General features: G+C 38.2%; 4 protein-coding genes across 6 annotated transcripts; 2 read left to right on the forward strand and 2 right to left on the reverse strand.

Annotated features, from left to right (window-relative positions):
* The first annotated feature begins 25981 nt into the window (after nt 1–25981).
* Nucleotides 25982–38961, forward strand: LOC113462146 (protein MHF2 homolog). 3 transcript variants are annotated; one of them, XR_005509108.1, is made up of 6 exons: nt 25982–26325; nt 26429–26512; nt 34884–34920; nt 35526–35579; nt 35664–35784; nt 38595–38961. XR_005509108.1 is itself a non-coding variant. In XM_039120373.1 (6 exons), exons 1-5 carry the CDS (start codon nt 26302–26304, stop codon nt 35781–35783), a joined length of 303 nt encoding a protein of 100 aa, XP_038976301.1. In that variant the 5' UTR covers nt 25982–26301; the 3' UTR covers nt 35784; nt 38595–38961. The 3 variants fall into 3 exon arrangements, 2 of the variants coding, with proteins under 2 accessions (XP_038976301.1, XP_038976302.1); XM_039120373.1 differs by having other exon boundaries at nt 35680–35784; XM_039120374.1 differs by lacking the exon at nt 35526–35579 and having other exon boundaries at nt 35680–35784.
* On the reverse strand, nt 38593–41419 carry LOC103717007 (leucine-rich repeat receptor-like serine/threonine/tyrosine-protein kinase SOBIR1). The gene has a single exon (XM_008805232.3). It carries the CDS (start codon nt 41234–41236, stop codon nt 40010–40012), a length of 1227 nt encoding a protein of 408 aa, XP_008803454.3. The 5' UTR covers nt 41237–41419; the 3' UTR covers nt 38593–40009.
* Nucleotides 41420–50734: 9315 nt separating this feature from the next.
* LOC120103793 (leucine-rich repeat receptor-like serine/threonine/tyrosine-protein kinase SOBIR1) lies at nt 50735–52956 on the reverse strand. The gene has a single exon (XM_039120377.1). The coding sequence runs from the start codon at nt 52787–52789 to the stop codon at nt 50948–50950; it is 1842 nt and encodes a 613-aa protein (XP_038976305.1). The 5' UTR covers nt 52790–52956; the 3' UTR covers nt 50735–50947.
* A 597-nt stretch (nt 52957–53553) lies between these two features.
* On the forward strand, nt 53554–55146 carry LOC103709979 (leucine-rich repeat receptor-like serine/threonine/tyrosine-protein kinase SOBIR1). Its single transcript, XM_008795534.3, has one exon. The coding sequence runs from the start codon at nt 53768–53770 to the stop codon at nt 55004–55006; it is 1239 nt and encodes a 412-aa protein (XP_008793756.1). The 5' UTR covers nt 53554–53767; the 3' UTR covers nt 55007–55146.
* Nucleotides 55147–63326: the final 8180 nt, after the last annotated feature.

Genomic DNA, 63326 nt, shown 5'->3' on the forward strand with positions numbered 1-63326 from the left:
AGCTCTAAAGAGCAAGCCAATAAGAACTCTTTAGTGAATTTCAAAATAGATTTTCTAATAGAGACAGATGAAATTCGTTTTCAAATAATTTTCAAGACAGCTGATTTTCTGATTAGATGCATTTTAAAATCTATAAATCTATCATTTTAAATTTGTGTTCATAAGAGATACTCAAGAAAATTCAACATATTATTCTCTCCCTTTTTCATTAAACTAGAGGTTCTTAAGATCAACTGTTTGAATTACAATTTGGTTCATGATTGATGCATAAGATATATTAACCAAATAGCAAGCCTCAAGGTGTATAACATAGATTTTCAAATTTAAATTTCAGATATTTATAATACATATTGGAGAGTATTAGGATCACTTCTCATTTAATATTCTTTCTCTCGTCTTTAGTTATGGATTTATGCAATTAAATTCCATATGATCTCTCCCTCTGAAATTTTTTTTCTCCCTCTTAATTGATCATTCCATTTAAGAGTTTAGAATTTGAAGATAATTTTTAATAAAACATTCAAATTGTTAATCTTGAAAATATATTTTCTACAAATTTCAGCATATTTTCAACTTAACTCATTGAGAACATATTTGCAAGTATCAAAACATATTCATTTGAAATAATAAACTCTCTATAGAATTAAACTCAAAGTATAGGCTATATATAATTAAGACAAGTAATGGCAACACAAGGAGGTTCATCAAAATCAATTCATAAAATATTCAAGGTATGCATCATATGATGGTGACTTTTGAATAAGATGCAAAATCTAGAGAGATTGATATGTCTAAAGCTCCCCCTCAAAAGATGCATTATTCTTTAATCATTCTTTTCTTTTTGTTGAATTTCAGATGTTAATGATAAGCATGAATAAAACTAAAATTCTATGATATCAAGAATGTAAAGTGATCTAGAGTTTTTCAAAATTTATAGCAATCACTCTTTTTCATCTTTCAAGAACGAGTTATGCTTTCTCTTAATCTTTAAAAAAATGTACTGAAATATTAATAAAAAAATAATTCATTTGAAGCTCAATTTCTTTTAAAAGCAATTACATTTTCTTTCTTTTAAGAGTCATTTGAGTGAGTTAAAATGTTTCTAGCTTTAGAAGCATTCACTTTTTTTTAAAAATAGCTTTTTCTTTTAGTGATGGAAGCAACAATCATGCAAAAAGGGATATAGAAGATCATTCAAGTGAATGTTTATAGGATTTAATTTCTTACTCATAGATTCACAGCAATGTATACATGAAACATAATAAATCTTTTTAATATCAAAATAAAATCATATATTTAGAAACATTTATTCGCAATCAAGATCATTGAAAAATACATCAATTAGACTAATTTTAGTACACTTTAAAGATAAGAAATGATATGTTTCAGATGCGTATCGGAGCAATCAACCAAGGCATCAAAATTAATTCTGTTTTTCTTAAGTTAAAATTTTCATTTAGAAATTATATTGAGTTATTCTCCTGAATGATGCGATCATTGAAGCATTTTTAAATTAAGTTGAAACTTTTATACAAAATCGGATTCTGAACTTCATAAAGATTTTTAAGGAGGCTTTCAAAGTTATAATTTGATATATATATCTTCTACATTGTAGCTCATCTTAAGTCACTAAGATTGAAAACACATATTTCAATAATATTAGAGCACATTCAGAATCTTTGTAATTAATATAAATTTTGGTACAGATTGGAGCAATTTAACATCTTAGGATGTTATGTACCAAAGTTTAGGCAAGATGGAAGATGATTCAAAATCAATTCATTTTGCCTCAATTGCAAATTCAGTCTATTCTTTCCTTTTATTTTTAAGAAGATATTCATTAAAATCAGAAAAATACAAGAAGAGTTAATGAATCCAGAAAATAAATATCATTGAGGAGTATATTTTGCAAGTGCAAACCATTTTCATTAAGCTTTAGAACACAAGATACTTCGAAGACAAAGGTGAAGTAAAAACTTGTGTGTGGAGTTAAAACACATTTCAAATTATGAATGCCACATGTTATATGCAAAACATAATATGCATTAAGTCATAACATAATGTATTAAAGCATTAGGAATAATCATGTCAAGGATAAAAAAAAAAATGAATAAACTCTCCTCATTTAAATATGTAATTTTAGTATTAATTGATCCAACTATGATCCTTTCAGTTTGAGTGGGATCATTTATAAAATAATGTCTTATTTTCATGTAATTAAATATAGAGAGCATAATTGGATTCTTCATTAAATTTTTGACATTAGAATCATTACATCTTATGAGAATCTTGTTTAATGTCAAGGCTCTTAAGTTTTTCATTAATTCATAATCTTAGATTTTATTTTCTTAAGAGATTATTATTATTATTATTATTATTATTTTTTGAGTATTTTGATATCAATTAACTATGATTCACTTGAATTAGTTTGATATCTTTGCATATAAGCAGACAATTTGTTCCACAAGTTGTATGATACAATTATACAGCTTCAAACAATAGAATTACCTTGCTCATCATTTTTGAACTCTATAAGATGGGGTCATAGACATACCTTTCTTCATGTAAAACTTCTATAAGAATATTCTTGTGAACTCACTTTGGCCAATAAAGATCCCTTTTCTTATTTATCTTAGTTCATCCGTTCTACTCATTTCGAACTCATCCTACATGAGCTTAGTAAAAACTCCACATAAAGCTTCATTCGTAGAACCACAAATAATGTCATCAATATATACTTGAGCAATTACGATACCAGAATTTTCTTTTTGATACATAGTTTTATCAATATTCCTTTATATCAAAAAGTTACTTAAACTTTTATATCATGCTCTTGGTGCCTATTCTAAATTAAATAGTGCTTTATCATATCTGTAATGAATATTTTTCAAATATAGGTGGTATTTATTTTTTTTCGTTTTTACTTTCTTATGCTCTATACTCTATTTGCTCCCTATCCGGTGGAGTTGGAAGGGGCACGAGGTACTACCATTAGCCTTCCTCTTATGCCGTCCCTAATATACCCTACCCCGAATAGTTGGGTCAAATAGTGCCGGGTACTACCACTAGCCTCTCCATTGGCACCATCCCTGTGATGAGCAATATAGAAAGGTTAAATCGTTCCTTTTAACAACAAAATATTCACTCCAAACTCTTCGGATTTTATTCTTTTCAAAAACAAGTTTCATAAATGTGCTATATTATGCTTGTTTTGCTTTTACTTATGATTGGAGTATTAAATTTTACTTAGCTTTTACTTTTCTTAAACAATATTCATGTTCTTTTTCTTTATCTTTCTCTCTTTTGATTATTTTTCAAGTAATTTTCATGAAAGAGTAGAATAAAGACATGATCTAATATGTTATATAACATATGACTATATATCATGTAAGCAAACAAAGTTTTCATCATGCTCAAGGATTCATAGCTTATCACAAGTTATTTTGAGTCAAAATTTGAAGCATATACTTGTATATTTCATGGTTATGCATGACATATGAAAAGGCATATTTTAATTTAGGCAAACCATGAAATAATTTTCAAAAGCATAAGTCAATCAATACATATGTAGACATGATTTCAAGAAATTAGTAATTAAATACTTTAATCATGCCACAATAAGATCTAAGTCATTGACTTTGCTTAGCTAATTTACAAGAGAGGTATTTAAAATTACCAATACATTTTACATTCTTCAAGTTACATACCTGCTAGATTTTTTATATGTAAACTTTTGGCTGAAGAAGGTCCTCTCTCTTGTTTGCATGTGAATGTTTATTATACTTTACATCGAGGTGTCCTTCAAGTTGAAAATTCTCATTTCTTACTCAAGATCCTGCATTATTAGCAAAGTCTTTTTCTTTCTTGAAGGAAAGTCATTAGATTCTTAAAGATACAAAATATTCATATATCATATTGTTTAACTAGATGACTTAACATAAGATATGACAATAATTAAAAATTGAGTCACTCTGCTCAAGAGATTGCCTAAACATAAGCAAGCACAAGTCATTTGAACTAAAGAGACAATTCTATTAAGCAAGATGGTTCAAGGACAAATATGTGAGGCAATAGAAAGATTCACCAAGATCAAATCAATTTTTTTTTTGTTTTCAGAATCAATTTAGCTTGGATTCTATTTGCTAAAGATAATTATTAATAAGATATACAAGTTAAGTTTTGATCAAATTATCTTAAACAGTTATTTCTATCAAAATTCTAATTATGATTCAGCTTTCAACAAATAATCATGTTTCAGGGAGATAAGCAATCTTCTTTTAGAGCAAATACAAATCTTATTTTCGACTTATGAGATATAGTTAATATTCATGCTTCAAAAGATTTTATGCTCAGATTAAACATGATAGGTTAAAAATAATCAGCAGAGTTCGAGATAATTTTAGAGAAAGATATTAATCATGGATACAATGATTATGCTCAATGAAATATTTTAATGATCAGATTTATTGATTTTGAATTTTAGAATAGTCTTGAGCATTACTTGTAAGAGGAAAGATGATTTGTTATTATAAAAACTTTAACGTAAGTTCCTCATTATGATCATAACACATTAATCATTTATGATTGAACCAATTTGAGATGATTATGATTTAACATATAATGCATTTCAAATAATCATATAAGGAATGAATGGTATAGAAATAACATGATGAATTACATTCATACCTTTACAAAGGATGAAATAAGATCTCATAAGTATTAGGCTCAATAAAGTTTTAGCATGAAATCAGCATCAAATATTTATACTAGAGAGAAAATTTAGATTTTGAAAAACTTAAGGAAGAAGGTTATATATATTCATTCATTGTTTTCTTATTATTAGGCAAGCACTAAAAAAATTTTATACTAAGATCACTGAGATAAACTTTAACATATATATAAGGTATTGAAGACTTTAATGCAAAGAGTTTCGCAATTCCAAACAAGGATAATCTCAATACACGATGTAGAATGTTAAATCTTATACTAGATTTAGTATATAAATTGAAACTTTTTTTGTAATTACGTGTCAACGCACCTATTTGTATGAAAGTTTCATTTGTTCCATGGGTAGCTTGGCACACCTACATCTACACCCTCATATTTTCAATTTGGGTACCCAAGCTTGCTTGGGTCCTTGAGGGTTAGGACATATAGTTCCTTTTGGAATCCAAATCTGTTTAATAGTAATAACTTTACCATTTGATTTAATTGTACTAGAACTATAGGTAAAGTTATTATGTCCATTCTTTTGATGTTTGAAATATGTTATCCTTTTTGATGATTTGCTTGACGAATTTATAACCTTTTTCTTTAGGGGTTCATTGCTAAGCGAAGGAGTTAAGCCAAATTTTGATTTATCAAAATCAGCATGTTAGCTTTCAAACATCATTTTTAATCTTTCTGAACTTACAATGAATTTGTTAATAAAAAATTTCAATTGGTTAATTTCTTCACTTAAGTTTTGATTTTCTTTAATTAAATTCTGATTTTTCTGAATCAATTGTTCTGAATTTAACCTTAAGCTTTCATTTTCAGAATTTAGTTTGTCTTGTATTTCAGCAATAGAATTTCTTTCTTTTGAAATTTCCATATTTAGCTTTTTAAGATTTTTACTCTTTATAACTAATTTTCTACATTCACCATATAAATAATTAAAAGCATTTAATAATTCATCATAAGAGAATTCTTATTAAAAATTATTTGATGTAAAATTAGATTCAGATTTTACCTTATCTTCTTGTGCCATAAAGCATAAGTTAGTTACCTCTTGTAGCTCTTTGGAGCTAATATCATCATTGTTGCTCCTAACTTTCATTTTCTTGCTTGACTCTTCCTTGGTCAAGGCTTTCTTGCTTTTTATCTCTTTCTTCCTTTCTTCTTGCTTCCTCTTCTTCTTTGTCTTTAGGAAGCTTTTGAATTTTTCGGTGTTTGAGAATGGATCCTTGTTTTCATTACCGAATTCTTTATTTGTTGTTCTTTCTTCCTCGAGTCGACTCGGGTTTACTTAGTCGACTCGACTGACTTGAGAGGCGACTCGAGATTTTCGGAAGACGTCTCATTCTCAGAGACCGAAAAATTGATTCTCTATCTTTTGAACTGTTCTGCCTCGGAGTCGACTCGGCTAACTTGGGGGTCAACTCTGAAACACTTGGAGTCGACTCGTTCACAAGATCTTCGAAATTGAGTCTCTGCCTTTCAGACTGTTTTCCTCTGGGAGTCGACTCGGACAAACTAGGAGTCGACTCGGCTGATATGGGAGATTCAACATCTTTTTCTGCAGTCTCACTGTTAGTATGTGATTGAAACACATGTGAGCTAATCTGGAATTTATCATAAATATTTTTTAAAGTATCCCAAATTTCTTTAACAGATAAGCATGCAAAAATCTTATTAAATATAGTTTAATGGATAGCACAATATAGTATGTTCATAGCATTAGCATTCAATTGTGCTAAGTCTTTTTCATTGACAGCTTGGGAGTGTGTGTGAAGGTTAATTATTATGATATTCCATAAATCATAGTTTTGTGATTGAATGAAAATACGCATGCGTGCTTTCCAATGTGTGTAGTTTATGCCATTAAATAGTGGAGGTCTATCAATTAATTGTCCCTCTCCTAGAAAACTATATATTTGAGTTGTCATGATCTTTGGCTCTTGATCGTGAGATTTACAATTAACCTTAGAGCACCTGCTCTGATACCACTTGTTGCCCAAGATGACAACCTAAGAGGAAGGGTGAATTGGGTTTTCTAAAAGTTATGTTTCCTAATTTTTACTTTGAATTGAATGCAGCTGGATGATAAGATGCTACTTACTTAAGCTCTAGGCAATTACAAGTAAAGCAGTGGAAAATTAAGCTAGAGCAATTGTACTATGGCTTTAGAGTGCAATTGATCTAAAATTAACTTATAGTTGTATGATCAATTTTAATCTATGTGAATGGTAAGAATGGAGTGAAAGCTAAACAAGTTCTAAACAATCACTTATAAATAAATAAAAAACAAAGCTAGAGATATTACACAATCTAGTATGAATGTAAGGCATGTAACATAAGAGATAAAGCATCACAAACACAAAAATGTATAGTGGTTCGGTGCACCCCAGCACCTACATCCACTCCCCAAGACCTCTTGGAAATTTCACTATAATCCCTCAGATTACAATCGGTTGTTTTACAAGCTCACAACCTAACTTGTTGCTTTCATGAGATCACAACGAACTCGGTCGGTTTTCACAGGCTCACCGACTAGAACCAATCCGATTGTTTTCACGGGCTCACAATCCAACCCAATTGATTTTTTCCGGTTCACCAACCACAACCTTACACCGTTGGTTTTTTCTTTGGCTTACCAACAAACCTTAACCCCTAGATTCAATCTCTTGATTGAATCAAGTTACAAGATATTAGAACAAGAGTTTAAAACAAATCAAAGCTTCTTAAACAAGCAGATATAACAATGTAAACAAGTAGAGTAAAAAGAACCCCTCAAACAAGTTTTGTAGATGAGGAAACTCGGCTTCTTCTTTACTTGACCCTCTTCTGATTTCGCATGGGGTAGAGGATCACTAAGGCAGCACACAGTTAGAGATGAAGCTTTGAGATTCTCTCGGATGCTCTTCGTTTCTCTCTTTTGCTTTGAATGGCCCTTTTGTGCTTTTGGAAGGTTTCTCTTGAAATCTCTTTTCTATGTGTTTTCTCCTACTTTCTTAACTTCTTCCCTAGCTCTCCCCTTGATTTTATAGCTTTGGATGGCGTAGGAACAAAGATCTAGCGGTTAGAGACAAAAATAGAGCCGTTAGAGTTGAGAAAAAACAAACCGTTATGCCTCCCAGCGTGCTTGAGTCGACTCAGCTGAAGTAGGAGTCGACTTGTGAATAAGAGTCTGCCGGCACTGTAGCTGGGAGTCGACTCGAGCACTGTAGTGCTGAAGTAGGAGTCGACTCGAGCACTGTAGCACTGAAAATCAACTCTTTGTCTTTTTGTCTGTTCTCAGTCGGAGTGGACTTGCAGAGTCTCGGAGTCGACTCGAGCACTATTCCTTGAAACTCCAGAGTGCCAGAGTCGACTTGCGGACTATTCTATTGAATTTTTCTTCGAATTTGCTCCTCCAACTTGAATCCTTTGAACTTGAAACTTGGGCCAATGAAGTATAACTTTCTTTCAACTTTTTGAGAGCTTTTGAGGCCTTCTTGTATTTTTCCAACTTGCTATGTTCCTTACAAAACAAATTATCTTTCTTCTTGCAACACAAACATTAGTAATTATACTTCAAAGTTTTGTGATCATCAAAATCAATCTTTAAATCAATCTTTAGGTCATCATAAGGACCTTTTGCTTGCTTGCCCATATCATGGATATGAAATTTGGAGGGTCATTAGTTTCTTTTATGATGGTTTGTCCTCCAATATGAGACAATTTGTAAAAATGATGTGTAACAGTGAATTCATGAGTAAGGAATCAAATGAAGCTTGGGATTATTTTGATCTTTTAGCAGAAAATGCACAAGTTTGGGATATAACAGATAAAAATGAAAAATCTAAAATAGCACCTAATGCAAAAGGAGGAATATATCTTATTAAAGAGGATAATGATGTCAATGTAAAAATTGCTAATCTGACTAGAAAGGTTGAAGCCATGGAATTAAGCAAGGCCAATATAGGAAAAGCACAAACTATTGTTGAAAGTGTAATACCCCAGAAAAGAAAAAAAAAAGGGGTGGATGGGCCGGCCCGAAAAGACCGGGCCCATCCACCATATACGATCGTGCCCTAGGCACGATCGTGGGAGAAGAAACACACAAAAAAAAGGGGGAGAGGGGGCGGCGGCGGCGTGAGGTCGATCGCCGGAGGAGACCCAGCGCCGACGCCGGGATCCGGCCGGCCGCGGAGGAAGACCACTTCCATTTGTCGAGGATTCCGACGGGTGAAGAAGCTTGGATCCGAGGGAGTTGCTCACGGGTTCTTCGACCCATCTCTCGCCGAAAAGATCGCCGGAACACACTGTCGGACCGAGGTAAGTGTGGCTCCTCTCCTTGCATGTCATTTGCTAGATTTAGGGCTGCTGTGGTTGGGGATTTGGCCGGTGAATCATTGGAGAAGAGTCTGAAACAGGGTACCCCTGTTTCGGCCTCTTCTTTCCGGTTGTTGCCGCCGCCGGCCGCCGGGATTGGCCGAGATCCATGGTGTTGGGTGTCGATCGGGTTGTATGGAGATGGGTGAGGGATTTCTATGATTTATTTGAAGATGGGGTGATGAGAGCACAAAAGTGCGATCTAAATACCCATTAACTTAGCCTAATGCTAGCAAAATAATAATAAATAATAGGTGTTAATATTTGCATGATTAAATATTTTATCCTTAGCACTTATTATAATTTTTATCATTATTTTATATAAATTCATCTTAAAAGAGCCCAGATTCAGCCATCCACAATGCATCCCGAGCATTTCCACGTTCGCATCCAGTGCGTCCGAATCTAATTCTGCAGCCAGTTTCCGAGCTTCCTGCATCCCCGCGTCCAATGCCCTGCGGTCGTTCCGTGCGTAGCATCCAAGAGTCCCAGCGCGTGTGATCCGCTCATCCCGTTCATCTCACGAATTCGACTCTGCATCCCAGCCAGGATCCGTGATCAGCTTCCTTCACGCGTCCGGAGATCCAGCTCTCAGCCGGGATGTATGCTTCGAACGACCACCCAACCTCCCAACGTCTTGAGATCCCAAGCTTCTGTTATCAGCTCCCAGCGTCCGTGAAGCATCCTCCCACGCGTTCCAGCTCCAGCACATCATGCCATCCAGATCCTCACGAGTCCACGCGTGCATCCCAGCTTCCGTCCGTTAGCTCCTTCCCGTGATGCATTCCGAAGCTTCCACGCTCCAACACTCCACGATCAAGCTTCATTCGTCTAGGCTTCACGAGTCCAAGCTTCATCTTCAGCTCAGTAACCATCCAGCGTATCATCCGAGTCCCAGACCATCGCGTCCGCGTGTGAATCTTCCGCTATCAGCCTCCTTCATCGCGTCCGCGTGGAAAATCCAGCCGTCCGTGATGATTTTGTGCATCAGATCCCCCAACATCCCGTGGAGCGTCTTCCCAGCATCCGATTCTTCCGGATCTACAGCTTCATCCAGATTTCATCCGCGTCTCAGTCCCCAGCAAAAATCCAGCTTCCGAGTCCGTGATTCCAGCACCCGATTCTTCCGGATCCACGCGTTCATCCTTCCGTTCGCGAGCAACCCCAGCCGTCCACGTCCATACTCGTCTCCCGTGGATTCATCTCATCCGGCCATCTCCACCGCATGCGAGAGGAGGATCAAAAAGCCAGCTTGTTATATCCCTCTCGGCTGGGAAGGAAAGGGGAGCTCTCATTTGAAAACAAAGAAAAAAACAGAGAAAGAGAGAAACAGGGGAGCCCCTGTTTCCGAAAATAAAAAGAAAAAAAAAAAAGAAGGAAGAGGAACAGGGGAGTTCCTTTTATGTTTATGGCCGGCTAATTTCTTAGGGAGGGAGATGGATGAACCTTTGATGTATTGCTCTTTGAAGTAAATTCTAAACTTTTGCCTTGAATGAATTATATTTACTGATATGTTTTTGATCCATGCATAGTTATTTCGTAGATAGTTCTTAAATGGATTATGATTATTGATATATGGATTGCTTTAGTATTTGATTCGTCGTAGACGTAGAAAGCACGACGAATGCTTAGAAATTGAGTTCATATGTTCATGAAACATATACCATGATTAGATCTATCCTACCACTAATCTTTAATCAAGAACCATAGAGTTTATTCCTTGGATGCAATATCATCAAGGGGGATTCCAGATCCCTACCATCTTTATTTCATTGAATTTTGTTTATTATTCTTTGCATTTAATTTCTGAAAATCAAAGCATCATTTTAATCCACAAATTTATTGAATTGATTAATCTAAAATTATACTAAATAATCTCACATATATTTCGTTCCCTGAGGATTCGACCTCGGACTCCCGAGAATTTACTACTTATGCGATTCTCCTGCACTTGGGAGAACAATTTTATTTTTGCATCAAGTTTTTGGCGCCGTTGCCGAGGAACGGCTGATTTATTAGTATAATTTTAGAGTTAATTTTTAGTAGATTTAATTAGTACCTTAGTACTTAATCTGTTTCTTTCGAAAAAAAATTGAATCTTTATTGCTGTTTTTTTATTCCCTGCACAGTCTGCATCAAACTCTGATATCTGAGTAATCCACCGTCTGATTGCACTCAAATTTCGTCGGCTGCTGTAGGACACATATTTCTTTCATCTGAACGGTCTGATTGATATTCTGATACTTTTACGACCATTAAATTAATATAAACTTTACTACTGTCTGCTTTGAATTTTCTGTGTTTAATTTTTTTTTTTTGGTTTAGAATCAGAATTTTATTATCATCATATCTCATTAACCCTTGTTGCTACTTGAAAATTGATAAGAACTTTAAGAAAAGATCAAGGGTAGTCATTAAAAAAAAAAAAAAAACAAAACAAAAAAAAAACAAACAAATAAATAAACTCTGAAATTTTGTATGCTAGGTTGGAATAGGGACAACACTGGACGTCTGAGTCGACAACCTTTTGACAATTCCTTAGGACACATCCTTGAAATTCCTTCGCAGTATCTCACACCTTGTGAGATGGCAAATTTTCCTGATGATGTAGGAAGTCACCATGGTGATGAAGGTAGACCCCCAGTTATGACACTTCGACAATATTTACATCCCACTAGGACTAGTCAACCTTCATGCATGATTATTCCTGAAAATGTTGGACACTTTGAAATCAAACCAGGGGCAGTTGAAATTGAAAATCCACAGGATGGCACAATTTTTAAAGTAAATGGACAAAGATTAAAACCTTTTCTTGAGAATGTTGCAGATGAAAAGGACTCCATTCCCTTGAAGGAGCCTTCTTATGACTGAGCATGACGGCCAAGGTATGTGTATATAGTTAGAATTAAATTTTTTCTTTTATTTCTAGTTTTCTTCTTATTTTGTAGGTCTTCTTTTCTGGAAATCAACAGCTCAAGGTATTCTTCTTCTCTCTATTATTTTCTCTATTGTCTCTAATATATAATTTTCTTGCAATTTTTTTACATTGAGGACAATGCAATGTTTAAGTTGGGGGGAGAGAAATATTTTGATCAAAAAAAAAAAAAACTTGTTTTTGCATTCTATTACTTTCTTTTCTGAGCAAATGCACATGTATTTTCATATTGAGTTTGTGCAACGATTAAGGCAAGGAACACATGCATACTATGATTGATCAGAGACCTATTATTAGAGCCCCACACGTGTACTTAATGACAATAGGAAAGCCTCAGGAGTTCACATTTGTTAACTGCATTTTTGTTAGCCTTATCTGTAAAAGAAGTACGAGTATCCTTGTTCGTACCATAAGGTTCATGATTTGGTTTTCACATAAAGATAGAGGTTGAATATCCCGACTAGATTACTTAGGTGCCTTATGATCCAACCTTGGCTGACCTATAGTCACGATGCAGTCACATATATAATAAAAATATCTATATGGTTCAGTCTACCATCTCTTTTCTTGCATATATATATATATAAAAAAAAATCCTTATGATGACAAGTCTGGCCTCGTGGCGTAGTCTGGTTCGAGTAATTAAGCCCGAGGGGTGTTTCACCTAATGTCTTGAGCCAACTGGATCGGGGGTCATTGGCTGAAAGCTCGCTACATGGACCTTACTAGAGCCTAATGGGGTTGGATAGCTGTAGTTGTCATGTGTATTGAAAAAAATAAAAAATAAAAAATTGAAATAAAAATAATGAGTTGGTTAGGCTGAACCTAGTGACATGTGGTAATGACTGGTTTGACTCCATTGTATTGGACCTCTGTGTACCCAGATTGTTTAGTTGGGATTGATAACTTTTTCTTTATATGCGAACCATTCTTGACAAATTTAGACAACAAGTGATATTCTGAAAATTTGATGGATCAGGTTCTAATAAAATGTAGAAAACATTTGTGGACTTGAGTAGTGCACCTAAAACTCAGGCGGTGCTCTATTGTGGTGGAGGTATTAGTACTCTGAGAAAGTCATATGATTTGATGCACACTACACTTTTATATTCCTTGCTTTGACGGTTGCCATACTTGAAAATATTTGTCAATTAATTACATGTGTATTAGCTTAGGGTTTATTTTTATTAGAATCTCATGTCATATCATTCATGATGTTTGTGGGTAGCATCCCTGAAAACCCTCACGAGACAACACTCGTCCACTAGGGTAACCTAGGGGTTTAACGGCTTGTTGCACGTGCTAAGTGCAATCGTGATTCCTACGAAAGTGAGTATTTATCTTAATTTTATGCAATTAGTTCTAATAAAACATCAAAGGATCAACCAACACTTTTTGTACTCTCATGTTATTGTTTACTCTGAAATTGCTAGAGACTAGCAATAAGCTAGTTGGGGGGTATGATGAGAGCACAAAAGTGCGATCTAAATACCCATTAACTTAGCCTAATGCTAGCAAAATAATAATAAATAATAGGTGTTAACATTTGCATGATTAAATATTTTATCCTTAGCACTTATTATAATTTTTATCATTATTTTATATAAATTCATCTTAAAAGAATGCATCTTCCTAACTGTAGAACAGAGCCCAGATTCAGCCATCCACAATGCATCCCGAGCATTTCCACGTTCGCATCCAGTGCGTCCGAATCTAATTCTGCAGCCAGTTTCCGAGCTTCCTGCATCCCCGCGTCCAATGCCCTGCGGTCGTTCCGTGCGTAGCATCCAAGAGTCCCAGCGCGTGTGATCCGCTCATCCCGTTCATCTCACGAATTCGACTCTGCATCCCAGCCAGGATCCGTGATCAGCTTCCTTCACGCGTCCGGAGATCCAGCTCTCAGCCGGGATGTATGCTTCGAACGACCACCCAACCTCCCAACGTCCTGAGATCCCAAGCTTCTGTTATCAGCTCCCAGCGTCCGTGAAGCATCCTCCCACGCGTTCCAGCTCCAGCACATCGTGCCATCCAGATCCTCACGAGTCCACGCGTGCATCCCAGCTTCCGTCCGTTAGCTCCTTCCCGTGATGCATTCCGAAGCTTCCACGCTCCAACACTCCACGATCAAGCTTCATTCGTCTAGGCTTCACGAGTCCAAGCTTCATCTTCAGCTCGGTAACCATCCAGCGTATCATCCGAGTCCCAGACCATCGCGTCCGCGTGTGAATCTTTCGCTATCAGCCTCCTTCATCGCGTCCGCGTGGAAAATCCAGCCGTCCGTGATGATTTTGTGCATCAGATCCCCCAACATCCCGTGGAGCGTCTTCCCAGCATCCGATTCTTCCGGATCTACAGCTTCATCCAGATTTCATCCGCGTCTCAGTCCCCAGCAAAAATCCAGCTTCCGAGTCCGTGATTCCAGCACCCGATTCTTTCGGATCCACGCGTTCATCCTTCCGTTCGCGAGCAACCCCAGCCGTCCACGTCCATACTCGTCTCCCGTGGATTCATCTCATCCGGCCATCTCCACCGCATGCGAGAGGAGGATCAAAAAGCCAGCTTGTTATATCCCTCTCGGCTGGGAAGGAAAGGGGAGCTCTCATTTGAAAACAAAGAAAAAAACAGAGAAAGAGAGAAACAGGGGAGCCCCTGTTTCCGAAAATAAAAAGAAAAAAAAAAAAGAAGGAAGAGGAACAGGGGAGTTCCTTTTATGTTTATGGCCGGCTAATTTCTTAGGGAGGGAGATGGATGAACCTTTGATGTATTGCTCTTTGAAGTAAACTCTAAACTTTTGCCTTGAATGAATTATATTTACTGATATGTTTTTGATCCATGCATAGTTATTTCGTAGATAGTTCTTAAATGGATTATGATTATTGATATATGGATTGCTTTAGTATTTGATTCGTCGTAGACGTAGAAAGCACGACGAATGCTTAGAAATTGAGTTCATATGTTCATGAAACATATACCATGATTAGATCTATCCTACCACTAATCTTTAATCAAGAACCATAGAGTTTATTCCTTGGATGCAATATCATCAAGGGGGATTCCAGATCCCTACCATCTTTATTTCATTGAATTTTGTTTATTATTCTTTGCATTTAATTTCTGAAAATCAAAGCATCATTTTAATCCACAAATTTATTGAATTGATTAATCTAAAATTATACTAAATAATCTCACATATATTTCGTTCCCTGAGGATTCGACCTCGGACTCCCGAGAATTTACTACTTATGCGATTCTCCTGCACTTGGGAGAACAATTTTATTTTTGCATCATGGGGGATGGGGGATCCGAGGCCTTCTTCCTCGTGATCCCGTTGTCTCCTCTTCCCCTCGTTGGTTGGCCGCCGGCCGACTACCGTCTCCGGTGGTGCCACAGCTGAGGGTCGTCACAGGCCGACCATCGTCGCCAAGGATGGGCACCTTGGTGGCTGTGCCATCCTAATTCGAGAAGAGAGGGAGATGGATCGGCTTCCCTCATTTTGAGAAGGAGGAAGAGTTTTCTCTCTCCTCTCTTCTCTCTCCTAGGTTATCTCTACTTGGATTATTTCTCTCACCATTTTCTCTCTCTAGATTGGAGTTTTCTCTCTCTAGTTTGATTCGAGGAGATCATTGTTTGTAAGGATTGCTGGATAGTCGTGGGTCAATGGAGGGTTTTGGGTTGTCAGATACTCCAGATAATTTTTTAATATTGATTTGGTTCTGTAGGGTAACAAACTGTTGGACAAAGAGACATTGAGCAAGGTTCTACGCACCCTAGTTCGTAGATCACGGTGGTCTGTCTGGGTTGTCAGCAAAGAGTAAGAATCCTTGTACACCAATCCTACATGATATAAATATTTTTACACCATATATATATTTGATATGCTATGATCCAGACAAAGCATAAATAGTTTTATATTTAATTATATTTTGATTGTGCTGGTTTATGATTAGTAGTGTGATGGATGCATGCATGCGCATAACTTACACCTACATAAGTGGACTGATGGATGTGGTGCTCTAAACTAACCATGTGATATTGGTTGCCCCGTCACGGGCTGGAAACGTGACCGTGGTTAGTTTAAAGCCGGAAATAAATATAAAGGAATTGATGTGTGGATGTAAACTAGATTGTATGAAAAGGAACTTTGGGTTTATCTTGTTAATATGGCAGGCCCCGTCACAGGCTGAAAAATGTGGTACTTTGATAGGCCCCCTCACAGGCTAGAAATGTGGAACTATAATGTGCAGGCCCCGCCACAGGCTGAAAATGTGATACTTTGGTAGGCCCCCTCACAGGCTAGAAATGTGGAACTATAATGTGCAGGCCCTGCCACAGGCTAAAAATGTGATAATTTGGTTGCCCCACCACAGGCTGAGAAATGTGACCGAGATTTGACCCAAAGTCGAAAAGATAATTAATCCGGATCAAATTGAAGGAAAGGCATTAAAACTATAATACGGATTTATGAGCTATTATATGCTATATTATTCTTGTATGGCTGGACTTTTATTAATGTTTGGTGTACATATTTATATCAATTGTTGAGCTTTGATAGTTGGTTTATGACTTCATGGTATGTGATTCGACTTGCCGTGGCTTTCAAATTCATATTATTATTGTGTTGGTATGGATGTGTAGGAATTCTTACTGGGCTGTAAAGCTCACCCCCCTTCTTCTTCTTTTTCTTTACCAGAGTTGCAGGATGCATAGATTTGGATGGGATGGGCGCAGAGTGCAAGTACCAGAGTCATTAGTTAGTTAGTTGTTTATCCTTCTTTGATGTTGATGAACATTAGAAGATCTTGTAATTGAACTAATTTGTTTATTTGGACATGTTGGATTTGTCTATTTGAATTATTAAATTAATTGTGGATTTATTGGAATTTTTGTTAATCATAGGCCTTGCATGATCTTTAGGGCACTGCTCTAGGGCTCATGCGGCCGGTCGCGTACCGGACCCCGGGTGCTGAGTTCGGGGCGTGACAGAAAGTATATGTGGAATTTGCGAGAGTAATGCACATGAGACCAAGGATTGTCCTACAATCCCTGCTTTTCAAGAAGTGTTGCATGATCAAGCAAATTTCACCAATACTTATAAAAGACCATTTCCAGAAACATATAATCCTAATTGGCGAAACCATCCTAACTTTAGTTGGAGACATGGACCCACTGCCAATGAATCTCAAGAAAATTCTGTTCCTACTCCTTTTGTGCCACCACATAGGAAATTCCTTGAAGATACTTTGCAAACCTTCATGCAAGGGCAGACTCAAATAAATCAGAATATAATGCAATCACTCCAAGAACTTAAAAATTATGTAGGTAGAATTGAGGCTCAACTCAATGTTAGGGAAAAAGAGACATTTCCAGCCCAACCTCAATCTAACCCAAAGGGTCAACATGAGGTCCATGAAGCAAGTTCATCCCAACCTAAATTTGAACAAGTTAAGTCTATCACGACCCTTCGTAGCGGAAAAATAATTAACAAAGAAATTTCGACAAAATATGACAAACCTGAAAAATCTATTGAAAAGAAGGATGAAGATGATAATGAACAAGATGATCCAATACCCCATCACAAGATAGTTGCTCCATTTCCTCAGTGCTTGCTTGCAACTAAAAAGGGAATACCTGACCAAGAAATTCTGGATATCTTTAAATAAGTAAAGATTAACATTCCTTTATTAGATGCCATTTAACAGATCCCATCTTATGCCAAATTTTTAAAAGATCTTTGTACCATAAAGCGAAAGCTTTACGTACGAAAGAAAGCTTTTCTAATTGAACAAGTGAGTACTATTCTCAAACACAGCACCCCACCTAAGTATAAAGATCCTGGTTGTCATACCATATCTTGTATCATAGGAAACTTCAGGATACAACAAGCCCTTCTTGATTTAGGTGCAAGTGTTAACTTACTGCCCTATTCAGTTTATGAACAGTTAGGACTTGGTGACTAAAATCCACCAAGGTTACTCTCCAACTTGCTGATCGATCTATAAAGATACCAAGAGGAGTAGTCGAGGATGTACTTGTCCAAATTGATAAATTCTATTTTTCAGTCGACTTCATAGTATTAGATACCCAACCTGTCATGAATTATACTACTCCAATACCTGTCATCTTAGGCCGCCCATTTCTCGCTACTACCAATGCTTTGATCAACTATCGAAATGGAATAATGAAAATGTCAATCGAAAATATGACTATAGATTTTAATATATTTAATATTTGCAAACAACCCGATAATGACGATGAAAATGATGGAATTCATGGAGTTAATCTGATCGACTCCATTGTAGAAGATGCTTTTGTCCCATCTCTTTCTTCTGATCCTTTAGAAACATGCCTAACTCATTTCGGAAATACAGAGATAAACCAAAACTTTAGAGAAATCAGTGCTATATTAGATTCAGCTCCTTTGTTGGATACAAATAGGTGAAAATCTCGTTTTGAAGAATTGCCCCCACGCAGGAATAGTCCTCTACCATCTAGTATTCGAGCACTGAAACTTAAGCTAAAACCTTTGCCATCTGAGCTCAAGTATGCATACCTTGGTCAAAAAGAGACTTTTCCTGTGATCATATCATCCCAACTCGAACAAAATCAAGAATTAAAATTGTTAGAAATTCTCAAGGAGCATAAGGGAGCAATAGGGTGGACAATTGCTGATATCAAGGGAATTAGTTCCTCAATTTGCACTCATAGAATCCACCTAGAAGCTGATGCCAAACCTTCTTGTCAACCTCAACGTCGATTGAACCCAAACATGAAGGATGTGGTTAGGGCAGAAGTTCTGAAACTTCTGGATGCGAGTATGATCTATCCAATTTTAGATAGTAAATGGGTAAGTCCAACCCAAGTGGTCCCAAAAAAATCTGGTGTTACTGTAGTCAAAAATGCCAACAATGAATTAGTTCCAACTAGGGTCCCCACTAGTTGGCGTGTATGCATTGACTATAGGAAACTTAATTCTGTCACTAGGAAGGATCACTTTTCTCTACCTTTTATTGATCAAATCTTAGAAAGGTTAGCTGGCCACAAATTTTATTGCTTCCTAGATAGCTATTCTGGTTACAACCAAATTGCAATTGAACTTGAAGATCAGAAAAAGACCACTTTACATGTCCTTTTGGCACATTTGTTTACAAGAGAATGCCATTTGGGTTATGTAATGCTCCTGCAACTTTCCAAAGATGCATGCTCAGTATTTTCTCGGACATGGTTGAGCACTTTTTGAAAGTATTCATGGATGATTTTTCAGTTTTCGGATCCTCTTTTGAAAACTGTGTGGACCATTTAAGGCTAGTCTTAATTCGGTGTGGGGAGAAGAATCTAAGCTTAAACTGGGAGAAGTGCCATTTCATGGTAACTAGGGGAATTGTTCTCGGGCATGTCATTTCATCTGAAGGGATTGAAGTAGACAAGGCTAAAATTGACTTAATTGCTAACTTACCCAACCCAAAAACTATCAAAGATATACGCTCATTTTTGGGTCATGCAGGATTTTATAGGAGATTCATTAAAGATTTTAGCTCAATATCTAAACCCTTATGTAATCTCCTTCAAAAGGAAACCCAATTTGCATGGTCTGAAGAATGTCAAAAAGCTTTTGATAAACTTAAAAGCTTGCCGACCTCTGCTCCCATCATGCAACCACCCGACTGGTCGCTTCCTTTTGAAATCATGTGTGATGCTAGTGAATATGCAGTTGGGGTAGTTTTAGGGCAAAGAAAGGAAAGAAAGTCTTATGTTATCTATTATGCAAGTAAGACTTTAAATAGTGCACAAATGAATTACACCACTACGAAAAAGGAACTACTTGCCGTAGTATTTGCACTAGACAAATTTAGGTCTTACTTGATTGGATCCAAAATCATTATCTACACTGACCACGCTGTCCTTAAGTACCTTCTTTCAAAAAAGGATGCTAAAGCGCGGTTGCTTAGGTGGATCCTTTTACTTCAAGAATTTTTGCTAGAAATAAGAGATAAAAAGGGGGTAGAGAACGTAGTAGTTGATCACTTGTCCTGTCTCACTCTTCCAGATTCCATAGACAATTCACCCATAAGAGACACTTTTCCTGATGAGCAACTCTTTGAGATCATGTCGTCGCCCTGGTTTGCAGACTTTGCAAATTTTCTTATCACGGGTGAACTTCCGATTCATTGGAATAAACAGGACAAAAGAAAATTTCTGACCGAAATAAAATTTTTTTCCTGGGATGATCCTTATCTTTTCAAATACAGCCCATACCAAATTATTAGGAGATGTGTACCTAATGACGAATTTATTAGTGTCATTTTCTTTTGTCATTCTGAAGCTTGTGGTGGTCATTTCTCTATTAAGAAAACGGCTACAAAAATTTTACAGTGCGGTTTCTATTGGCCCACCTTGTTCAAAGATTTTCATAACTTTTGCAAAGCTTGCGAGGGTTGTCAAAAGTTAGCTGGGATAACTCGTAGGAATATGATGTCCCTCAACCCAATTTTAATTATCGAAATATTTGATTGTTGAGGAATAGATTTTATAGGTCCATTTTCTCCTTCATTCGGAAATTTGTACATCTTAGTAGCTGTAGATTATGTCTCCAAATGGATAGAGGCAATTCCTTGCAAGAATAACGACCATAAAACTGTTTTAAAATTTTTAAAAGAAAACATTCTTTCCAGATTTGGAACGCCTCGAGCCATCATCAGTGATGGGGGTTCACACTTCTGTAATAAGCCTTTTGAGGCTTTAATGCAAAAATATGGGATCACCCATAAAGTCGCCCCCCCTTATCATCCACAAACAAGTGGACAAGTTGAAGTATCCAATCGATCAATTAAGAATATTCTGGAAAAAACGGTTAACCCAAATCGCAAAGACTGGTCTTTGCGTTTAACTGATGTACTTTGGGCTTATCGTACTGCTTTTAAAAGCCCGATTGGTATGTCTTTGTACCGTCTTATTTTTGGCAAACCGTGTCACTTGCCTGTAGAATTGGAGCATAGGGCCTACTGGGCTATTAAGAGATTTAATTTTGATATGGATAAGGCTAGTTCACTACGCAAACTTCAACTTAATGAACTAGAGGAAATCAGAAATGAAGCATATGAGAATGCTCGAATTTATAAGAACAAAATGAAACTCTTTCATGATAGAAATATTATAAGAAATACATTTGAGCCTTCCCAAAAAGTTCTATTGTATAATTCAAGACTTTATTTATTTCCAAGAAAATTGAGATCTAGGTGGACCAGCCCGTTTATAGTTAAAACTGTTTATCCGTATGGAACCGTTGAGATAAAGAATCCAAACACCGGTAATATTTTTAAAGTAAATGGCCAACGTTTGAAGTTATTTTTGGACAACTTTACCCTAGAGGTTGAATTGACCAATCTAGGAGATCCTGTTTATCAGGATTGATCTCTATATCTGCTAGAGATCCTCTGTTTGTATCATAATTTGTCTCTCTTTCTTTTTCTGTTGATATGACAATTGGTGAGCAACAACAGTGTGCAGTCATTCTATCAGGTAAATTCTAACTTTCAGCCTTATTATCCTTCATACAATCATTAATGCCATATTTCATGCATTCATGTTGCAACATTGGGGACAATGTTGAATTTAAGTTGGGGGGAGAGATTACTGTATTTTTTCTATATATCATACCAATTGTCATATCTTTGAAAAAAAAATAAAAAATAAAAAATAAATAAAAAAATAAATAAAATAAAATTAAAAAATAATATATATAATAATAATAATAATAATAATAATAATAATAGTAATAATAATAATAACAAACATATATTTTGTTGCATTTAATTATCACTTTAATTTTTTTAAGCAAATAAACATGTGCAGCTATTAAGGCAAGGAGCACATTATGACTTATTAGAGACCTATTATTAGATCCCACACAAGTATTCAATGACAATAGAAAAGCCTCAGGAATTCACTTGCGTTACCTATATATTTGTTGACCTTATTCGCAAGAGAAGTACGAGTGTCCTTATCCTAAAGTTCATGATTTAGTTTTTACATAAAGATAGAGTTTGAAATTTCCGGCTAGATCACCTGGGTGCTTTATGTTCTGACCTTAGTTGACCTATAGTCACAATACAGTCATGTTACAAAAAAAAAAAGAAAAAAAAATAAGAAATAATACAGTTTGTCTTCACTGAGTAACCGGGCCTCTTGCTTACAAAGCAGCGAGTGTTCGCGTAAAAAGGTGAAAATGACTAAAATAAGTGACTAGTCTGGTCTCGTGGCGTAGTTTGGTTTGAGAATTAAGTCCGAGGGGTGTTTCACCTAATGCCTTGAGCCAACTGGATCAAGAGTCATTGACCCAAAGCTCGTTACATGGACTTTACTAAAGCCTAATGGAGTTGGACTGTTATAGTCACTGTGAAATAATAATAATAATAATAATAATATAATTAAAATAAATATGAGTGGGTTAGTTTAACTAAAACAAAGTGACATGTGGATGACTGGTTTGACTCCATTGTTTTAGCACTCTATGTAGCTGGGATGTCTAGTTGGGATTTATAGCTTCATTCTTATGTGCGAACCATTCTGAACAAATAACATGTGATATTCGGAAAATTTAGTGGGTCGGGTTCTAACAAATGGTAGTTAACACTTGTGAATTTGGGTAGTGCACCTAGAACTCAAGCGGTACCCAATTGTGGTGGAGGTGTAGGTATTCTGAGATGTCACATTTACATTTGCCTTAAGGGTTGCTAAGTTTTAAAGTATCTTTTAACTTAAAAACGATGTTTGTGGGTAACATCACTGCAAACCCTCACGAGACAACACTCGTCCACTAGGGTAACCTAGGGGTTTAACGGCTTGTTGCACGTGCTAAGTGCAATCGTAATGCTCTACGAAAGTGAGTATTTATTTTAATTTATGCATATTGATATATATTAATAAAAATAAACAATACTTTTGCACCCTCATTTTATCATTTTCACACTAAATTGCTAGAGACTAGTAATAAGTTAGTTGGGGGGTGTGATGAGAGCACAAAAGTACAATCTTCATACCATCTTAATTAGTATTATAGCTAATCATTATTGATAAAATTGATTAATTAATATTTTATTTGTGTTTGAATGCAAGTAATCCAAGAGACCCAATAACATTGGATTTGAGCCCAATGACCGCCAGCCCAAGCTCAACAAATTCACAGCATCCATGATGAGGCGATCCAACGGTTCCTAACCTAAAATTCCCATGCATCCATGTCAACGGGCTGAAGCAAGTGATTTTCCAACGTTTTTAAGCATCTTCGAGCCGTCTCGAGAGTCCCATGCAATTCGATTGTTTCCCAACTTCCCAAGCATATCAGCAACGTCTGCAACCCGCCTCAGCAACTCCCCATACGTTCGGTTCATCCCAGCAAGCCTTCCGCATGGCTTCTTGTCTCCCAAACCGGCTCTTTCTTTCATCCGTGAAGCAACAGCGGAAGCGTCCCAGCAGCCGAAGAGTCCCAAGCGATTCGACTTCATTCATCCCGCACCTCAAGCAACCGGATCATCTCCAAACCTCCACGCGTCTCATCCGTGGGTTCTGCATTCAAATCCATGCGTTTCAGCCGCATTCCTATCTTCCAAACCTCCATGCGTCTCATCCGCTCCCAGCAGCATTCCAGCTTCTGCGATCTCCCAAAGTCCCTTCGACACATCACGTCTCATCCGCTCCCAGCAGGTTCCTAAGCGTCCGCAATAAGTTGCAACCATGATCGTCGCAGTGTTGCTTTCGGATCTTCCCAGCCGCGCCTTCAACATGCTATAAGAGGGACCAGGGAGAGGCCAGGAGGGGCAGGGGGTTCCATTTGACTCCAAGCTTTTAATCCAGGGAAGCCTTTCATTCCTTTTGCAACCGACTACATCCCCCTGGGAGAAGCCACGAAGGAAGGGGCCATTCGGGAAGAGAGAGGAAGACAAGTAACCATCAGAAGAGAAAAAAAAAAGAAGAGAAAACAGAGTACTTTGTTTTCCGAATAGAAGAAAGAAAAAAAAAGGGATTTATGCTTTATTTTAGTTTTTCTTTGCTAATCCCTTTTACAAAAATGCTTCCATCTCATATGAGTAGTTAAATCTCTTTTAGCTAAGGCTAGAGAAAAGCCTAGCATTTTCTTTATGTATTTTCTTTAATCATCAATGGGATTTTAATATTTTTTTATTTGATTTATGGTGCAGTAGATTTATAGAAATTATTTCAAACTTATATATTTTTTTGATTTGTTATTTCCCTCGGGTATAACAGATGCTTAGAAATCCCTATAGTTTAAAATAGAATTACTACAATGCTGCCCATAAAACTAGATCTATTTTATTAATGATTAATTGGTATTTTCACCGCTCCACTTTTCGGTTAGGTCTTCATTCAGATCTAACTGAGATAATAGGTGATTAAAAGAAAAGCATGATGAAGTGCTAGGCTGAATCGTAATGGCTTAGTTATATTTTTATCAATCCAAATATTTTTTAGTCTTTAGTTTTTGTTCACTATCAAATCCCTGTGGATTCGATCTCGGACTCACCGAGAATATTACTTTGCTACACCTTATACTTGGGGTTCTCTAATTTCTATTTTAAAAGAGCAAGATTAAAGTCGTAGCAACCACCATGAACTATTCTCTCGAAAGTTCATCTATAGTTGATGGCGGTGGATGATTGATGGATGATGATAGACAACCTAGGTACCACAATCTTCTTATTTCTCTTTCCTCCTCTTTCTCTCCCATAATCTCTCTTTCTTCTTCCTCTCTCCCTCCCCCCCCCCTCTCTCTCTCTCTCTCTCTTGCTCTCAGCAGCAAATGCTGGACCATGGTGGCAACTGGAGCCGCATGACCTCCATACTTTCACACTCTTATGCTCTCATTGTCATCTCTACCTTATCATCTGGCCATAGCCAACACCACTCTCATAGGGTACCATCTCTACTCTCCTTTTTATCATTGCTGCAAGTTAAATATGATGCCATAGTTTAAGCTTATTTTTTCTTGAACTCCTTTTCCTAGCAATTTGTCAATATATGACAAACTTGTATAGGCAAAGCATTTTCATTAATCATGAATTGATCTAAATGACTTCCATATTACTAGAGTTAGAATAAGAGTCAGCCAAACCCCAATTTCTCTTTTCTAAATTATCTACCAAGGACAAGCCCTTAGTTTTGGAGAGCCTCGGTTATCGAAACCCTACAAATTTTTTGATCGAAAACTAGCTTGATTGCCGTCATTTGAATGGGGCATTCCAAGATTCCAATAACTAAAAAAAAAACCACTTATTGGAGGGTAGTGATATTTATACTTGAAAGCAACAACTTTTTTAAAATACACAAATTAAGAAATGCTACGAGTAAAAAATTGCCAAATTGCAAGGTTCATTTTAGTGGTAACATAAGAATCATTCTTTTTTTTTCTTTTTTTCTTCTTTCTAAAAAAGAAAAGGAACACATCTTATTATTATTTATTATTATTATTATTTTGTATTTAATGAAGCTATAGTTTATTGCTTTATGCATTGCATTTTATTAAGAAGTAGGATAAAATATAGATTACCACAGACCAACAATAATAGTGTAGGTAGGCATATGTTGTTGTCATTGTTGTTAATAGTTTAAAAGTTTACATCCACAAAAAATATAGATATACATATTATACATGTAGGTACATACACATTATATATATATATATATGTGTGTGTGTATGCATATATATATTCTAGTGTAATTATATTTAGAACCAAAGTTACAAAAAATAAACATATGAACAATATTTCTGGATTTTCAGTGAGTTTGGTTGCTCTACATATTCTATTATATTCATACTTGGTATTTGGCATAAATTTTTATTCCATGAAGAATTTTGATTTAGCTGTAATCTAATTATACAATAAATAATCAATAATTATATATATATATATATATATATATATATATATTCAATTCTAGTTAATTCGGGTGGCCGCTCGGTTCTTTTTCCGGTGTGATGAACGGTCCGGCGTTGCTCATAAAACGGGGAACAGGGATTCGGAATGAGCGATCACTCATCGCTAAATCCCACTCTCCTTCCGTAATTCCACGCTCTTCTTCCTTTTCCTCCACGGTATCCGCCGAGGCACAGACGCCGCCGCCCGCAGAAGGCGGACGCCGGAGGGCGGCTTCCACCACCCCCGCCGTTCTCCCTCCGCGCCTGCGGCCCGCCGCCGGGATCGGGACGGAGCACCTTCCGTCATCGTATCAATTATTTACCTAGAGGCCACTCTGAACGCCGGCTTCAAACCATCCGGATGGAGGAGGAAACCTTCGATCCCGTGAGTCTTTAAAAACCCTTCTCTATCTCCTTCTGTTTGATTCGCCTCCGAGCAACCATAATTTCTGGAATATTTTCTCAGCTACTGATCATCTACGTCGCAGGAACTAATTTGTTCCATTTTCAAGCTGGTTTGGAGCAGAAGAGCAACCGAGAGGAATGAAAGCATTGAAGTGGTGGACGTCGAGGTATGATTTTGAATAGACTGGCAAGAATCTTATAGACGCTTGCTATGTATTTGCTATCTTGAACGAAATCCCCAAGGCTGTGTTTGGTTCGGGAAAAAAGTAGGATTAAGGCCTGGAATAATCTGATCCTGCCAAACAGGTGTATAGTATAGTAATAAGGGAGGAGTAGTTTTTTTGGTCACTTTATTGTTCCTGGAATAATTATTCCGAGGAGAAGATGGAATAAATTAGTTCTTAGATAAGACGACCTTTTATTTCTGCCTCCATTTTTCAGAAAACCCTCAGCTTAGAGTTGTTCAAAAAAAAAAAAAACCCCTCCAAACAAGAAACAGAAAGAATTTGTAGAATAACTATTCCAAAAGGAAAAAAAATATTCATTAGTTTTGGACGATGCTGCGCAAAAGGTACCAGTCCATTTGTTTTTCATTTGTAAAGATGGAGTGATCCATCAACCATTTCGCTAAGAAAGATGAAAAGGTGTATTTCACACCCTTTTTTTCCGTGGCATACTAAGTACTTTCTTTGCTGATAGGAGCATATGGAATGGACTAATGTGCTTAAATGCTGCGGTATCAGGCAGGTTGTATGTAGCAGCTATGCATTTTCAGAACCCTTGTAATGGTTGCAATGGGAGTTTTATATTTAGATAACAATGCTGATAGGACATAGGAAGTCACTTGGGTATGATTTAAAAGACAGGCATGAAGATGAAGATAGAGAGGTAAATGCACAGCAAAATCACCAATGAATAAGATGCAAGTGCAGTCTATGAGTGACCATAGTTGAAGATTAGATGATCAGAATCATTATTGTCTATTTCCTCCCTCCTCCTTGACCACCACCACCACCATCACCACCATCTTTTTCTTCGTCTTCTTCTTCTTACCAATTGCACTAGTTGTCACCTTCAATATATATTGCATGGTCTGACGAACCGGCCCGTACCGGCCGATTCGGATCGGTTTGGCCTGTAACCGGTACGCCAGAGTGGTGAAAACCGGTACGGGTCGAATCCAGTTGGAGCCGGAGAAGACGAAGAGAAGGAGAGAAAGAGAGAGGAAGAGAGGGAGGGAGGAGAGGCCTCTGCCGCCCGCGGAGGGCTGCGGGGGGCCGGCGGAGGCCGGGGTGGTGGCGGAGCCCGCAGGGGCGCGGCGGAGGCCGAGGCCGAGGCTGCGGTCGTGTCTCCTGTTTTAAAAGAAATAGGGGATGTGGCCACAGAAAAAAAATTAGGAATTTGTAAGTGAAGTCGGCAAAACGGTAGTCGACTTCACTTAAAAATCCTCAAATTAAAAAACCGAGGCCGCGTCCTCGGGCTCCCCCGCTTCCTCTCCAGCCTCCACCGCCCCTCCGCAGCCCTCCGCAGGCGGCCTCTCCTCTCCTCCCTCCCTCCCCCCCCCCGCTCGCTCTCTCGTTCTCTTCGTCTTCCCCGGCTCCTGCGGGGAAGAGTGTTCCGGTTCAGTACCGGTTTAAACCGGTCCGAACCGAAATCATGCCGGTCCGGTAGGCAATCAGTACGTCTACCAGTACCGGTACGACGAACCTTGATATATTGTCTTATTATTTGTATCAAAAGCTTAAATTAATTTGTGGAGACATGTTGTGAAGGTCTCACTTGAAGTGTGAAACAAGAAATGGATGCTAAAGTTTACTTGGATAGAAAGAATGAAAAATCATCATCTGTCATGCCCCGAACTCAGAGCGTAACAGACGCCGCATACCTGCATGGCGGACCATACAAGCATGCAAGGCTATAGATCATATCAAAGCAATAGTTTTTGAAAATTAATTAAATCAAGATCTTATACAAATAATTCTTACAATCAATTGTTCCAAAGTGATATAAGTCAACATATGCTTAACTATTTATTCAAATCAAATAAAATGTTCTAACCAGTCTAAATAATCTAACTAGAACTCAAAATATCTTCAGAAGATCTAATGCACTCTTCCAAGATCCAAGCAATCATGAATCTGGATCTGAAAAATAAAAAAAGAAGAAATAATGAGCTATACTAGCCCAGTAAGCAACATAACACTCCAAAGTAGGGTTTAAGTATGCCAAATAATTAGTTAAAGAGCAAGATATTGACTGAGAATAAATCAATTCTCGAATAATGTATATGTCTCTATTAAAGTTTACTATTATTTTCATAAATTGATATTAAAAATCCAACTTTAGGCTATGACCATGTAACCCAGTAGCATGGGTCAGAATGCATAAAGTGCCAAATATCACTATTCTTAACCGTTGGTGGTTTCAGTGTCCAAGACAGGGCCGACGAATAATCTCCATTGGCGGGCCAGATCGTAGCTGTGCTGAGAATACATATATATGAAACAAATTTCATAATTTATCCAGTCATATTTTTCAAATTTTATATATTTTAACACATAACATTAAAAAAAACTTTACTATTGTAACAAAAATATGCCTGACTCGTTTGACCAAGTATAAAACAAATATAACAATTATATTCAATAAACTAATTATCATTTTACCAAAATTTGAAAAATATACTTTAAAGCAATAGGTTCCTTACCTCTTCTTGCTTCAAAATCATATTTGAGTTAGGCGGGTCAGATTTTTCTATTTTAATATTATTAAAATATCATTAATTTATCGTTATCTTAGCCGTCAAGCAAAGCTACAAATTAAAATACTATTGGACAATACGACCTCATATCCAAATCAGGGTGAAGGAAAGGGAGGTCAAACAAGGGCAGTGCATGGGTTGGTTTGAACAAGGTGAACTAAACTGATCAAGATGAGCTATGATTTAAGTGGCTCAATAAAAGTTAAGGATAACCAAATTTTTGGGGTAACCTGACAAGGTTGAGGAACAGAGTCGGTATGCCGCCCGGGTACTAGAGTAGTTCAGGGCCTTCACCTAAGGGTCAACTTAGATCTGAGTAAAAGAGAGTCAGGGCTTTGAACTACGATCTTTGGGCCTGGCTTAGAGAGAGAAAGAGGAAGAGGAGGGAGAGTTTCAGTTTGCGTTCGATCAAAGGTTTGGGTTTGGTTGTCAGTTTGGGTTGACCTAGTCAAGAGAGATAAAAGAGGATTTGAGAGATTAAAGAGGATTTGAGAGCTTAATCTATAAATAAATAAATAAAATGGAAAGAAAGAAAGAATTAGAGGAGGAAGAGTAGGAAGAGAAGGAAGAGAGGAGAGGAGACCGAAGAAGGGTGGGTGCCAGGGATCTGGTGGCTGAGCAAAGAGGAGCCAGCAGCGGCGGCGTAGCCTTGGCGATGACGACCAAGGACCCTGGCTGCGGCCGGAGATGGTGGTGACGATCGGTGGGAACCGTCGTGCTTAGCCAAAATAGAGAAAGAGGAGGGACAACGCCCCTAGTTACCTCGATGGCAGCTTCTTGGCCAAGAAAGAAGCAAGAGGGGTGAAGAAGCTCTCCGGCGAGCTGTAGTGGCGGCGGCTATCGACTGCGGTGGTGGATTTGGGCGGATTCCAGTGATATAAGTCTCGAAACAGAGAAACAGGGCAACAAAAAAAATAGACAGAGGAGACTTCAGGCGGTGGTGCTTGGCCAGGGTGGCATGCCGGCCACCAAAGGAGGAAGGAGAGAGCTTCATAGTGGATCGAGTGGAGGAGAATTGGGGTTTTTATAGAGGATTTTAGGGAAGAAGATACGCTCGGCTTATCGGCAGATCCGACTGGTTGTTCGTTGGTTGCAGCGGCCCGACGAATCCCCACTAGCCACGGCTAGGGGCGGTGTTATCCCAACGGCCTAGGGATCGAGCAGAGGAGGAACACATCCTCCTCTGTTTCAATCCCAAATTTTTTTGAATTTTTTCGATTGAAGTTGGTGGGCATTACCGACTTCAATTTAGGATGGGCCCAATTAGGCCGATTCTCACATCATCATCATAATCTTCATCTTCTTCTTTATCTACTTCTACTTCTTCTTCTCTTCTTCTTACCAGTTGCACGAGTTGGCTCCCTCTAGATATCTTATTATCTGCAATGAAGGCTTAAATTAATTTGTCAAGCTATGGTGTTAAGGTCTCATATGAAGTGTGAAACAAGAAACAGATGCCAAAGTTTACTTGGATTGAAGGAATGCAACATTTTGTGAGGAAGCTTGTTCTAAAAGGAGATCTAGATGTATATAGAATTAATCTTCTCTCTTTCATCCAAATAGATGAGACATCTCTTGTTGGTTTGATTAAATAGTGAATATGAATAAATGCAAATTCAAAATTACAAAACAACATTTTGGAAATCACGTTAGAAAAATGATTCATGATGGGAATTTTGTAACAATAGGTGATACTTGATAGAGTAAAAGGTTTGGAAGCATTATGGCTAGAATGTTGACCAAGGATGACATCTGTATCTTTTTTGTTGAGTTAAAGGTTTTAGCATTGAAGTCTAAGCCAAGATGTTGAGTGAAAATGCTTGTTTTGTATCTGACAGTAATGATGAGCATGAAAAACCAAAATATGCAGTTGTCTTATACATATAGTTGGATCTTCAACCATGAAATTGCTTTCAGACCAATTATCATGAATATCACATCAAATTATCCCACATTCTTGACCTGAATCTTTCAGAAACTCGCCAAACTGATTACCTCTTTGGCTTTATTTGACCGCTTATATTTTGCTGAGGACATGTGCTACTTCCTTTGATTGCTAACATCTTTTGTTAGGATGCAATCATCCAATGTTATCATGGAAGTTTATTCTCTTGGGTCTTTAAAACAATATTAAGAATTTCCCACAATAATTTTTTTGTTTTATATTAGTTGCTAGGAGGCAGAGGATATAATTTTGTGGTAGTACTGATGGATGTGTGCTTGCTGCCATTTTGTCGGAAATTGCATCTTTCACATCCTGATGTTGCTGTACTGAAGATAATAAGAGTTTATTGGAACCTATTTTAGATCTTGACCTCTGTTCGCATACTTTTGTTATTGCTATTTCCATGAGCATGTAGAATTAAATAGAATCAAAATAGTTTTCACATTTTCGATTTTATTTCTTCTGTTTTAGTGATTCAGAATTGTATTGCTTTCATGTTCGTACTGATATTGTTACCTAAAGGAACGAAATATTGAATTGGTTAATTGCTGAACATGTAATATTTGGTCTAAATGCAATCTTCTTGGGAGGGTTTAAACACCATTACCTGATATGGAGTTTGAATGGTTAAAGTTTTGGGTAGGGAGAATGTTCAATAAGGAATCTTATGTGAGATTTGCTGCCTTTGTCATGTAATCTAGAGTATTTTAGATGCATCATGATTTGGTACAGCTGATGGAAATTGGCTGCTCCTTTTGTTAGCTGTCCTACTTGGCTATGGAGATCTGGGTCATAATATAGCTCAGACACAAACAATTATGAACCTATTCATTTTGAATGACTGAGCCATTTGTGTTTGTGGTAAGGCATCACTACCCAGTATGCTACATTAGGGGTCATACAGAGAAGAAGCCTCCTCTGAGACACCATTTTGGGCACTTTGTGGTTCAACCGTTGAATCTGATTGTTATACATGTTGGTATGTTCTGTGTAACAAAGCTCAAAGGGAGAATGATGATGTAGGAGCTAAATGTGGTGCAAGTAAAATTTCTTCCTTCTTTTGTGGTTGCATGAGCACAGGAGGCCTACCCTGATTTGGTTTTGACACTAAGATCTCAACCTTTGAAATCATTCATATTTGGTTCCCAATGGAAAGATAATTGCTTAAACCTAATCTTAAGTATAAAAAATATGCGTACCATTCACCAAAATCAGGTATGAGACCATGCAAGTATAAAAAAAGATTTATGGCCGAACTGACCCTGATTCCCACAACTACGTTTGTGAAAATAGCTTGTTCTCTATTGAGATAGGTTTGTTTCTCACATTTTCTATATTTTGAATTATTCGGTTAACCATATTGTAATACCTTAAAAAGCCAAAGTTAGAGTTCAAGAAGTTGGTTAAAGCAGGATCTAAAAGAAGTTTCGTCTTTTATTTTTTATTTTTTCCCCTTTTTTTAATGCTTTCTTGTCATGACACCCCTGTAAAGCACATTCCTACCCCCCTCAGCGAATCTAGGGGCCTGATGCAACACCTTGTTCTTGTTCAAACAGAGAACTGTGACTATCTAGTTTTCCTATTGCTTATCGTTCAGTTGTTAGTAAGATAGATATGAACTTTGCAATTTCATTCTGTTCCATGGTTATTTTTGTTGAAAAACTGCCCACATGCTTAAAAATCTTCTATTTGCAAGAATTTCTGACTGAAAAGTCTCTTTTGTGGCCTTCGTCTTTTTGGTATTAAAACTTTTGAGTCACCACTTTATATTATGATATTGATGATTTAATGTGACTAAATTGTTGGTAACTAGATACTGATGGATCAAAGATTTGCAAGATAGAGCATCTATTTTTTCTATTCAAGAAGTGGTATGATCATGTTTATACTGTTCAATTTTTGGAACGATAATGAAAAGAGCTATCATATAAAAAGTTAGTATTAATCTAACTTGATGCTTAAGAAGGTTTATATGGCAACAGTTTGAGAACTTACATGTGCATTTTGGGCACAGAGAGGATGAGGAGGAGGTGGATGTTTTGCAAACTCTAGAAATACAAAATTAAATATGAAGACATTAATGAATTCAAAATTGACAGTAATTGACTGCTAACTGATCATGGACCAATGCGGTCTTACTTGGGATGGAGGTTGGTTGAAAAGGAATATTCAAATATGTCTGAAGGGTCTAAAAAGAGAATATAGGCATTAAATAAGATCTGGGTGAAAAAGTAGTGTTAGTAAGCTTGCTATGGAAGGGGATATAAGTTAAGTTAGGATTAATTGGCGTAGCTTTTATAAAGCAAACCCAGTTATAAGAGACATTTTGGTGGAACTAGGTACTGAACGATGCTGATTACATAATACCAAAAAATAAACATTTTGATGAAAGTTGACCATGATAGAACCAAGGTAGAAGCAGAAGAAACTTGATATGATAGTGGTTAGACACCATAGGCATGTAATATGCGGGTGTTGTCTCTTCTGTTGAAGGTTTAGGCTGCAAACTGTTAGGCAAGATGTAATATTACATATTGAAAGGCTTCACCGTTTTTACCAGTAATGTAGTAATGCTTTGGAAGTATTTTGAATATATGCTTGAAAAGGTATGATATTTTGACACCCTATTGAGTTGAAGTCTTTGGTTGCATTGATAGAGCAAGGTGTCAAGAAATCTATCAAGAGAAAATTATTTCTATATTTAATGGATGCGTGCTCCAAATGTACATGTAGCAATCTTATGTAGCAGACTAGGCCTGCTGTTGGACAACTGACTTTGACCGAAATCAGCAACTATTCTCTTCTGGTAACACTACCTGCAAAATTAACTTGCATCCATTTAAAACTTAAAGAACTTGCTTGCTCTTTTAACTTTTTTTTTTTTTATCAAAATTTATTAAAGACTTGTATTGTCGCTACGAAGATCCATATGCCTCTATGGTTTCTAACAATTCCACTTAGAATGATTCACTTTTTATGGTCAAAATTTCCAATCTTACCCCATAATCATTATATAATAGTTCTAGAGACTTTTGGAGATATTTTTGTCGATAAGTCTAGTCTATATTCTTTTCTTATATTTGTTGACAACCTTAGCGTTATATTTTTTATCTTATTATAGGAAGATGTGAACTTTCATCATTTGCTAGTTCAATTGACTGTCATTGCTGCGTATGATGCTGGTTCCCTCAGATATTCCTTTTCTTCTGGTATAGATGATATAAACAATTAACATAGTCACTTTCATCTCCTTGACCATAGCATGCTTCCACTATTTTAACTGCTGTTTTCTGTTGGTGTTGCCACCAGAAACTGTTTTTATTCAGTGTTCTTGTTATTGTTAAGCAAGGGAGAAATGGTTGAACTTGCCATGCATACAGCCACCATTGCAATGTTATCTTAATCATAGGGTCTAGCACAATGTTGGCCGAAAGAAGAGGAGCAATACAAGGTCACTAGCTTGGGTTCTTAATTTCTATTGCTCATATATCAGCATGGTATCTCTAATGAAACTGTCCATTTTATGTCCACATGATGATTGTAAGGGGTATCTAGAACACTTTTTTTTGTTTTAGATAATTATCGTAGTTGATGACCAATGGGTTTTAATTTAAATGCCCATGATTTATTTTGCATCCATAGCTTTAATCTTGTCCAGATGTTATTAAGTCTCTCTCTCTCTCTCTCTCGCACACACACACAGACACACATCCACAAAAGCACGCATGCAAACACAAACGCACACAAATACACACACATACAAACACATTTATATATATAAATAAGGGTAATATATGAATAATTTCAATGTGAATTTCTTGTGAATTTGCAGGTAGGTGACAGAACAAAAAAGAATCGACAAACTACTGGTATTTTTTATGTCTTTTTTAAATATAGAAAATTGCTTCCTGTTTAATGACGTTTTTCTTTATCGTAATATGTTTTGAAAAAAAAATTATGGTCAGTCTCTTGCTAGCCATAAATGAGTATTTCCTGTTAACTTGAGTAGATCATTACCTGATTTGAAATAGTTATCTATGTGGATTTCATGCTTATATCCTTTTTTTAGGTTTTTGTTATTTTTACATTATGTCATGATATCTATGTAAAAGAAACACTGTTATCTTATTATTTAGCACCTTCATTAGCCAGAATATTACAATGACTTTAGAGCCTTTAGGCTCTAGCCAGAGATGGCCCTCTGAAATGAGCACATGTGCAACCAGTGAAGATTTTTAGTGATCTAACAAGAAAATTTTTATTTCTTGGCCCAGGAGGTCAAACACTGGATGCTATATCAGTAAGGCTTACTTTTCTAGGTTATTGTTGTATCATGTTAATAATTCATGTTTTATGACGAATTCAGTAGTAGTGCTGCACAATATTTCAAACTTTTGTTACTTCATTTGTAGTTATTGATTGGGGTTTCATTAAACTAAACTATTGGCATATAACCATTCCTTTCTCCATGCAGCTAATTCAAATGCTCTAAAGCTTAGTTGTGAACTCATTCGCATTTTTGTCACAGGTGTGAATATTAAAGTAATTTATATATTTGTGTTTCATTTGTAAGGTAGTATTCTCAGATATGCTACTTCCATTAATTGAGAAGTTTCTTTTCTTGACAGAGGCTGTGCAACGTTCTGGTATGATAGCTGAAGCAGAGGGTATTAATAAAATTGAACCTACTCATTTAGAGAGAGTACTTCCACAATTGCTTCTGGATTTTTAAGGTATTCCCTTGCACCGATGACAATTATAATTGTCTAATTGCACCAACAGAAAACTTCCTGTGATCTCTTAAATATTTGGCACTTGTGCTTTACAGATTGAGAATCTGAACCACTAATCATAATCTAGACATCTGACAACACATATGGAACAAATTCAGTTAATTTGATGTTGAAGCTTCTGTAACTACAAAGGAAATCAATGTTGTCCACTACTAAAATTGTCCACTTTGTTACAACATGATACTCAAGGGGGAAATCTCTAAAACATCTAATTTTTAGTGTCTAGGTATTTTTGATACTGAGGACTTTTGAATTTGGATATTTCAGTATTGATTCTAAACTAGTAGTGGTGTGGATTTTTTGTATTATATGCACATACACACTTTTGGGTGAGAGGGGTGGGGGGTGGGGTGGAGGCGTGGTCATTGAGGGAGAGCCGGGAGGGAGAGAAATTGATAGCTTGCCTCTTTTTTATTTGTTACTCTACTTCAATACACAATATAGCATATTACACATAGAGTTATGATCAAACCATGGTTCGATGTATAGGCCTGAACCGGATGGTACAAGGCATACTATACCATACTGATATCCGGTATGGGAGGTGTACCGATACCCGGTATGTTTAAAAGATTCCGTATTGTACCATATTGATATAGTACTAGTGTGGCATTAGTACGACGTTCGGTACCAAGACAACGAATTTTGGATCAAACTATAATATGATGTAATTATGCCTTTATTTTGTACTTATTTAGTAAAACTCTTACAATGTTTGAATGTTAATTTAGTAAGTTAGAAGATCCAATCTTGCTTGAGGTAAATACATTAAACTAGTGACATCTACAAGCCAAGTCAAATCAGTAAAGTGAATATCCAAGAGATGAAAGCTGTTTTTTAGTGCATTTCAAATGCTGACCAATATAAGTTGGTTAAGCATTTAGTCTTACATACAACAGGTTCCTTGTATATTGGTGTCTCTTCGGAAAATATAGATGGCACAGAAAAATGTTTAAACAACAAATCGAATGTTTCAAGTGGAGGGAGTTGAGATGATGCTAATATTTTTCCCTTAGGATTACACGAATAATACTCCACAAAAGGAAGAAGTCTGATAAAATACAAGGTACAATGTGCAATGCGGACGGATGGTGTCATAGAAGAATGTGAAGTACTAGATGTTTATATGTGTTGATGGACTTCCTTTCAAATAGTTATCTATACTATTACAATGATTGAAGCTTCAATGATCCAACCCTTACTGACTATAATAGTTTTTTGTTGCTAGACCTTTTCTTTCTGCAACTAGATTGCCCTTCCTAGAGTTCCAATACAACTAGAAAAGAGAAAAAATAATTATTGAGAAAGAGAAGAATAAAATGATTAGGGTCTCGATAAACTAGTAAACCTCTAAAACAAAATTTGCCGTCTCGATATCGGACTTCGTACTGGTGCCACACTAGCACAGTGTTGCTACGATACGGTACGAAATATTTTTTTGCATACTGAGTGTCGGTACGCCATCTGTACCGGATATTGGTACTGAACCGGTATGCTATGGTATGCCCTGTATCGCTTGGTTCGAGCCGATACAACATACCATGCTCTAGAATCATATTCCAGAAACTGCCTTAGAATCCATGTATCTCTAATCATGACCTTCAAATGTTAGAGCAAGTGTCCTAAGTTTTAAGTTGTCTGCTTTCCTCCCTCCCCCTTAGATTCCCCCCAGCTACTCATCTGGCCTATTTTCCCCTCTCATATTGTACTCTCTTCTCAAGACGCGTGCATATCATATGCTAAATACTATTCTTATGATAATTATTAGTCTGGTTTTATGAGAATCAAAATCTTTCATCTTTGCTATTTTTTTAACAGAAAATTCTTTGGTATCACTCAAGGAAAGAATAATTATAAAAAATTACAAAAAACAAAGTGACAGGGCCGAAAATTGACATCTCAAGAACAATGCCAATAAGACATTTAAATATTGACCAAAAAAAATTGTCAAATATATTTTCTTGGTTCTAAGAAAATTGCAAGGCTTGCCGTACCGGTCGGTACTATACCGTACCATACATACCGTACCGTACCATACATACCGTACCGTATCAGATATACCGTATTGTATCGGTACTGAATTGGTATGTAGTCTCGTATCGTTCTAATACTCGGTACATCTTGCCATCTTGTATTGTACCGCGTACCAGTATTGTAATAAAATGGTATCGGTATGAGGTCCGATATTGATGGCGAACTTTGGGAAATAGAAATATTCCATCTCTATTGTGCTTGAAAAATGAATAGGAGATGTTTGGCTTATGGATGATCAGTTAATCAAACCAGCTAATGCTTCTTTTTCTTTACACTTTTCTTGTGTGTTGGTTGTTCATTGTGTGCAGTCGCAAAGCTGGAATTCTTGAATATTTTATTTAAGCAAAAGTTCATAATCTGAAAAATAAAGAAGTGAAGTTTTGGAATATGATGTAGGTTGGAATCAAGAGGACACCATGATTAAAAACATTACGGCATTAGAAGAGGAATCATTAGAACAAAATATATATGAGATGATCACAGAAAATAGAGGTTAGAAATATATGAGATGATCAGCTTTAGGGAAAATAAAGGTTAGAAAAACCTGGAAAAAGTTTTGACTAAAAAAATTAAATCAATGGAGAATAATTGCATATTTTCCAGAAATTTTTGATGCCGAAAACTGCATGATTTTATAAATTTATTTGTTGTATCACAAATCTTCTTCCCTCTTTGCTGTTGTTATTTCATGATTTGTAATGAAGCAAAATTTGCAGCTGTTGATGGCGAAATCAGAAGGGCACTTTGAGGCTGGACACTAGAAAGAAAAGCCCATCTTTTGTTTTCAGTCAGCCTGGAATTCCATTGTCAGTCTACCTACGTGGATTTGGACTAAGCTGCAAGTCCTCCATCTGACCGAGTCTGCTGGTTGATCAGTTGTCCCGGTGGCTGGAGGAAAATAATTGAAGTAGGATGACTTTGTTAAAGAAGAAAAGACTTAGATCCTATATATTCCTCAGTTTTTCTCAAGTTTAAAGGAGGAAGCTGAATGACTTCATTGATTAAATACTTGCCCTGCTAAAAACTATGGTTATTTTCACCGGTTATGAGAGAATTATGAATGTGTTGCGGGTAGTTTAAAAACTAGATTAGTCGTGGCTTCAACAGTCTCGGTCTACTGAAAATGAGAATTGTTGAACAGTTTTGATTGACCCATCTTAACCGTGTTGAATCATTCAAATTAGGAGGTGAAGAAAACTATCTAGAACATTTTTTCTTTGTTTTGTAAAGGTTTGAACAGTCATTTTATTGCCACCAAGGTAGCTTGGTGGTAAGGAGGCTTGGACTCCACCCGAGTTGTTCGGGTTCGAAATGCGCGGGCGTCGATTGAATCAGGGAACCGCATGTTCCACGCCCGGATGACTCTGTGTGGATATGCTTTTCTTCTATTAGTACTGAAGTGGCGCTGAGGTGTCGTACTCGCATATGGATGGCCTGGTGGGATTTTCCACGGGTTAGGGAGGGCATGCGGGAACTTGCGACCTGCATCAAACATTCTTTGGTGGAAGGGAGGTCCAGTGAGGGCTGCTACGTGGGTGGGGTTCTGCCCCTCCCCTCCCCTCCTATTTATTCACTAAGAAAAAACCCAGTCATTCTATTGCACCAAGTGAGCTGTGAGTTCGGGTTGTATTTTTTTGCACGAAAGAAAGGTTGGTCTTCTTTCAGGATGTCAACTATTGGATTGCATCATGCACAACTTTCAAAGGACTTTGAACATTTCATTCATCGCTTGCACATATCTCAAAGTGATAATTCTGTGATCCATTGGTGGATTTGTAAGAAGGAAAGGGAAATTCTTCTTTCGGGTGGAAGATACAACCTCTGTCCATGGGCTCCATATGGTCTGGGATCTCTGATTTATTTTCGACCTCCTGGTATGGAATATGTGTCATTATAGGTAACATGGATCTTGAGTAAATGGACCACCAGCACCAATTTCAACAGAGAGATGATCATGTCATCCATTAATCCATCAACTACTATGTTGCATGATCGATGTTATCCCACATGCTATTGTTAGTCATAAATTATTGATGTCTCTCAAATCATGTTATATAGCTGAAGACAATACAATCATTTTACAATTTAAGGCTAATATCTCTATTCCATACAGTAGTGAATCCTTGTTAATCTAATGCTTTATCTGAGACAGCATACACCGAACATCTTTACTATTAGGCCTCTCACTGGGATCATCATACGTACAAAAACAAGCAATCTTCAACACCAGCAACATCTGCTCCTCTAGCCCACACCCCACCAAATTCGGATCAATCGCCACCTTTGGATTATCCGATCGTAACACACTCCTCACCCATCCAATGATGAACATTTCATCAGTCATCTGAAAGAACATATCATTTGGAAATTTCCCAGTAACCAGGACCGCCAGAATCACTCCAAAGCTGTATATGTCACACTTATCCGTGCATGATAATGTCTGGAAGTACTCCGGTGCGATGTAGCCCACCGTTCCGGCGATGTTACGCGAACTGAACGGTCCGCTGATAAAATCCGGCACCACCTTCGCCAGCCCGAAATCGGCAATCCGGGCGTTTAGTCCGTCGTCGAGCAAGATATTTGCTGGCTTCAAATCTCTGTGTATAATTCTTGGCCGGTGCACCATGTGGAGATACTCGAGGCCGGCGGCGATTCCGAGAGCGATTCGATAACGAGTTGGCCAGTCCAGCTCGCGAGCTCCGCGCTTTAGCACGTCATGCAGAGAGCCGTAGTGCATGAATTCATAGACGAGGTAGTGGCACTCAGGTTGCGGCACGTGTGCCAATAGGCGGAGGAGATTTGGGTGGCGCATCCGGCCGACGGTGAGGATTTCCGACCGGATTTGCCGCATTTGAAAGCGGAGAAGCCTGCTCTCTTCTTCGGTGAGGTTAGCGGCGTCGAGGGACGGTTGGAGGACTTTTTTGATAGCGATGGGGATTCTCCGGCCGGAGACAAGGAGCTCAGCCTTGTAGACCTCGCCGCAGCCGCCACGGCCTATGACCTGGAGACCGGCGGGGAAGTCGTTGTGTCGGAGCTTGTCGATGAAGGAGAGGTTGGACCTGAGCATGGGGCTGAAGACGGTGGGAGTGTCGGCGAGCTCTTCTTCGTTGGTTTTGATGCGACGGCAGCGGCTGATGGCGAGTCTCCAGAGGATGAAGAGGAAGGGGCCTAAGGCAAAGCCGATGGAGAAGGAGATGACAACGCTGACCCATAGAGGATAAGGGAGCAACTCGGGCATGGAGGGACGTGTTGTTGGCGCCGGGTGTTGGTTAGTTGTTTCATCTGAAGAGCAAGTAGATGAGTTGATTAGAGAGAAGAAGAGTAGAGAGAGGAGGATGGAGAGGAATTGGAAGTCCATATGCGAAGGATTTGTTTTGTGAATGCCTTGAAGATATACTACAATGTAACTATTAGAGAGAGAGTTGATAGGCCAAGAGAAGGGTTCAAGGAGAGGGATGAAGGCTGTGTTCCATGAATGCTTTGAAGGAAAAGACTATAATGCAAGTATGTGTGTGTGTGTGTGTGTGTGTGAGAGAGAGAGAGAGAGAGAGAGAGAGAGGGGGTTGATAGGTTAAGGTAAGGCTGCAAATAGATCGGGTCGACCCGTGATCCGACCCGACCCGACCTATGTAGACCCGATCCGATCCAAATTTTAGGATCCGCGGGTCCGGGTCGGATTCTAAAATTGGATCCGAATCATTTTCTGGGTTGGATCTGGATTTACCTAAAGGACCCGACCCGACCCGAATAGACCCGAAGAGAAAGAGAGAGAGAGAGAGAAAAAAAAAGAAGAAAAAGCCTTAAAGGGAGTAGGGTTCAAGTGTGGAGGGATGGTTCACAGAATCCAAAGGAACCTCGGCCCGTCAGGATTCTCTCTCGATCTATTACACTGTTGATACCTCTGGTGTCTCGGTAGTTGGCTTCTTTTTTTTTCCTTCTGTTTTTGGGTTTTTGTTTCTTTTAACTTTTGAAGGGAGAAAGTGATCGAGGGAACACTGACCTGAATATGGGTCATGTGCCACTTACTTAGTGTGGAGTGCCAGTGTGGAGTGCCAGTTTTCTGCAATGGAATTGGATTTTGGAAGAAGGTCTGGGATATTTTTTGTCCTTGTGAGAAGGGAGCTGGGAGACACCAAGTTCCGTCCAATCAGTCATATGGATAAAAATTAGCGTGGTATGACATTTGGCTTGTAGACCGACTTACTTAGTCAAGGGTCAGACCCATGACTTAGCAAGCCTTTCGAGTCATGGGTCACCCAGCACCTCACAATTATGATATGACCAAATTAGATTTGCCCAACTCTTTTTCCACAAGCACAAAAAATGGATTCGATTCGGACCCGAACCCGACCCGACTCGGACACGGATCCGACTCGGACCCGACCTGACCCAACCCAATCTTCAACCGGATTGGGTCTGGGTCCAAAATTAGAACCCGAATAAAAAACCGAGTTGGATCGGGGTCACTTAGGACCCGATCCGATCCGACCCATTTGCACCTCTAGGTCAAGGTGAGGGGGGACTGAATTCTTCTGTGGTTTAGAAGTTGCCATGCAATTAAGAAGATAGGTGGTAGTTTAATTTGTGGTCTGAACAGGTCTTGTCTTCATGTCGTGTTGGTTAGAGGCGGAAAGTGAGCGATGATGGAAACTTCTCTGCAAGTTGGAATGTGGAAGCTCAAAGACAGTGAATCCAGAGAGGGTTTTGTTAGCGTCTGCAGCGGAGTGGAATCAAAGTGTTCCCAAGACGCGAGGGTCGTCGTTAACTGCAAGTCTTGGATGACTTCTTTTTTTTTTTTAAATTTTATTTAGGTAACAAGTCTTCGATGACTTCATCCATCTGCCGCGTGGGCCATGCAAGTAACACTGTTACTGGTTGGTAGATTTCGATTTGGTGAAACCAGCCAAGTGAAACTACAGTAGAATAAAAATAAATGTTTGGTTTTGATAAAGCGGAGTAATCTAGATTATATTTTGTTTTATTCCACATCATCTCCTCAAAAGTCCACTAAGACCAGTTTGTTTGATAAACTATATCCCCGGATAATCCTCGTAAATAATGATGCCAATCCCTCGAAACATAGAGATACTATATTCCTTCTTAGAGATGATTTACAGCGTTCTATTTTCTTTAAAATAGCTAGGTTCATCATTAAACTCTCTCTTCCACAACTAGCTCCTCGTAACAGTTAACCATATATTGTTGTCATCAAAGAAGAGGTAGAGGTGGCATCCATCTGATGGCGTGGGAGGTTGTATGTCAGCCGACCAGGTATGGAGGTTTGGGGGTGCAGTCTTTGGTAGCAAGACGAGAGATCTTAGCGACACGACACGCCGCTAGATTTGTGCTAGAGCCTGATGACATGTGGTCCTCCCTGATGAGGGACAAGTATGGTGCTCTAGTGCCCGGGGTTCGAGCTGGTCATCGCCATTCACCGATCTGGATAGAGATCTGTGCTAGAGCAATGTTGTTGCTTCCTGTGATCACATAGGCCATTGGTGATATATGGTCGGTCCATTAATGTGTTGGAGGATAGCCGGGTGACTGAGTAGCCGATTAGTAGGTTGCCAATTATGGTGGATACGTCGAGGTTAGCTGATCATAGGGTTAGAGACCTGATGGAGCCTGGGGGGGCCGCTGGAGGGAGGGGTTGATTCGGGAGGCTTTTGGGGAGCAGTTGGCAGAGATGGTCCTAGCCCTACTAGTTCTTGCCTGGGAGAGGCCAGACAGACTAGTCTGGGTGCCGACAAGGCGGTTGCAGGTGTAAGCCAGGGATATTCATATGATGATGAGCCGAGAGCCAGTCAGGCAGATAGGGGGAGGATGGATTTGGAGGATGCAGATTCACCCGCATGTGGCGCTCTTCATCTGGAAGGTGGCATGGGGTTGCTTACCAACCAAGAGCTTGTTAGCACGATGAGGGGTGAGGACTACTCAGTGTTGCGAGGTGTGCACGGATGCCGAGGAGACTATTGATCATGTTCTTTTGCAGTGTCCCAGAGCCAGGAAGATTTGGAGTAAATCGCCTGAGCTGTTGCCCCACTCGGTCAAGTCGGCACAGGATTTAATTCATCGGCCGAGAGTCTCCTTGCGGAGGCCTAGTACTGTTGAGGCGGGGATCCTTTGGGCATATTTGACTTATTATATTTGGTTGAACAGGAATGCTGGCCTGTTTGAGGGCAGGAGGTTATCCCCGAGGATGGTGGTAGACAGAGCTATGCTTCATGCGAGGGAGATCACTACAGCTGCCGCTATGTTCTCTTCTAGGATGGCCTAGGACATCTGGGGTACTCTTTCCACTGTCACAGCGCCCAGGTTCGCACTTGTTTCTTGGGTACCTCCACCCCTTGGTCATCTCGAAGTAAACTTTGATGGTAGTATGTCTGGAGGTGTTGGCTTTGTGACCAGAGATAATCTCGGTAGGATAATAATAGCTGGTGGCCGCCGCACGCCTGGACTTACTGCAGTTGGGGTGGAGTTGCGGGCTGCTTGAAAGGGGATATTCTATGCGAGGCGGATATTTGGTACTGAGCGTATATTTCTTGAGGGAGACTTCTCTGTGGTAATCGACTATGTTCGGAGAGTGGACGGATATGGTGATGGTCATTCTCTTATCCGTGATACCCGTAGATTGGCTCAGGAGTTGAGCGACTTTCAGGCATTACATGTATTTCGGGAGGCAAACAGCGCAACAGACTAGATTGTCTCATTTGTTGCCCGGCACTCCGGAAAGATCATATGGACATATGTAGGAGACATACCTCCTACCTTGTACTTTTACTTTCTTTTGATATGGCTGAATGTACTCACGTTAGAACTATATGAAATGCCGTTTTCACCAAAAAAAAAAAAAGAATAATTTATCCAATCTTCCAAACAGGCCCTAACTTTTAATTCAGTCTAGAAAATGCTATGCAACCTGCAATTGGCACTCCAAAAAGAAAGAAGGGTCGCACATTAGATTCCTATTTGGCTTTCACAGCTTTATATATACATCTATTTTTCAGTAAACGTTATATATATATATATATATATATATATATATATATATATATATATATATATATATATATATATATATATATATATATATATATGAATTTTAACTTCTAACTGTTTATGTAATATCGATGCAGCATACTTTACTGCCTTGCAATTATTTAATCTTGGTTGTTCGTGTATAGGATGAATAGGATAAAGGACAAGATGGTCCTTTATTACCCTACTTATTTATTATTTGTGCAAATGAGCTATCGAGAATGTTGAAGATCATGGTAGAGAATAATTCATTATCTATATATCAACCTCGCTGAACAAGAGTATTCTATATCTCATCTTTTGTTTGCGGATGATTGCAAGAATTTTAACGACTATTCTAGATAATTATTATGCAATTTCTAGAGAGAAGGTAAATTTTGAGAAATCTATGGTAAATTTTAGCCCAAAAGTTAATCCTCTTATTAGGCAATGCATCAAATCACTTACACATTAAAGAATCTGATGGTACATGACAATACTTAGAAATTTCTATTTCTCGTAATAGGCTGTCTTCATCTGACTGCAGTGGTATTATACAACAATTCTTGAATCAATTGGAAGGTTGGAAGTAGAGGGCTCTATGTACGATGGGCAAAGTGACTTTTATTAAATCAGTGCCTTTTGCACTTCCTATTTATTTAACTTCTCATACTATTATTCTAAAGGGAGCACTTTAGAAGTTGGAAAGTATTATTAGGATTTTTCTTTGGGGCTCAAATTATAATTCTAGAAGGGTGCATCTAATTTCTTAGGATTATGTTTGTCAATATATTCGAGATGGTGGTCTGGATATCTTATCTTTGGTTACTAGAAGTGATGATGTTATAGCTAAACATGTTGTGAGGTATCTTTTGGTGCAAGATGGTTTTTGGAGCTCTTTTATGAGGGAGATGTATAGACCTTGGTTATTGGAGTTTTGCATGACGTGTACACGAAGTGCTTGTATGGTTTGGAAGAAAATTTGTTCCTATGCTCTAGATATTTTTTCCAACATTAAATGGTGCATAGGGAATGGTGCATCTATAAATGTGCTTGAGGACCCATGGTTGTTATCTCTACCTTTAGCACGATAGTTGACTTTAGTTTATATTTTAGCACTTGAAGGTACTATGGTTAAAGATCTTATTATCTCGAAAATAGAATCAACTAGTTCTTATACAAGCCTTTTTGAAGGAATTAGTTGATAGAGTTTTGTCTATTCCTATACACCATGGTGAAATTGGAGATAGGTTGGGTTGGGTCCATCTTCTAGTCTCATAATTAAGATATTTGATCTTTATCGAGCTATTCTCTCAAAACCCTAACAATTTTCAAATATTGCTTGGATCTTGAGATTAGAGGTCCATCCCAAAATTGCTTTATTTATGTGGAAATTAGCGTAGCATTGGCTACCATGCAGGGCTATATTATCTCAGTGTGTTTTCATATCTCGAGTTATTGTGAGATATACTTGGAGGTGGAGGAATTTTTATCTTATATCATACTTCAAAGCAGAGTAGCATCTGAGGTATGGAGACAAGCTTTATTGCAGAGTTTATCTACTTGCTCATCTCAGACACTTGATGAATTTCTACAAACTGTTAAAGAGAGTTTTTCACTAATGATAAAAAGGCGGAAGCTATTTGATTTGTTACATTGCCTATATATCTGATTGGCGAGAAATGATCTCATATTCTAATGTACGACATGGAGTGCTAGATTAATTTTTCTAAAAGCTTCTACCCAAGCTCATGAGTTCTTTCAGATGGGTGCTACAAAGTGATCTTCGACAATCGGGGCAATTTGTGGCTCTCCTTTTGCACTTTCTACAAATTCACAATTAATATATTTCTCTTGGAAGCCACTAACCCCTTGTTTTCTCACAATCAATCTTGATGATAGTGTATAGAAACAAGATGATTATGGTGGGTCAAGTTTTATTATAAGAAGTGCTAGTGGTGTATTCATTGCAGCATGTAGTGTTAGAATTTTAATATCATAGTTCCAATAGCAAAGTTGCATGCTGCATAAGAAAGACCGAATTATGCTATATACACATTGGGGGCTACACAAATTTGTTTAGAGTGCAACTCCATGACGATTGTCAGATAGCTTTTTGATCTTTTTCTTGTTGATAGTAGTTTGCATATATTACTACAGGATTATTGGAGAATGATGCGCTCATTGATCGTTATTGATGTCTCACATATTTACAGAAAAGGCTAATAGTGTTGTCGATTAGATAGAATCTTGCTCGGCTAACCATACATGATCTATATTATGGGTTTCTTCTATTGATCTTCTTATTTAGTTTTTAAATATTTTATTTTTGGATTCTTATGAATGTATCTATTCACATTTAGTTTAATTTAATACACCCAATTTACCAAAAAAAAAAAAAAACAGTTGAAAAGTGATCCAAGAAGACTTGGTGTCAAAGTCGTTGCTGGACCAAGTCTTTGTCACAATAATACAACAACACATACGTATGGGCCGGGTACCAGGAAAATAAGCCTATGCCATAATTTCCCTTGTTCTCTTATTGGAGTCAGATTGTCTACTTGCGTGACTAACAAAATTAGTTGGTCGTTGCCTTCGCAATCAGTGCATAAACTTTGCACTTATAACAATTAAAAGTAAAAGTCTAGTAGGCCATATGGCATGTGGAACAGTGGAAGGAGACAAGTAGAGGCGGAAATGAAATTTTTCTATAGAGCAGACTGACTCTAATAGGACTGGTCAGCTCTATCCCCCTCTCAGAATTTTAATTGGATTTGCAAGAATAGATTGCTAATGTCATAAAAGAAAAGCATCTATCATTATCTAAATAGCTATTTATTGGTAGGGTCACTGATCCATTGACTGATTTTTTTTTTTTTAATAAATTTTCTTCTTGAGAGAACATTGGCTGGCCTTTTAGTCTAAAGCTTAGAGAAGTTCAAATGCTTTATCATCTATTATTAGGCCCTTTTAACCTTGAAAGAGATCAGAATAGGTACTCCTTGTAAACTACTAACCAGCCAAGTATACATGACTAACATATTTTAAGTAAGACCATTTAATAGTAATAGCATCTTTGAGGAAGGTAGCTAATTCAACAAATTTGAATGTTTAACAATAAAATTGTGATTCTGATGAACCTTCTTAGATGAAAAAAATAAAAAAAAAGTGATTGTGATGACTGGGGAAACGTTTGGAATTTCCTTAGTCAGATATTTTCATTTATGCCAAGTCACCCAATGATCTACATCACATTATTTGGTTTAATGGTTATTTGTGGTTATGTTTGATTTTATTATTTTTATTATCTTCATTTAGACAATCCAGAATTGCTTGGTGGAGCATATGAGATAATTAATTTTCAATACATCCTCAGTCAATTATTGGTATGCTCCAATTTTGTGTACTACCCATTTCAATATTGTAGGACACCCTCATGTTTAATATTTAGAAAAATTAAACTTTATTTTGTACTTGGAACAATAAATTAGTAAATGATAATAATAATTATTATTCTTGATTACATAATGATAAATTTATTTGGGGGTACAAGAGCAGCTCAGAAGAGTTCCAAAGAAACTAATTCCTCTTGTATGTTTCCACTACAATAGGCTTAGTCAAAGTAGCATTAAGAGTGGGAACAAATATTGATTAGAGAGCTACTCTCATTACTACTTCAACTAATAATAAATTGGAAGGCAAAACTATTGCATATATTCTTGTGCTTAGAGACTCCAAAGCATGCCCGACAAAGGAACTCCTCAATGTTGGTGAGCTAAAATTAGTTTTTGATATTTAGCAAATGACTTATCCTAGCTTGATTGCCATTATGCACTCTCAAGATGGATCCGCATGTCTCACATGCATGGTGGTAAGCACAAACTATGTCTAAGAATTATTAGCCCTTATTAGGGAAGGTGGGGGATGCCTGTAACTATTGAATTTTGGTTTCTAATAGTATGCGGTAATCTAGATCATTTTCAACATGATGGGTATTTCAATTTTGATAAGTCATTGATTTTAAAAGTGTAGAATTTTTTAATCAAATTTAAAACACAAAGTATCTACGTACATACATATATTCATACATGCATGCATTGATACATGTATATTATGTGTATTACATGACTTAACTTAGAGGCTAGAATTATATATATATATATATAGGGTGAAATGTGGTAGAGTTTCTAATAGGATAGCTCATTACTATTAAATTATGTACACACACACACACACACACACACACACACACACACACACATATATATATATGTTTCTTTTTTTTTGGTTAGAGATATATATATGCTTCTTTGATAGATGATAATAAGGGCTTATGTGCATGTTATTTGTATGAGCTTTCTTAAGTATTGATATGGTATTTATTTTATCTGTTATTGTTTATTTGATTATTTTTTTATTGCTTATGGTGCAATAAGCTCATATTCTTTTTTGCATTTTTTTTATAGTTATAGGAGGCGTAGTTTTGAGTAGGAGGAACTTTAAGTTTGTGCAGCTGGTAGTTAGTTAGCTAATTATCTTTTTTATTTTGCTGATGCCGATGGATATCTGAAACTTTATAATTGAACTAGTTGATTATTTATGGGCTGGAAAAGTTCATATTCTTCTTTGCATTTTTTTTCAGGGTCATAGGAGGCATAGTTTCGAGTGAGAGGGACTTGGAGTTTGTGCAGCTAGTAGTTAGTTAGCTAATTATCTTTTTTATTTTGGTGATGCCGATGGATATCTAAAACTTTGTAATTGAACTAGTTAATTATTTAATATTAGTGGTATTATTAGATTGATTTGAATATAAATGTTGGTATTATGTGGATATTATTCATCTTAGGCCTCACATAATCTCTAGAGCTTCGTTTTAGGGATATATAGCCGTGTCCAGTGGTCGACCCGAGCGACAGTTTCGGGGCATGACTGAATAAGATTTTTATTTTTAAAATTTTGTTTTTAACATAGGGAAAAGCCTATCATATATCATCAGGAGGATGAATGTGATACAAAAATCCAGAGAACATATTAATATCCAAAGCTCTCTACTTGTTTATTATATTTATTAAGAATAATAAATATCTTTTGTAGCAAAATAGATGCTATCTTTTATTATAATAGATTTCGCTCTAGCTTCATAATTATTTTTTTTTACAAAATTCTCTCCTTCCATAGTTTCTACCAAGTAGCAGCTGCAAGCATATCCGAACCCACCATTGACAGGAGACCAGGCGATCCTTTAAACTTCATTTCTCAAGTAATACCAATTTTTATGTAGCAGGGACCCCTCGAGGAAAAAAAAAAGAAGCTGTTTTCGATTAAGAGTTGCCTATAGTCATTGATGGGTAGCTGGCCATGATCTTTTGGGAGGCTTATCAACTATAAAAAGTCTTATTGTTGGCGGTTGAAAAAGCAAAGATCTCATAACCCTATTTTTTAAGCTATAAAAGCTTTGCTTGTCAAATGAGCAAGCTGTTCATGGAAGCTTAAAAATTCTTGTTGACTTTGACTGTCGAAATACGTATGCTTGACCATCTTTACATAACGATATTAGGCTCCAATTAATCTAGGTCTAACCAGCCCCAAAAATCCCATCAGGTTTGGATGATTAGCAAATAGATGTCCCTCCCCACTAATCCAAGCCCATGCTTCATACTTTTGCAATCCCAAATTATTATTACCCAAGCTCTTACTTTTTTTTTTTAATCTTGGCGTGCATGAGTTGACCAAGCTCTGCTCTTAGAGTGAACTCGAGTTGTTCATGAACACCCTTGATCATTTGCAGCTCCCTATGAGAATTTTATGATAATAAAATATCCACAAAGAAGAAAGAGAATTTGAGAGCAGACTGAGACTTTTATTGAAAAGCATACTGTGAGGAGCATTCACTTTCATATAATTTATATAATAGATGTTACAGTCGTAGCGAAAAGTCTATGGAGTACTTATATCATAATACATTTGTTTTCTCCTTGGTAATGCTTCTTGCCAAACATGATCAACTTTTTTCATGCCTACTAGCTGTAAAATACCTTCCTGCCAAACTTAATTACTGGTGCTTTATTTGCGACAGCATGGTCCTGATCTCCTTGCTGCTAGGCCTTGCCTTCGGGTCATCCACTGTGCAAAAACAAGCAATCCTAAGCACCAGCAACATCTGCTCTTCAAACCCATTCCCCACCAGCTTCGTATCTATCGCTGCCCGCGGGTTTAACGAGTTCATCATGTTCCTCACCCACTTCACCAAGCTCATTTCATGCGTGTCCTGGAAGAAGTCATCCGATGGCAACTTACCAATCACCAGCACTGCCAAAATCACTCCAAAACTGAAGATATCACACTTCGCTGTGAACTTCAGCGTCTGGTGATACTCCGGTGCAATATACCCCACGGTCCCGGCAAGGTTCGAGGTGGTTATATGAGTGTTGGCGTCAGGCATCTCCTTGGCTAAACCAAAGTCTGCTATCCTCGCCTCCATGTCATCATCCAGCAAAATATTTCCTGGCTTGAGATCTCGGTGAATTATCTGAGGCTTGTGGTGGATATGAAGATACTCCAAGCCGGCGGCGATTCCGGTGGATATCTTGTGCCTTGCTAGCCAGTCCAGATCTCGCCGGCCCTCCGAGACCTCCTTGAGCACATCCTGAAGGCTTCCATTCTTCATGTACTCATAGATCAAGTAATGGCAATCCGGGAGGGAAACATGAGCCAGCAGCGGTAGCAAATTCCGGTGACGGATATAGCCGACGGTCCGAATCTCCGACCGGATCTGACGCATCCACTTGTCGAGCAGCCTGCTCTCCTCATCAGTAGGTTCGGTATTGTCAAGTGTCCTCCTCCTGACCTTCTTGATAGCGATCTCCCTCCCGGGTTTCTCCGGCGTACCTGGGAGCTGGGCCTTGTAGACCTCGCCACAGCCGCCCCGGCCGATGACCTCCAAAGAAGCGAGTCCATCCTCCTTCTCCAAGAATGCGAGGTGTTCGGCGCGCTTGATGATCGGGCTGAAGATGGATGGCCCTCCTGGATTCTTGTACCGGCCCCGGATGCAGTTAATCAGCAGCCGGAAGAGGATGGAGATAGCGAGACCGGAGAATATGCCGGCCACCGAGCCGACAAGGAAGCCGATGATCCAGTTACGCACACGGTGCTTGTGCCTGTGATGATGCCGATGCGATGATGATGGCGCCGGCGCCGGCGCCGTGGCGGTGGCTGAGGAATTGCTGTTTCTTGAAGAATTGCTGTGTGTTGATGAAGAATTGTTGGTTGAATTGTGGCTCGGGAGGAGGCTCCGGCGCCCGGGGGAGTTGTCAGAGGCTGGTTGGGCGATGAGGTTGGGGTTGTTGGACAGGTCGAGATGGCGGAGCTTGGGGAAGAATTTGAGAGAACGGGGGACGGGGCCGGAGAAGAGGTTGCCGGCGAGGGAGAGGTTCTCGAGGTAGGGGAAGCGGCGGAGGAAGGAGAGGTCGCCGTAGAGGCGGTTGGAGGACAGGTCGAGGAAGCGGAGGTTGGAGAGGGAGGCGAGCTCGCGGGGCACCTCGCCGGAGAGGCGGTTGGCGCGGAGGTCGAGCACGCGGAGGGCGCGGCAGCGGGCGAGCTCGCGAGGTAGGCCGCCGGTGAGGCTGTTGCCGGGGAGTGAGAGCTCGCGAAGGGCGGGGAGGCGGCCGACGGCGGGGGAGAGAAAACCGGCGAGGCCGGCGTCGGAGAGGGCGATGCGGGTGGCGGCGCCGCCGGCGTCGCAGGTCACGCCCCGGATGAGGCAGGGGTCCTCGGATACGGTGTGGCCGAGATCGGAAAGAAATCGGCGGAGGGAGTCGGAGTCGATGCCGGCGTCGGCGACGGCGAGGGTGGCGGCCGAGAGGAGGAGGAGGACGAGGAGGAGACGTATAGCCATGGTTAATTTGCGACTGGCATGGAGGTGTGAATTTGGCGGTGCAATTAAAGGGGAATGGGTTGTGGAAAAGTTCGAGCGCCGGGAGGGGGAAATGGACGGTGATGGAACGGCCGTGGAAGAAATGGGCGGCTAGCATTTGTTGGAAGACTTTGAGGTCAACGAGGGCGTGTCGTTTGGGACCCTTCGATGTTGACCGGATGTTTCAGGGTGTCGTATTATTTGGTTTGCATTACTTGGTGGTGTTTTATTGGACAAAGCTGGTGTGTGGTGTTGGAGTCTTTGTAGGTAGCATGTTGCCGTCCAGAACGTGAAGAAGGAGGAGGAAAAGTTCCCCACGCGCCTTGACTGCTGACCAGGGACAATATGGCTAAGGGGTTTGCAAATTTTTTTTAGATCACACATTTTCTACAAGTGAGACTTAGCAAAGGAGACTAGAGTTTTTTTCCAACAATCAGGAGTCAACTGGCCTCTTCTTTGAAATAAGAAGAAAAAGGCCAGGTATCAGGCCTGAAAAAGGATATACAATACAAGAACTTAGAGGGAGAACCTAAGAAAGTCATAGGTTCCAGTATTATTATTTTAGGTAACATTTGATTTGGCTATGAAGTAAAAATTTATTAAAAAAAAAAGAAGATAAGTTGAAAGGAATAAAATCTATTATTTAGATTTTGTTGTAGGGACAAAATTTTTCTCCCACTTTTTTGATATGTTTCAAAGTAGATTGGGGCAAAATTATAATTGAGAGTCTAAGTTTCAAAAAAAAAGCAGATAGACTTTCAAGAGCAGTAGGAAGGCATAAAAATCTCGCTTAGACCAAGTCGTCACCCATGTGATATTTGGAGTATGTGGCTGGAAGTCTTTGTGATGCGTAACGTCTGAATGACTTCTCTGAATTAGATTTCTAAGTTGTTAAATCGTCTTCTTATCGCCATTTTCATCCTCTAAGAAATTCCTAGTACATCACCTCCCTTCTTGGCCATGGCCACCCTTCTTCCTCTGCCTGTCATCTTCCTCTCTCTAATCACCTCTTGTAATGGTAGCAGGAGCATTAGAAGTCCAAACAAAAGCTTCATCAAAACCACCATGTTTTACACACCTGCAGAGAAATCAAGTGTTCCTTCATCGGATCAGAAATTTCATATCAATCCTATAGGAGTTGCAGTTGGTTTTCTAACACCTATCCTTTTGTTTCTATGCTGGTTGGCTGTAAGATATTGGAGGAGGAACAAAAGCTGTAACAAAGTTGGTGATGACTCTCGGCCGACATTATTCACCCCAATGATCAGGTCCATTGATCTCTCCTTCTTGGAAAAGCTGGAACAAGGTGGCCTCCAGTTGGAGATCGTTGGTCGTGGGGGGTGCGGCGAGGTCTACAAAGCTGAGTTACGCAATGGAGTGAGAAGAATGAAGATTGCAATCAAGAGGATAATGCAACCAGCAATTGATGCAGGAGAGCTCTGTGAAGGGGAAACCAAATTCCTGAACCTTCAGATGCAGCAAATCAGATCAGAAATCCAAACAGTTGGTCAACTGGGACACCCAAATATTCTGCCTCTCTTAGCTCATGTGTCACGGCCAAACTGCCACTACCTTGTCTACGAGTTCATGAAAAATGGAAGCTTGCATGATGCCCTCAAGGGTGCTTCCGATGGATCGAAAAACCTGGAATGGCCGATCCGATATAAAATCGCACTTGGTGTTGCTGCCGGCCTTGAGTATCTTCATATAGCACGTAGGCCACGCATATTTCATAGAGATTTGAAACCTGCAAACATATTGCTTGACGATGATCTAAATGCCCGGATCTCCGACTTCGGGCTTGCGAAATTGGTGCCAGACTCGATCAGGAGTGCAAGGAGATCGAAGGTGGCAGGAACGATAGGTTACATCGCACCTGAATATTATCAGACGCTGATGTTTACCGATAAATGTGATGTATACAGCTTTGGGGTGGTTCTTGCAGTACTGGTCAGTGGCAAGTTTCCAACTGATGAATTCTTTCAGGGAACAGATGAGTTGTGCATTGTGAAATGGGTTCGGAATGCGATCAGGTCAGATGACCCGAGGGTGGCCATAGACCGGAAGCTGTTGGGGAATGGGTTCGAGGAGCAGATGCTGCTGGTTTTGAAAATTGCTTGCTTTTGTACTTATGATGATCCAATGGAAAGGCCAAATAGCAGGGATATCCATTGTATGCTATCTCAAATTAAGCATTAAAGGTGCTTCACATAAATTCTGCTGTATAAATTATCATCTTTATCTTAATTTGGCATGTTGTTGAGAACCAAAGGATCCTTTTTTTCAAGTGATTGTTTTAATACAGTTTTTCTATAAAGTTAGAGGAACAATTATGGTGGAATTATTACTTAAAATTCTTTTTCTTTTTCTTTTTCCATTTTATTGAGCGGTAGGGATGTAGAATAGAAGGATCCAATTCTCTAAAAAGTAAAGAATGCATTACTAACAAAACACCTAGTTGGAGGTAGTCAGATTACTCTAGATAGTAATTAAGAAGCTTTTCTTCGTTGCAAAGAAAAAAACCAACTATTAAAGAGAGAAATAACTGTATTGATTACGTTTGGTCTTAAAAGATGTTTTGCTAAGTGTTGCTACTTGAAATCGCCCAACCAAGGTGCCGAGCTGCCTAAGTTGCCGGAGGGCACAGAAGATTGGCTGAAGATTGTGATGCACCCCGAGGTGGACATTGTGCTCAGGTGGCGATGGCTCCAAAGCTGGTTGCTCTCGAAGTGGTGCTGGGAAGAGGAAACTATGCTCGGACCTTCGCTCCGATGCCAGATTCAGCCTAAAATAGCAAAAACGAAAAAGTCTTCTTGTCGGAGAGTGTTTGGCGAGAAACCCTTCGATGCCTAAGTTAGATGGACTCTAACAAAATAGAGGAGGTGTTACGAGAGTGGCAGAGTAACAGCACAAAGAGGTAAGAGGGTTTGAGAGAACTTACTTGGAGGGTCTTCCAGGAATGGTTTATATAGGTGAGGATTGGTGCCCGTCGCCAAAAAATTCGACCATGCAGATCGACCATTTTTGGTAGCCCATCGCACATCCAAAGGTCACATGCTGGTCTTTCGCCCATGCATCACGCTCCATGCATCTTGTCCATGCAGTTATGCAAATCGCTCGCGATCATGGCCGAACGCTAGCTAGGAGGAGATTAGAAAGACTTTACGCACGCCTCTAGGTCGGCTAGGTGGTGGGCTTCGACGAGTTGATTGGAGGTTTTGTGAAGAGCTTTTATTGGTCGGTTTGCCACATCAATTATAGTACGTTCTGAGGTATATCTCTAAAAAAACTTGGTATTTATTTATTTCTAAATACCATGGAACATTGCAACAGCAAGTTGGTTGAACACAACTCAAGTTTTTTTCCCCCTCTAACAAATAGAGCTTTAGTTTATGAATAGGTGATTAATCTTTGCCTTGGGATCATTTCATAAAACACACCCTCTAAAGTTGTCTGGTTTCCATCAAATCCTAAGGAGATGTTGGGATGTCTTGTTGATGGGCATTTTGTCTAATGGAAATATAGAAGTGATGGAGTTAGGAAAATTTAGATACGGGGTTTTGATATGAATGATTTTGGAATGCAATTTAAAAATTACATGATTCAGGCTCATCTCAAGATGGGGTAATCAAGTTGAAATCTTCTTGGGATCGAAAAAATTGAGACATTATCGATAATGACCCAAGTGTTGGAAAGCTAGTTTGCCATTGTCGATGCTCTTGTGGCCAAATCGCATCCTAACCTTCTGAGGAGGATACAATTTAGTTTGCGCCTTGCACGTTCCTATTAAAATACGAATGACAAATGCCACAATGGGTTTTAGTAAATTTAAGAGCCTGTGGACTAAACCGTATGCATTAAGAGATTAGGATGTTGAAAGTGGTTTACCTCGTATATCTTATACATTGCACATAGATTGAGATATTGATTCACGTAGAGCCATTTGATATACTTTATCCATTGTCTATGAAGTATCTATTCTCTTAATTTTTTCTTAATTTTTAATTTTTTAATAGATAACCCTAAAACCTAAATTTCAGTAAAACATGTTTCATGTAAAGCATATGGATAGTTATAAAGCTCATAGTGCATCTTGGAAAAAAAATCTCCTTGAAGATCGATTTTGCAAGAAAAAAATATATTATCCAATTTTGTAGTTTCGTGTGTATTAAACCTTTTTCAAGCCAAATTATCCCTTTGTATATCTAACAACACATTTCCTTTATATGGTGGCCAAAATATATAAAGTGACGAAAATTGGGTTCAAATTGATGAGGTATACATGGAAAAACATCAGAGAAAGGGAGGCCAAGAGGAAAAGGAGCTTCATCAACGGTAGCAAAGTTGAGGTGGGGCTTATAGGCGAAGATGTCATTATAAGCGATGTGGGGTTGAAGATGAGGTATGACTCGTGATAGAGTTATGGAGGAGGGTGGCGATGTTCATAAAGGGATTACTGGTGAGAGTAGCAATAAGGGTGGGGGGTTGTTCTCTTATAGCGCCCATAAAGGGAAGGAAGAGATGGACAGGGTGGCAAACAAGGATGGGGAGGAGGAGGGGCGTCCGCAGGGTGCTAATAAAGATGGACCAAATGTCGAGGCTATGAAGAGGATGATGATGCCGATGAAAGAGCACATGGGATGATGGTCAAGGTATCGAAAGAAGACGAGGTGGTGAGTTCTATAAGACATGCCATTTATGCTAATACAAACTGGGGGGATATATCTTTTGTACCAATACATAGATATGGATTGGTAACATATATTGCCTTTACTGTTAGATAACAAACAATGGCAAGAGTTCACTATCAAATAAGTGGCAACCCCAAGTCAGCAACTATACATTGTTACAAGACATATGATAGCAAAAAACTCTATAGCCTTTTGGCTAGCTGGGAGCTTCTCCGACTATAAATTCAATTTTAATCATGTACGTGACTGTGCATGCACCTTTGCAGTGGTTGCAAACTCAATATAGCATTGCACCAATAATAACATTGAGCCTTGTCAACCATGGACCTGAGCAATAATGCAAACTTTAGTATTGAATGGCTTGAGACAAAGATGGTCGAGAGCATTAAAATCATGAGATAGCTTGAGGCGTCACTACCAATGGTCTTAACCTCATTACAAGTACTCCTAGCCCTGCATCCCATAGCACCAATAGCTCAACACAACCTTTACAAAGAGCCTGATGTTGCTAATTTTTTAAGTTAGAATTGCTGCATCAACAACCAATATCAAAAATCCGATGAGGAAGAAGACAATAGGATTCACAATAAAATTGTGTGCTTGACCATGGATGAGTTTTTTAGGAAGTTGGAGACGATGACTTCTCTGGACTGACTATCTTTGATTGATGACTAATTTAGTTATTACTATTTGTCTATTTAGAAGCAAGTCTAATTTATAAGGGCCAAGCTTAAAGGCCTAGCCTGCATCAGGTGGTCCACTATAGGGGACAACTGTGCTAGCTATAGCAACAGGCTCATCACATCGGACCTAGGTGAGAGAGAAGTTGGAAAACCACTATATCCATTCAGATTAAATAATGAATTATATCCATCCAAGAGTACTAAGAAATTATATCCATTTTGCAATAGGACTAGAATGTAGTAGCCTAGATCAAAAATCTTGATGAGGCTTACTAGTTGGCTATGCAGGTTGAAGGGTTCTTGAAGAATAAAGACCTCAGGATAGCTTTTCAAGTGGAGGTCCAACCTATGCCCAATGTTAGCAATCTCAAAACTAGCCCTATTGACTCGCTCCTTAAGGATGCCCCATCCAAGCCCAACATTGATAAGTTGAAGATAAGAACCACCTTGAGTGTAACTAAATCTGGTGTCTAATGCTACAAGTCTAGAGGTTATGCTCATGTAGTTGCATAGTGTTTTAATCAAACTCTTATTGTTACTAGCCAAGTTAGGTAGAACACACCGATCTCATTAAGGAAGATATTGAGTCAGCTCTAGAAGACCTTAAGGACACTCAAGAGGATAAGCCCATTGTCAATGAAGTAGAAGAGCCTAGCTATTGCTCCCTCATTCTTTACCAAGTCTTTGTGGCACCTTAGGAAGAGAAAAAGATGGATTGGAGGTACAATAACATCTTCCATCATCCTATTGTCTACTAGGATCTCTCCATCAATCATCATCGATGGTAGCAGTAGTAAGAACATGGCCTCCAAGAAGCTTATTAATAAACTTAGGCTACCAATTATTTATTAGCCAGTACCATACCAAGTCGTTTGAGTCGATGACCAAGCCATATTGCAAATAGCAAGTGTCTCGTCTCTTTCAAGTGCAACAAGAAGAAGTCTGTTGGGACATGATACCACGAAGGTTAGTCACGTCTTTATGGGTTGACTATGGATCTAAGATCATGATGCTTTCTACAATGGTCATGAAAATACATATACCTTCACTCTAAGTAGGAGAAGGATCAAGCTACTACCGAGATCCGATGAAGAGTGGAAGAAGGTGACAAAGGAAGAGCATGAGAAGGTAAACAAAGTGCTAGTCTACTCTATCAAACTATAGCACCTAGCAAGCTAAGCTTGAACCTCCAAAGTTATTTGATTATTAGAAGAAAGTCTCCATCCAAAATCGATAATCAATGCTTGATATTTTGAGTCCATAATACATTGAAGACAATTGATCCTATGGTATGATGATCCTAGCCCTTTAAACATTAAATTTCATAACTAAAAGTCTAAAAAGAATATTGAAATAGGCCAAATATCACCAAAGATGACGATATTAAGGACATAATGGAAATCATATTGAGACAAGACACACTGTTGCAAGGCTCCTAAGAAATCCTTGGACCATCTATGACCAACCAAGAGGGGTACCCAAAGTGACACTTGACTATCCAGTGTCAAAAGGGTTCGATATAAAATTAAATGAAGTTGTAGTATTGTCAAAAGGGTTCAATATAAAATTAAATGAAGTTGTAGTATTGTGTAATCTAATGCATATCAGTCTAAAATATGGCTTCATCTTGATTATCATAGATTGAGCTTTAGACTTAAACTACTTCTATCATATTTTCCATTGAGAAAGCCTTGCAACACCACTTGAATTATCTTAATTAGAGCTAAGATAGATAAGGAAGTTATGGGTAAAATATTGAATTAGTATCAGTGCAATCTAGGTGCAAAAATTAGATAGCAAGGTGTCAACTATCAGATAATCAGAAAGTAGTTCCAATGCTGTCCAATTAATTTGGAAAGCACTAACCATATAATTTAATCTAATTGGATTTTCAAATATCTCTGAAATCAGATCAGGATAGGTCCAAGTCAATTTGATGTCAATTAGTATGCCACTAGAGATCAACTTGAATGGCAGTTAGTATGTGTTAGATCAACTTAGATAGAAATAAGTATGCTATCGAATTTGTTTTGCTTCTAGAAGCATCCACACAATGAGTCTTATCTAGGTGGTCTTAGGATTTCTTTTTTGAGTTTTTCTTGAATAATGAGGACAACTTGTTGACCTTATCAACTGAAAGCTGTCTTAGAGCCTCTAAATACCCTGTGTGTGGCCCCTCTTATTATCAATTAAAAAAAACTTGTTTATTTAGGGACAACTCTTCACATTTTGCCTTGCATGGTGGGTTTCATTCAAGCTTTAGTTGATTATGGGGACAACGGTGAGCCCAATTAGTGGAATGGTCATGGCATGCAATGATGGTGTAAGTTGGTATGTCCTCAATGATAATGGAGCCCTTTGATAGTAAGGCAACAAGTTACTAGTTATATCTTAGTATGAATTTGTATTATAGCCTTTTAGATTTTGAAATAATTCCTCCACTTTATAAGTTCTAGGTTTAGATTAAATGTCATATGGTATAATTAATTCTCAAATTATTCTTTCATAGTTTCAATCCAAAGCTAACATAGGCCATCCTTACATACATAAGTGATATCTATGCATCACAAATGACCTAATCACATATCTACTCTAGTAGCCAAATAGAGAAAAAATGGGCAATCTAGAAAGAATGGAGTAAACTATATTTAGGTAAGCTTTTGGAAGAGAAAAAGAAGCTTTTGGAAATATTGTTGGCTTGACGTTGAAGAGAAAAACAAACTTCTTTATGTGAATGAGTAGGAGAGGATTTTTGCTAAGAAATTTCTAGAGAATTTGGTGGCAAAGCAAGAGATACACTAGAAATAGTGGGCTAAAGGAGATTAAAGCAAGGGATAAAAGTGCAGGTTTCTCCCACAACGTTGCCAATGCAAGAAGGAGAAAGAATTGGATCTCAAAAGTGGAGGTTGATAGAGTTGAAAACTAAAAGTCAAGCATATCTAGTGTTGACCTTCATTTATTTAAAGAGCTGCAAGAGCATGCATTGAAAGTTGATTGGGGAAGATTATACCCAGAGCAAATAGTTGATCTTATGGGGATGGAAATCCCTTTCACTAAGGTGGAAATTAAGGTAGTTATTAATGACATGCTAGAGGATAAAGCCTTGGAGCTGGATGGTTTTCCACTAATTATTTTTCTAAAGTACTCGGATTCCATTTGAGTTGACTTGGTCTCTTTCCTTGTAGGGAAAGGTTGAAGTTTTTGGACAACCAGTCTTTCATTGCTCTGGTGCCTAAGAAGTCTTTAGCTAAATAAATGAGGAATTTGAAGCTTGTTACCTTGATGAACATTCTCATGAAGGTGTTAACAAACATGTGGAAGTTTGTTGCAAAAGACTTCATAGATTTCTATCAATCTTCTTTCTTGGCTAGTAGTACGATTGTACATGCTTTCATTCTAGATCACAGGTCCATATCCATTTCAACACACCTACTAAGAAGGGGTTGTGATCAGGTTAAACTTGATTTAAAAAAATATATAATATGGTGGGCTAGGACTTTAAATGTGTTGAAGTATTGATGTTTTGGTGCAAGATGGGTCTCTTGGAATAAAGTCAATTTTTTTGAAACTACTAAAACATCTTTTGTTATTAATGAAGAGCCCGGAGCTTGGATTTCTTAGAAATGAGAATTGTGCTACGGATATTCTCTATCTCCATCCCTTTTTGTCTTAGTGGTTCATTTCCTTAGCAATATCCTATCATTGGCCTAGTCAGAGAAAATGTTTATGAATTGTTTAAAGTCTAGGTGTCTTTGTAGCTCCATGGTAATTCAGTTCGCAAATGGTATTCCGATTTTTGGTGAAACTGAATAAGAATTCCATCCATGCACTCAAGCTCATCTAGATGAAATTGGAACTCTTAGTAGGACCTAAGACAAATCTAGTAAAACTCTCTGATTTTTTTTAGTAATATTCAAGGGAAGGTTAAAAGATATGCTTAGATTTTGGGCTGTCAGCTAGAATCCTTCTTGAAAATTTTAAGGTAGAACTACATGTTTCTTATAAAAAGTTAGAGTAGGGATAGAGATGTCATATCTTATGCTTTCCAAGAAGATATTGGAAAACAAGATAATTTAGGAGTAATTATACTAGCCAAATGTGCTATGACAACCCTAGCTATTCCATACATAAGCTATCATAAGCTATCCATTAGCATAAAGATATCTTTTATGCTTACTTTTTACCTTTTTTATCAATTAAATGACCCATATTTAGTAGTCATTTTAAATTTGGTAGCCAAAAAGAAATTAGAACAAGTTGTGGTGTAACTATTCCAATAGGTATAAGTTTGCTTTCCCATGTTTCATATTCATGATCCAAATAAAGCCAAATAGTTAAGTTAGGATGTTGGATGTGCCTGTGTAAAAGGTTCATTTAAGAATTAAACTATAGAAAATGGAGGCTTGTGATGTGGAAGATTTGTTGGGTATCATTCATATTTCTTAAGTGATTCTTTGGTCCTTATCCTCTTTATGCATCATGTTATTCTGCTTGAGAATATGTACTTTTTTTTATAGAAATTGTGGAGGTTTTGTCCGATACTAATTTGCTAAATTATTAATATTTTTTCTCCCCTTGGTACAATGAAGATGGTGCCTTGCAAGAATGTATTATAAAAATGGTTTGCAAGCATCCATTAGATATTGGTGGGACGATAAGAGGACAAAATACAACATAGATCAATTCAAGATTGTTAAGAAAATATATATGCACTAGATGATAGTGGGAAAGATGGCTTGTCCTGGTTATAGAAAAAGTTAATTTATGAGAAACACAAATTGCTTAGGTAATTGGAAATTAAGTCATCGATTGCCATCGTCTGGTTATATATGACATCAACATTGGATTCCAGAGTTGGTTAGTTATCTTAGTTAAAATATTTTGAATAATAAGATTTTTGGTACATAGTATTAGTGGACATAGATGCAAATTTTCTTTAAGAGACTTCGACTTGTTGCTTAAGCTCGAGTTAGAAGAAGAAATTAAGAGTTTGATTTTGGATTAGAGTTGGAAAAATGACTACCCTAAAATTTGGTTGAAGCTCAAATATGTGCTTGTTGAGGATGAGGAAAAGGAATCACAGCAAATACTGAACATCTTGCAGAATGTCTTGGTGACTAGAGGTTGGAATAAATTTTAGTTTGG

The sequence above is a fragment of the Phoenix dactylifera genome, unplaced genomic scaffold (assembly GCF_009389715.1).
Source record: "Phoenix dactylifera cultivar Barhee BC4 unplaced genomic scaffold, palm_55x_up_171113_PBpolish2nd_filt_p 000795F, whole genome shotgun sequence".
NCBI classification, from domain to species: domain Eukaryota; kingdom Viridiplantae; phylum Streptophyta; class Magnoliopsida; order Arecales; family Arecaceae; genus Phoenix; species Phoenix dactylifera.

Coding starts and splice junctions, on each gene's coding strand:
- LOC120103793 (XM_039120377.1), bottom strand. CDS start 52,789: ATGGCTATACGTCTCCTCCTCGTCCTCCTCCTCCTCTCGGCCGCCACC.
- LOC103709979 (XM_008795534.3), top strand. CDS start 53,768: ATGGCCACCCTTCTTCCTCTGCCTGTCATCTTCCTCTCTCTAATCACC.
- LOC113462146 (XM_039120373.1), top strand. CDS start 26,302: ATGGAGGAGGAAACCTTCGATCCC. Junction 26,326..26,428: donor AGGAGGAAACCTTCGATCCC/GTGAGTCTTTAA, acceptor TCTACGTCGCAG/GAACTAATTTGTTCCATTTT. Junction 34,921..35,525: donor AAAGAATCGACAAACTACTG/GTATTTTTTATG, acceptor TTCTCCATGCAG/CTAATTCAAATGCTCTAAAG.
- LOC103717007 (XM_008805232.3), bottom strand. CDS start 41,236: ATGGACTTCCAATTCCTCTCCATCCTCCTCTCTCTACTCTTCTTCTCT.